Source organism: Peromyscus leucopus, chromosome 9 (assembly GCF_004664715.2).
Source record: "Peromyscus leucopus breed LL Stock chromosome 9, UCI_PerLeu_2.1, whole genome shotgun sequence".
NCBI lineage: Eukaryota > Metazoa > Chordata > Mammalia > Rodentia > Cricetidae > Peromyscus > Peromyscus leucopus.
The window spans coordinates 49,987,719-50,048,666 of NC_051070.1; the positions used below are offsets into that span (position 1 = coordinate 49,987,719).

General features: G+C 44.0%; 1 protein-coding gene across 1 annotated transcript; it reads left to right on the forward strand.

Moving 5' to 3' along the window:
• Positions 1-30,232: 30,232 nt before the first annotated feature.
• Positions 30,233-54,721, forward strand: Itm2b (integral membrane protein 2B). The gene is made up of 6 exons (XM_028877652.2): positions 30,233-30,543; positions 49,104-49,232; positions 51,114-51,320; positions 51,771-51,881; positions 52,847-52,997; positions 53,993-54,721. The coding sequence occupies exons 1-6, from the start codon at positions 30,427-30,429 to the stop codon at positions 54,076-54,078; spliced, it is 801 nt and encodes a 266-aa protein (XP_028733485.1). The 5' UTR covers positions 30,233-30,426; the 3' UTR covers positions 54,079-54,721.
• Positions 54,722-60,948: the final 6,227 nt, after the last annotated feature.

Consider the following 60,948-nt stretch of genomic DNA (forward strand, 5'->3'; position numbering starts at 1 on the left):
GCAGCTGAGCATCTCTGTGATGCCCAGAGCTTGTCTAGGGCCTTTGTGACTGGATCAGAGAAGAGATGCCCAGAAGTGCAGCCCATTCTTCTCCCCCTTAGCCAGCTCAGTGCCCCCTGGAACAGCAGTTCACAATCTTTTTTCCATAGCCCAGGCAGGCTCTCAACTCCAATCTTCCTGCTTCAGCTTCCAAAACAGCCGCAAATCATGCTACCAGCCCAGTTACGTTTTTTCATTACTATCCTCCTAACAAATCTTTTATTCTTATCAAAATTTGTTCGTTATACAGCATATCTTGATCATATCCATCCACCACTAGCTCCCTCCAACTTCTCATAGTACCCCACAACCTGTCTCCCTCTCAACTTCACGCCTTCCCCCCTTTTTAAATATAACTTCCAATTAATAAAAATAAAAGAATAAAAAAGTATTCTGATTCTAATGTTTCTTTATTTTTATTTTATGTACATTGGTGTTTTGCCTGTGTGAGGATATCAGATGTCCTGGAGCTGGAGTTACAGACAGTTGTGAGCTGCCATGTAGGGGCTGGGAAGTGAACTCAGGACCTCTGGAAGAGCAGCCAGTGCTCTTAACCACTGAGCCATCTCTCCAGACCTACTATTCTAATTCTAATTAGCTGTCCATATATGCACATGGGGATGGGCTATCCACTGGGGCATGTGCAGCCTGCCAGCAACCACTTCCCCCAAGGAGACTGGCTTTCACTTCTTCAGCAACCAACAACTGCCCAGAGTTCCTCCTCCTCCTCTTCTCGGGGGAGGGCTCCCCCATACATGCTGGAATTTTGACTGGCTTGATCTTGTGCAGGTAACCACAGCTGCTGTAAGTGTATTTGTCCAAACGCCATGCCATACCCCAAACCCAGCACTTCACAGCTCTCCTGTCCACCCACCAGCTCTTACCTCCTTTCTGCAGCCTCTCACACAATGTTAACTGGCCCCTGAATAGAGGTTGATACAGATGACCCGTCCACAGCAGAGCATGGCAGTTACATACACCCCGCTCTTTGACCAGTTTCTGAGTCTCTGTGTTAACCAGTGCACACTGCAAAAGGAAGCTTCTCCAATTCAAGTAAAAAGAAATACAAAGCTGGGCCGTGGTGGCGCACGCCTTTAATCCCCAGCACTCGGGAGGCAGAGCCAGGCAGATCTCGGTGAGTTCGAGGCCAGCCTAATCTACAGAGTGAGATCCAGGACAGGCACCAAAACTACACGGAGAAACCCTGTCTCGAAAAAACAAACAAACAAACAAACAAAAAAGAAATGCAAAGCTATGGACAAAAATACAAATATTTAGGAGGTAGTTTGGGGCTGGTGAGACTGCTTAGTGCGTTAAGGCGCTTGCCACCAAGCCTGGTGACCTGAATTCATCTCCAGGACCCACATTCCAACCTCACTATTTAAATAAATAAAATGAAGAATGGTCTAGAACGCAGTGTGACCGTGTGACAATTTGGCAGAACAGTATGTGACCCCTTAGGGATTCATGAACTCCCTGGCCACAGTATTTTGACCGTGTTTACAGTACCAAGCATACATCCCTCCCGTGGAATCGTCCTCATATCCAATCAGAAAGCAGTTGGCTACCCCCCTACCCGCCATGCCAGTATGGCACCATGGGCACCTCTTGCCAGGAATGTTAGTATCACAGCATGTAGGGTCTAGTGCTGGGTAAGCCTATTGCGGTCCTGTCTCCCTCAACGGCCTGAAGAGGACTTTCTGGCACTGGGTAAACTAGCCAACAGGAAGGGGGTTTCCTGCTCAGTTAAAGATTGGCTTCTCTATGTTCAAAAGCGTGTGGTGTCTTCAGCATCAGGCTCTCACCATCTGGTTACGGCGAGTCACCAAGAGCAACGACAACAGCCTGAGTTGTTCTGGATGCCTCCGGGGCCTCCCTGACCAACAATTTATATATTTAAAAAATCCAGTGCCTGGCACTGAGAGTTTTCACTTAATAACCCAGGTCTTCTAGACAGCATTGCCCACTCACGCAGAAAACACACACACACACACACACACACACACACACACACACACACACCGCACACACACACACACACACACACACACTATTTTTTAAACTATCTTACAAACTGGTGGATTTCAATTAGGCTTCTCCATACATCCTTAGGCTAGCCTACTCCCTACCCTACTCTCTCCCTAATCTTCCTATCCCCATTTAAACCTCTAACTCTGAGTTATCCTCCCCGTCTCCTTCCATGTTACCTGTGTTCTATCCCCTCTAATCCCATCTCCTCCCCTCCTGTGTAGGAAGATCACGTGTTTACACATAGCTTTACCACACACCCTTCGCTTTGGTTAAGCCCTCTTCGACGCTCACCTCCCCATCTTCTCTCCTGCCTCTCATTCCCCGCCATCATCCACCTCACTCCATCCTTGAGTTGGTCCATCCCAGTACCCCTTCTCCACTTCTGTTTTCCTTCCTCCTCTCCTTCAATGCATCCCACTCTCAGTGGCCTGTTTCTAAGTTCCTGGCTTCCAAACATACTCTCCAGGTTAAACATACACAACAAAAAAATCCAAAGCTAGAGTCCACATAGAAGAGAAAACGTGTAGCCTATGTCTTTCTAAGTGACCTAAACTCAGTATACTAAAATGTATTCAGTATGTTTTCCCAGCTCTGACCAATTGCCTGCAAATTTCATTTTTCTTCCCAGCAGAGTGTATATGTAACACATTTTCCTTATTCATTCATCTGTTGATGGGCATCTAGACTGTCTAAGCTATTACGACTGGAGTGACTGAACATGGACGTGCAAGTGTCTCTGTGGTGGGGTATACCATTCTTTTGGGTAGATTCAGGAGAAAGATGGCTGGGGCATGTGTCATTTCGAGACCAGTTTCCAGAGTGGCTACACTAATTGACACCCAGACGAACAGTGTCTAAGGCCTCCCTTTCTCTACACACAAGTCGGCATCTGTTCTTGTCTGTATGCCTGACTTGGAGTGAGTTGGAACTAGACAATCTTTCTAGAGCCTTCTTCTCTTTTAATCCCCCACCTCCCACTCCCATGTTTATCTATGGTGGCCCTTGTTGGGGGTGGGGGCACAGAGTATGGTGACATTTATAAGCTCCCCTGTTTCTCTTTCTCTCAACATTCCAACCATGAGCCAAGTTTTGCCAAGGGAGAAGTGTTAACATCCCGAGTATCGATGCATGGAGAAGGTCCCTGTACCTCTGCCTAAGTGTCCAGGTAAACGTGGGTTTCCCTCTCTTTAGAAATCGACTGACCACAGAATTCCCCTGATGCTTTTCCCAGTACCGGCAACTTGCAATACCGGAATATTACAGAAGTACAAAGAGCTACTGTGTACTGCTTCCTGAATGTGCAAGGCCACCTCACCAACAGTTTGCATCAGGTGGTTCATTTTATATTAGATTTTTAAATTAGGGTTTGCAATCTATTTCTATATGCTTTGAATCTCGAGTTTTGCTTTTTGTTCATTTTTTTTTTAAACATTTGGATCTGCTGATGCCTAGTCAATTATTTTCAAGCTACAGTACAAATGTTCTCTTTTGTAGCCTGACAAATCTAAATTCCGAAGGGCCAGAAGAATATTCTTAACTAAATGGTACTCAACTTTTGTCTTTGTTTTGGTGAGTTTTGTTTGGTGAGTTTTTGAGACAGGGTCTCATGTAACCCAGACTGGCCTTGAACTCTCCGTGCAGCCAGGGATGACCTTGGACTCCTGAACTCCTCCCTACAGCTCTGAAGTGCTGGGATTGCAGGTGTGTGCCAGCATGCCAGATCTCCACATCCTTTGTAAATATTGCACACTAGCCCAACTGTGATAAAGCAGAGTAACGCTATGTCTGTCTGATCAGTCCTTTTTAATGGCTTGCATTGATGGTTATTGGAACTTGGGGTATATTTCATTCATGTAACATATTTAAATTACTAATTAGTACTATACACTTCAGCAAGTGCATAAGAGAAAAGGAACACCCAAAGCCAGGTGTAACGGGAATTCCTGTGCTCAGGAGGCTTTGGACTGCCACAAGTTCAGGGCCAGCCTAGGTTCTCTAGCAAGTACCGTGGCAGGTAAATCTACATAGAAAGACCTTGTCTCAAAAACAATGCTAACTTCCAATGGCTGTGTATGGGTGCATGTGTGTGCATAAGGGACAGTTCTGATGTTTTATGTAGCCTTGCTAGTCTGGAACCCACAGAGATGCATCCGTCTCTGCCTCCCAATTGCTGAAACTAAAGGTGTGCACACGCCCGGCTGACATTTTTCTTATCGACATAAATACTAAACTACACAAAACCATTGTGTTTACTGCCTCAACATTTCTATTTTGTGTGTGTGTGTGTGTGTGTTGCTTCAAAGGGACACACTGTCAGTTTTCTAAACTCTTAAACTAATTTAAAATGCACCTTCAGCCAGGCCAAACACTATGTTCAAAAATTTAAATTCTTTTGGAAGTTTAAGATTAGCTTTCTGGGGTTGGGGTGTTGTATGTCCTGAGGCAGGTGTTCCATCCCTGACCTACATCGGCAGTGGTGGCCCCGCCCCCAGCCTTGTGACTGCCTTTCCCTCCTTCCTATCTCACTCCTTATCAAACCCGTGCGTGTATAAAAGTGTCTGTGACACAACTTCCGTCATGTTCTCCATCTGCCACAGCCAAGCCAGCACGTGCACTCCTCGTTGAGAGGTCACAGCTATTCTGTCCCTTCACTGTGGCTGGTTTGGGGACTGTGGCTGAAGTGACACCGTGCAGTCGTCTCCCAAGGTGGCCTCTTGGAAGAGAGCCATCATGCTGTGAGGACGGCCCCTCTGGCTGAGCCCACAAGGTGGACCGGTCCCAACCCACTCTTCACTCCACTGCCTGCACCTGCCATGATAGCTGGGCTTCAGAGGAGGGAAGCGGAGAGGAAGCCTCTCTGCTGAGCCTTGCCCTGGTTAAAGGCTTATGGAGCTGGAGAGATGGCTCAGAGGTTAAGAGCACTGACTGCTCTTCCAGAGGTCCTGAGTTCAATTCCCAGCAACCACATGGTGGCTCACAACCATCTGTAATGAGGTCTGATGCCCTCTTCTGGTCTGTAGACATACATGGAGGCAGAACACTGTATACATAGTAAATAAATTAAAAAAAAAAAAAAAAAAAGGCTTATGAAGACAAAAAAAAAAAAGCAACTGTTGTTTTAAACTACAAAATCAGAGCTAGTTTCACCCAGCAAGAGAGAATCAATGATTATTTAATTCTTCATTTTGAATAGCTGCTTATTTTTTAATGAAAAAAAGAAAGAAAAGAAAGAAAGAAAGAAAGAAAGAAAGAAAGAAAGAAAGAAAGAAAGAAAGAAAGAAAGAAACAGAAGGCAACCTAGCATAATGTGTGAGAGCATTCTGAAATCCCTCTGCTGGGCTCTGCCAATCAACCAAGAAATTATTAATATGGAGCTGGTTATCTGTTGAATGGAAATGATAACCATTACCAATTCAGTAGGAGTCCTGTGAAAATTAAATGAATTCATATATTGGGAGAGTTGATCTTGAACGGCAACTTGCCTGGACCTAGAATCACCTAAAAGACACACCTCCGGCCTGTCTGTGAGGGAGACTCTCGGCTGGTTTTTTTTGTTTTTCTTTTTTTTTTCGAGACAGGGTTTCTCTTGTGTAGCTTTGCGCTTTTCCTGGAACTCACTTGGTAGCCCAGGCTGGCCTCGAACTCACAGAGATCCACCTGGCTCTGCCTCCCGAGTGCTGGGATTAAAGGCATGCGCCGCCACCGCCCGGCTAGGCTGGGTTAAATGAGGTGGCATGCCCCACCCGAAACATGGCAGCACCATTCTGCGGGCTGGGGCTTTGGACGCTTTAAAGGAGGAAGCTGAGCAGCTGCTTTCACTGCTCTTGGCTTCCGGACTGCTTATTCAGGAGCTGCCTCCCAGTCCTGAGACTGAGCCAAAAAACTCCTCCTTCCTTAGGTTCTGTGTGTGAGGGGTGTTTGTCACCAGTACGCATGTCTAAAGTCTTTCAACCAAGGCTCAGCTCCTTCAGAGAAAACAGACAAACAAACAAAAACCTGCCTAAGAGTTGGCTGTTCTGGGGCTGGAGAGTGGGAGAGCTGAGAACACTTCTGCTCTCGGAGAGGACCTGAGTCTGGTTCCCAGCATCACAATCACCTGTAACTCTAGTTCCAGGGGACTCAACATTCTCTGCTGGCCTCCCGGGGCACCTACACTGCTGTGCATCTACTGTTCCTCACTGACATAGACATCACTTTAAAAGTTTAAAAATCTAGAGTTAGCCATTGGAACAGATGCATGTTTTATACACACTCTTCTTTTGTTGCTTTCTCCTTTTTTTTCCTTCTTCAACTTACTTTTGTGTATGGAATGTTTTGCCTGCACATATGTCTATGTACCATGTACATGCCTGGTGCTGGCAGAAGTCAGAAGAGGGAGTAGGATCCCCTGAAACTGGAGTCATAGATGGTTGTGAGATGCCTTGTGGGTACTGGGAATTAGAGCCAGGTCTTCCTCAAGAGCAACAAGTGCTCTGACGTGTCGACCCGCCTCTCCAGCTCGCTCTCTCTGCATTAAAACGTGCGTGTTCTCTTTATTATCTTTTTAGTAGGACTGAAAATCCAGTACTGTTTCCGTTGTTGCTGCTGCTGCTGCTATCGTTTGCTCGTGTGTGTGTGTGTGTGTGTGTGTGTGTGTGTGTGTGTGTGTGTGTGTGTTATATGTACATGTGCACATGTATGTGTAGGGACGTGTCTTTGGAGGCCGTTGCAGGGCATCAGCTATCCTGCTCTACCATATTCCATCTTATCCCCCTGATAGGGTTATTCACTGCACCCGGAGCTTGTTGTTCATTGGCTAGGCTGGCTGGTCCTTGTGCCCCACCTCCTTCAGTGCGGGAATTACACGAATGCTCAGCCACACCTTGGCGAGGGATCTGGATTTAAGTTCTCACACTGGCGCAGTGAGCATTTTTATTCTCTGAGCCCCTGTTTGCCTTTTTCTAGAGGGAATGGGGTACACGGTTTCTATCCCCGCACTTAAGAAGAGAGGGAGGAGGGTCAGGAGTTTAAGAGCGGCCTGGCTACAAGAGACCTTGCTTCAATCAATAAATCAATGGCCACAGACCAGAGGGTCAGAAGCTATCTGAAAGGGGAAGCACCAAGCAACGGCCTCGCCTCTCAAGTATTCATAGGGAACACAGTTCCACTAACACTTCGATTCCGGCCTTGCGACTTCTGGCCCCCAGAGCTGCGTAAAAACAGCTCTCTGTTGTTTTTCCAGCCATATTTATGATGACCTGCTAGAGCAGCCACAGGAAATGGCCAGGGTGCTGACCACCGCCACCCTGGGAGGCTGCTGAGGCAGCCGACTTCCTGAAGCCCTCTCTGTCTTCCAGCTCTGCGAAAGGGCACCATTATCTATCAGCCGCACTGCTGCTGGTAAAGGAGGCAGCAACTCTTGATGCCTGTTATGCACCCACCGAAAGTAAATGTTTTATTTTGTTCTTGAGACAACAGTCTCACTATGCAGCCCACGCTGATCTCCTGCCAGGACCTCCCGAGTTCTAAGATTGCATGAGTTCTGAGATTGCAGGCATGCCTCTGTCCTGGGCTATCTTAAGTAATTTCTTTTTCTTTCTTTCTTAAAATTAATTAATTAATTTATTATTATTATTATTATTATTATTATTTGTATTTTTCCGAGACAGGGTACTGGAACTTGCTCTGTAGACCACGCTGGCCTCGAATTTACAGAGATCTGCCTGGCTCTGCCTCCCCAGTGCTGGGATTAAAGGCGTGCACCACGACCGCCTGGCTTTAAGTAATTTCTTAATGAAGTTCAAGAACCTTTAGTCTACCAGGTGCTGGTCCGTTCTGGTTGATTTTTACCATTCTGGGTTGTCAGGAAGTAGGAGTCATTTAGCAATGTACTGTGTGATTACAGCAGGGTTCAGGACAGGAAAGGGGGCTACCTTGGTATCTGCCTTGAAACCAAAGTATTCTATGGAATAACCCAGCAGCGGAGTGGGGCTGTCTTCAAAGGGAAAAGAAAAACGGTCGGCTTTCTGCTGTGGTTGGGCTGTGTACCCCCAATGGTCCTATGTTGGAAACGTAATCTTCAGCTTCATGTGTTCACAGGATTGAGAGGCAGGGAGGTAACGGGTCAGAGAAGGGCCCGGACATGGGATTCTCAGGATAGAAAGAACAGGATTATGAAGTGAGGAAGGAGCCCTGGCTTCTAGCTGTACCAGCTCTGCTCATATGACGCCCCCATCACATTATGACAGAGCATAAACCCCACCCTGATGCCATCCCTGATGCCCCATCACATTAGAACAGCATAAACCCCACGGATGCATCCTGATGCCCCATCACATTATGACAGAGCATAAAACCCACACGGATGCCATCCCTCAACCTCCAGAAGCGTACACCAACACATCTCATTTCTTTTCTTTTCTTTTTCTCAGAGCTGAGGACCCAACCCAGGGTCTTGTGCTTGCTAGGCAAGTGCTCTACCACTGAGCTAAATCTCCAGCCCCGCTTCTTTTCTTTCTTAAGACAGGGTCTCACATAACCCAGGATGGCCTTAAATCCTGATCCTCTTGCCTCTACTTCCCAAGAACTAGATTTGCAGGCCCAGGCCACTCTGCCTGCCATCTTTCTTTTCTTTACAAATTACTTGACCTCAAATATTCTGTTACAGTCGCATAAAACAGACTAAAAACATTTCCCAAATTAAAACTGCTTTCTTTCTTTTTCTAATTAAGAATATGAAAATAGCCTGGTTATCATAAAACTTAAGATGGAGCAAAATCGCCTATTAGACACCAATGAACAGAAACCTAAAAGTGTAGTTTGCGAGTATGCAACAGGGCAGCCATCCCTCCCCTCCCCCGCTCCCAGGGCTTCCTGTGAGATAAGGTCTTTTGTTTGGCTCACTCAGGAATCCCCCGCTCAGGACACTAGACAGACAAAGGCCTCCCCCTGCTCTGTAACCATTTTTTTTGCTTGCTTGTTTGTTTGTTTTTAAAACCAGGAGAAAAAAAAAAAAAGAGTCTGCATTTGCAAGGTCATTAACTCCGTCTTAGCGCTCCTCTTTTCACGAGCATACGGTTTTCTGTTCTTGAACCTGGAAAAGAACTCAACCACAGCATAATGCTTAGTTTTTAAAAATAGCAGCTAAGAAAAAAAAAAAGGCACAGGATGTGTGAGGCTAAAACCCACTGTTTAGGCTCTCTCTCTGTCTGTTAGGTTTCCCCAGCTCCCTCCTGCTCTAGGCCAGCTTTAAATGTTCCCCAACCAGCCGAGAGAAGTCCCCTAAGGTGAGCGGCAGCACCAGGAACAATCTGCTCTAACGTCGTGGGCACAGGGTTAATTGCAGGTTTGCAGCGCGTTTTCAACGGCTTGCTTTGCTCCTTATTTTGAGACTTTGAGTGCGCTCGGCTTGGCTTCTCCCCTCGGTTGTGTGAAAATACCACTTGATCATAGAGTGGAGCTTCTAAAATATTGAACTTACTCAGGAACTCTGTTAAAAAAAAAATTCTGAAAATTTTATCTTCAGTCAGCCGAGTGCCTCATTTTTTTTGTTTTTGTTTTTGTTTTTTTTTTTTTTGTTTTGTTTTTTTTTTTTTTTTTCTTTTTGAGATGCGGTCTGCCACAACAGGATTTATTAATTTAACTTCCTGCTCGGCAAAGCTACTTGGCCTTAATGCCACATGTACATCCTTTCTCCTACTTCTTACCCCTTGTCCATCTCTCTGCCCAGAATCTTCCTTTGAATCAGGATCTTTGTACAACTGCGTGCAACCACCCACCGATCTGGGCTGGTGGGATGGCTCAGCAAGTAAGAGCTTTTCCCAGTGAGCCTGACCTGAGTTCAATCCCCAGGACCACATGGTGGAAAGAGAGAATCAACTCCTTTAAACTGTCCTCTGACTCCACACCCATGTGCGTGTGCACACACACACACACACACACACACACACACACACACACAATTTTTTAAGGGGACTTCTCTCGTCCCTATTGTTACGCATCTGACTTTTATAAAACACACAAAAGGCAGAGGCAGAAGGATTGACACAAGCTCATGACCAACCTCTTCAACGCAGCAAGTTCCAGGCCAGCCAGGACTACACAGGGACGCCCATACAAAAACAAAACAAAACAAAACAAAACAAAACAAAACACTCCTTGTCTGCAGTATGCACCTATGTTTATTTTACACCCTCCCCTGTTCTTCATGTAGCTAACTCTAGCACCACAGAAAGATGGTCACAGTCTTTTTGGGTAATGGCTACTACACGAGGTTTTATTGTGCCTCCAGGGTATCATCCATCTCCCTGCAAAATGCAATTAGTCCACTTTCAGAAAGAAAGGACTAGGTAGGTAACGGAGGCCAGTCTTAGACGCTGGATCCTTATGTCTCAACCTCCCGCATGCTAAAATTATACACATATCATCCTATCAGCGTTGGGATTCAGGAATTCCTGCGTGCTAGACAAGCACTCTATCCACTGAGTGACATCCTCAGCCAGGGCATCAAAATAGAGAACGTTTTTTTAAAAGGTACTAGGAAAACCCAGCAGCCGCAGCAGCATGCTCCATCAACAGTTCGGCCCACAGTGGCCCTGAAAGGGTCAACAGAACCGTCTCTTCCTGACAGCCATGCAGAGTCACTGTGGGGTACCGCCTCCCGTTTTATATCGGATGTGGCTTTAACTGAGACTAAACCACGTTGGGAAATTTCCTGAAGGTAAGTTGCTTCATGAACAACACTTTTTTTTTTGCTTCATTTATGGTGAGTAGAGGGTGGCTTCTATGCAATTTTTTTTTTTCCCAGGGACTGTCTTAACTGTGTTTGCTCCTTTAATCTTTTTTTTTTTTTTGGTAAGATTTACTTTTACTTTTTAATCATGTTATGTATGTATGGTTATGTGTCAGAGGCATTGGATCTTCCTGGAGCTAGGATTACAGGTGGTTGTGAGATATCTGATGTGGGTGCTGGGAATTGAACTCAGGTCCTCTAGAGGAGCAGTAGATGCTAAATCACTGAGCCATCTCTCCAGCCCTCTATTTATTTATTTATTTTAAGATAGGCCTCATAAAATGAAGGCTAGGCTGGCCTAGAACTTGCTAGGTACACCCAGCTGCAATCTTCCTGTGACTTGAAAGAAAACAGTCCTGAACTGAGCCCTCAGAAGGGGGAAGACGGTGGTGCTGGCGCTGACTGGCTCTTCTTCTTTCCCTGCGTTCCTTGATAAACTTTGTGACTGTCACTGTATGACTCACACTGGACTCAGACTCACAGCAATCCTCCTGGTATAGCTGCCTAAGGGGCAGGCTTTCAGGCCTGGGCTACCACGCCGGCTTCTGATTACCCTTTTCCTCTGCGTGGCCTCTCAGAGCAAAGGCAGCTGAACACGAGATTTCTGATTTAGGCCACATGCTTTCTTTAAGATGAAATTAACAGGCCTTTTATGCAGCGTGATCATTCAAGCCATGACTATCGCAAGGAGAAACTTGTGTGTTTTGTACATTGAATAGGCATGAATTTCCTCTCACCTTCACAAAGTCCATCCTGACTGCGCATTTATTTTGTCTGCCTGAAACATCCTTTAAGGGTGTTTTTTTTTTTTCTTTTTTTAACTTAAAGGGGTTTTCATATCAACATTTTTATACTGGCTCCTTGGAACTTTAATAAATGAAGCCTTCTCCCCCACCTCCTTTCTTAAAACAAGCCAGAGGGAAGCTAGATGAGCGATTACGTCGAAGCAGGTTCTTCGGCTGTTTGCTGAGTCACAGTGCAGGTGGTTTCTCGCTTGGCTGTGAGTCTTCATCAGTATTCAATGATTCAAAGCACAAGAAAGCTCATTATTACAGATTCAAGGTAAAAATCCACGCAGGTTTCTCCAGTGGCGAGGACTCGTTTGCACTCTCCATATTCTTTCTCGGTTGGGAGAGGCCCATGCATATTTAGAAACGAAACAATGTCCCTGTATCTGCATGCACTATAGGAAGCAATCTATAAGACAGAGGGCAGGAAAATAGTCTGTTTATTTGTTTGGGATTTTTTTTTTGTTTCTTGAGACTGACTCACACTGTAGTACAGGCTAGCCTGGAACTCATGGCAATCCTCCTGCCGCGGCCTCCTGAATGCTGGGATGATAGGCTACAGGCACACTACAGAACCACTGCCCTCAGGTCAAACACTGTTGTCTGAGGAGTGTCCTTTGTTCCCTGGCACGGATGCCACCGCACAGATCACTTCTTAGACTGCCATTCCACCTGGAGCCACTTCAGCGATAAATCTCCAGTTTGCCTTGCAGATGTCACTTTCATTAAAGAGAGAATATAGTCCACGTTCTCTCTCATATGCAGAACATAGAATTAAATCTGTTTGTATAAATATACATAAATATACCTATCTGCATATACATAGATGTGTGTGGTTTTATATATATATACACATACATACATACATACATACATGCATACATGGATATGACAGTCATGAAGCTAGAAAAGGGATGATGATCAGAGGAGGAGGTATAAAGGGAGGGAGGAGCAGGGAAAGAAGGTGATGGAATTACTGGACACAGAGGCAGAGAATCAGCTCCTAGGTAAAAGGGGACCAGCAAGAGGGCACAGAAGGGCATCGGGGAAGGGGATGACTACGAACAAAGTAAATATGAAAAAGCCATTATGAAACCCATTACTTTGATAACTTAAAAAATAAATTTAGGGCCAGCCAAAAGGCTCAGCAGGATCTTACGGCTAAGACCGGAGATCTGAGTTTTGATGGAAAGAGAGGACAAACTCCCCACAAGCTGCCCTCTGACTTCCCCGTATGTGCTATGGGGCACACATGCCCACGTGTACACACACACACACACACACACACACACACACACACACACACATACACACACGAGAGAGAGAGAGAGAGAGAGAGAGAGAGGGGGGGGGAATGTAGTGAAAACGCTTAATTTAGTTTTTAAAATGTTTAAAAATAGGCTGTGGGGCTGGGATGTATTTTGGCAGAGTGAGTACTTGCCTCACGTGCATAAAGTCCTAAACAGCACCTCATAAAACTGGATATGGTGCTGCATGCCAGTAATCCTAACACTTGGGAGATGGAGCCTGGAGGATTAGAAATGTAAAGCCACATTCAGCTATCTGAGGTACTATCTAATAGAATAATTTTAATAGGAAAGAAAAATATGCAAGAGACATCAAAAGGCAAGGGACCCTGCAATTACTGAAGGCAAAGATATTAAAACACGAGCAGAACATTTTAAAGTTTACTAGTAAAAAAAAATGACGGCTAACCTGAAAGAGGGCACAGAGCAGACGGATGTAATCCAAGACGGTGCTGGCTAGTTTTGTGTCACCGTGACACAGGCTGAAGTCATTTTGAAAGAGGAACCTCAATGGAAAGAATGCCCCCACCAGACCGCCCTGTGGGCAAGCATGGGGTACACTTTCTTGATTGACGATTTCGATGAGAGGCCTCAGCTCACCGTGAGCACTGGGCAGGTGGGCCTGGGTGCCATAAGAAAGCAGGCTAAGCAAGCCATGAGGAGCAAGCTAATAGACAGCATTCTTTCATGGTTTCTGCTTCAGTTCCTGCCTTGAGCGCTTGCCCTGACTTTCCTCAGTGACAGACTGGGAACGGTAAGATGAAATAAATCCTTTCCTCCCCAAGTTGCTTTTAATCGTCATGCTTATCACAGCAAACTGAGAACTAGGATGGAAATTGGTGTCAGAGAGTGTGCTGTGCTGTGACAGACCTGACCAGGATGGTTTTGGGGGAGGATTGTGGAAGCTGAGGAGGAAAAATTTGGAAAGGTTGCCAAAGAAGAGCTTAAAACTTAATGAATCAAATGATACGCAGGAAAGCATGATCAACAGAATCCACCTAATTGAAAGAAAGAGGGGCAGAGGTGGAGGGCACGGGAGATGAAGTGCCACATTCAAACATCAGTAAAAGGAAAAACAGACAGACAGACAGACAAAACAAATGAGTATGGCCATGACATCATGTAACTCTGGATACAACAGGAGAAGAAACTCAAGAATGCATGCAATTAAGGAAGGAGCAGATATGAAAACTAAAAGCAGGGAACCTAGTCAGTAAAATTATAGCAAAAAAAAAATTCAAGTGCAGAAGAAGAAACAAACACCAGAAGCATTGAGAGCCCCAGATCCGCCTGGCCAGAGGACCCCCAGGACACACTGTAGTCAAGTAGTCAGAATGCAAAGCAGAGAAACGGCCCCCCGAGACGGCTCACAGGGGAAGCAGCCCTGCTCGTCTGACAACCTGAGTTCCACCCCAGAAACCACATAAAGGTGGAGGAGACAACCCACTCCACAACACTGTCTTCCAACCTCTACACACATCCTGTGGCATGGATGCCCTCCCTCCCCACAAGGTAACTAAAGAAAGATAAATTTCTAAAAACAAAACAAAACAACAAAAAAATAAATCTATTGAAAGTTGTAAAGGAAAAACCTACAGGAAAGGAAAGTGAACTCACCTACAAAGGACACACATCAGAATAAATATCAGGTCTCTCATCTGAAATGCTAAGATCCAGGAAAGCATGGCATGATATATTCAAAGCCCTGAAAGCGAACAACTGCCTACCAAAATCCTTATATTCCCAGAACATTATCTTTTTTAAAAAGATGAAGAAATGAGGTTACTTATTTTTATTTTTAAGTGGTGTGTGGGTATATGCACGGGCAAGACAAAGCACACACGTGGAAGTCAGAGGACAACTTGTTGTCCAGTGTTGTTCTCTCTCTTCACAATGGATTCTGAGCATCAGACTCAGGTCAGCCAGGGGCTAGCGAGATGACTCCCTGGGGAACAGGTAGGTACCTGTGACCAAGTCCGACAACCTAAGTTTGATCCCCAGGACATATGTGGTGGATGAGAAGACTGACTCTGGCAACCTGTTCTCTGATCTCCAAATGTGTGCCATGGCACCTTTCCTGGAACTCACTCTGTAGACCAGGCTGGCCTCGAACTCACAGACATCCACCTGCCCCTGCCTCCTGAGTGCTGGGATTAAAGGCACATGCCACCACCACCCAGCATGAATGGTTTTAAAAGAGAACCATCCAAACTCAAAAGCAGTATACAACAATAAATAACAAACATATATAAAGGCCAAAAATTTAATGAAATTGAGACTGAAGGGATAACATATAGAACAACTTATCAAATGAAGGAGTTAGTTTTAGGAAAATGAAAGAGCTTGTTAAGCTCCTAGGCAAGCCAGGAGAGAGAACCCTCAAGCCAATGAGAGTAGATTTGAAAAGAGGAGCTTGCCAAAGATGCCAGTGAAATCCAGAGAACCATTAAGGGATACTTTGAAACCTGACACTCCTCAAATCTGGGAAATCTAGAAGGGAATAAATGCCAAACACAGATGTGGTATCTTGAATAAGAATGGCCCTCATAGGCTCATATATTTGAATGCTGGGTCATCAGAGAGCGGCACTACTTGAGAGGGATTAAGAGGCGTGGCCTTGTTGGAAAAAGTGTGTCACTGGGTGTGGCCTGTTCTCTCTCTTCCTGTTGCCTGCAAGATCCAGATGTAGAACTCTCAGTTGTGTCTTCAGCACTGTGTCTGCCTGAGTGCCACCTTGCTTCCTCCCATGATGACAATGGACTAAACCTCTGAAACTGTAAGCGAGCCTCCGTTAAATACTTCCTTTTTTATAAGAGTCGCAGAGGTCATGGTATCTCTTTGCGGCAATAGAACACCGACTAAGACAACAGATAACCAAAACAAAATCAAGAAGATATAAACAGTTTAAACATATCCACCACAATCAACAGGATTGAAACAGTACTTTAAAAAAAAAAAAAAAAAAGTCTCTGAGCAAAGAAAGGCCCTGGAGTCCCTGCTGAATTGCACCAAGTCTTTAAAAAATAACTAAGCCAAACAGCCCTTTAACTGTTCCATAAAACAATAAGAGAAGAATACCACCAAACTCTTTCTTTGAAGTTAGTCTTACCTTCATACTAAAACTTAATAATGACAAAACAAAACAAGAAAACTATACACCAGGTTCCATGAGAACAGAGATGCATGGACAAGTTCTCAATAAACTTCTTACAAGCTGAATTCGAGAATGCAGATACAACCCATGCAAAGCTGGGTACAGCAGTGCATGCCGACGATCTCAGTGTTCCTAAGGGAAGGTAGAAGGCGGAGACAGGAGAACCCTGGAAGCTCAGGGGCCAGCTAGCCTGTTGTAAGCAGGACAGCTGCAAACAACACATAGACCCTGCCTCAAACAAGGTGGAAAGCAAGAACTCCACATGCAAATGCACACATGCATGCATGCACACACGCATGCACGCACACAAAGAAAGTACCTAAGAATAAACTTAACTAGAAGCTGAAAGACCTCTACAATATAAACTCTATGACACTAAAAGTAATGGAAGAAGACCCTGGAAGTGGAAAGACTTCCCATGCTCATGGATAGGCAGAACTAATACTGTGAGGATGGCTGCATTACTGAAAGCCATCTACAGAGTCAGCAAATGCCCAGCAAAACCCTAAAGTTCATATGCAAGCACAAAAGGTCATAAGTAGTTCAAGCAAGCCTGAGCAGAAAGAACAATGCTGGTGGGGACACAATACTTCATTTCATCACACATAACAGAGCAGCAGTAATAAAAGCAGCATGCTGCTGTCACAAGAATCAACACGTAGACTAATGGAATACAACAGAGGTCCCAGACACAGACCTATAGTTTTAGCCATCTCATTTTTCACAAAAGCTGTGAAGTATACACTGATGACAAGGCCACCTCTATAACAAATGGTCCTGGGAGAATTGGATTTCCGTATGTAGAATAAAGCTTGATCTTCATCGTTAGCCCTGCACAAAAATAGCCACCCCAATACAGATCAAAGGCTTTAATATATAAAGCTTTGAATCTGCCACAGGAAAATAACAGATAAAACACATTAAATATAGACAAGGACTTTCAGAAAGAACTCCAATAGCACAGGAAATGATTCTAAGAACTGGCGTCTAGTCATCTAGTGGCTGGGAATATGAGAGACAGTTTAGACCCAGACATCTATGCTGATCTAGGAAATGGTCCCAGAGTTAAATAGAAACAGCCTCCAGAGTGTCCGTGCATAGCTTATATCACCGCCCTGTAGCTATAAAAACTAAGAATGGAATAAAGCTCTTACTGTTGTTTCTTTTCAATTGAAAATAGATTTCTTTTATACAATCTATTCTGATTACAGTTTCCCCTCCTTCAACTCCTCCCAGATCCTCCCCACTTCTCTTCCTATTTTTAATCCCAAGAATTACACTGCTTTATGTGTGTGTTTCTTACCTGCATCATTAAGTTTTCTATTGTTGTGATAAAATACCATGAGCAAGGTGATTGGGGGGGGGCGTGTTTCAAGATAAGGTTTCTCTATATAGTTTTGGTGCCTGTCCTGGATCTCGCTCTGTAGACCAGGCTGGCCTCAAACTCACAGAGATCCACTTAGCTCTGCCTCCCGAGTGCTGGGATTAAAGGTGCGTGCCGCCGCCGCCACCACCACCACCACCACCACCCAGCGAACAAGGTGATTAATAGAAGAAAGCATTTATTTGGGCTTATAGTTCCCAAACGTTAGAGTCCATGATGGCAGGGTGAAGAAGGCACAGCTACAGGACCAGGAAGCCGAGGGCTCACATCTTCAACCACCCGCATAGGAAAAGAGTGAACCAGAAATGGTTCTTGAAATTCTTTAAATCTAAATTCCCCAGTTGCAGACTTCCTCCAGCAAGGGCCACACCTCCTAAACCTCCCCAGATGGTGGGATCAAGTATACAAATGCCCAGGACTGTTGGGGACATCTCATCCGAACCACCACATTAACCAGTAATTATGACTAGATGCAACGAGTCGTGTGGGTCCCGTGCCGGAAAGATCTCTTACTTTCTGCGCATGTACACCTGCCACTGTCTATAGCTCTGCAGGAAACCAAAGTAGTTCAGTTATTCCTTTGAGTTTTGAAAATGTTTGTTGACTGATAATGTCAAAGTAATTTTCCTGTGATTTAAAAAGAGAGAAAGGAAGGAAGGAAGAAAGGAAGAAAGGGAGGAAGCAGGAAGGAAGAAAGGAAGGAAGAGAGAAAGAAAGAAAGAAAGAAAGAAAGAAAGAAAGAAAGAAAGAAAGAAAGAAAGAAAGGGAAAAAAAGCCCCCTAAAATGCATGACCTTTGTATTTCCTTACAGCATGACATGTTTTGGACTAGGCAGCAAAAGACGTATAAGAGGCCCGAGTTGTTTTCCAGCATTTTGATTCTATTAGCTGGAACACTGTTTGAACACAAAACAAAGTCCTCTGGCTATTAAGTCTGAGAACACAAGACTTCAAGTTTACAGTTTCCAGAAATTTCTGCTTCCCAAGCCAGCCATTATTTTTTCTGTTGTTGTTATTTTTAAACTTCTGCTTAGAACATTTTTCTATTTTGATTTAGATTTAAATTACATATGTACTTTGTGTGCCACATTCGTTGGAATACACAAAATATGACAGACACACAAAATACATATAAATATAGAGAGCTGTATGTAGCCTATCACACCATGGTTACACTATGCTAAGTCACTCTCAAAATGGCTCTAGACATGTGAATTTTAAGTTATTTAGCAGTTAGATCATTGAAAACATGGCCAGGAAGCAACATCTATCACTTAGAGTCTTCTTATAAAAGTGCCACCTGGGAAGTGGGAGAGCTTTAAGAGAAGGGGGCTAGTGGGAAGGTGTAGGTCACAGGGGACAAGCCCTTGACGGAATTATGGGAGCTCAATTTCATCCTATCACTCTTAGCTTCCCAGGAGTTTTCTCGACCACGTGCTCCTGATGTGATAGGCTGCCTGGACCCAGGCCCAGAAGCAACAGAGCCAACTATGGACTGAAATGTCCAATATCATCTTTTCTTTTCTCCGAGCTGGTTATCTCAGGTATTTTGTTGCAGTATTTGGAAACCTAACACACAACATGCAGCCCAATGGCTCCTGCTAGCCATGTTTCCTGTAAGTACTCGGCAGACACCTTCCGCCTGCTCAGGCTACCGACCTCTTCCTGGCTCAGTCCTTTCTCCTGATCTTGGTGTTATGCTTCATTCAACTCAGGCTGTTGTTTTCATCTTCCTTTGCCCTTATCCAAACCCTTTTCCAGAATTTCAACTAAACTCTTTTTGAAGAAACCTTACCAAGGCTATGGTCATGTATTCTAGAGTTTGATGTCATACTACTAACAGCTGGTTTGTACAGGGTCTTGGTCAGGGTGTCTATCGCTGTGAAGAGACACCATGATCACAGCAATCCTTATAATGGAAAATATTTAACTGGGGCTGGCTTACAGTTCAGAGGTTTAGTCCTCTGTCGTCATGGTGGGAAGCATGGTGACGTACAGGCAGACATCTTGACCTGCAGGCAGCAGAAGATGACTGTGTGCCATACTAGGCCCAGCTTGAACATATATGTAAGACCTCAAAGCCTGACTCTACAGTGACAAACTTCCTCCAGAAAAGCCACATCTACTCCAACAAGGCTACCCTTCCTAACAGTGCCACTCTCTATGGGCCAAGCATTCAAACACATGAGTCTATGAGGGCCGTTCCTATTCAAACCACCACATATAATCACTCCTCCACATCCCGCTGCGGTCCAGCCGCAGCCTGGGTTCAGGTCCTGAGGCGGGGAAGAGGCATCGGAATTCCGAGAAAAACATTCACATTCATATGTCTTTAAATATTCTGCAGCAGGACACACTTGAAAGGGCCCTACTTGGCGAAGAATCTCAGATCCATCACTAGCATCATGTTGCCTCTGGGTCCGAGATCAGCCACCCAGTTTGCACGTAATCCATGTGGGCCGCTGGGTTTGGAGTGTTACGGCATCTGGGTCACGGCTAGCTCTGTAGTACCCCGTAGTACAGTGTCTCTTTCAAAGCTTCCACTACCGGGTCATCTCCAACACTAGAGTCCCTTTGGGGGCAGCTGGGACACTTGCTATTAGCAGAGCCTGGGTCCCATGCTAGGTGGGCAAGCCAAACTCACGTTTGAGTCAGCCGAAGGGAAGTTAGACTGACCTATTTGGGGGCGTCCCGGCCTCTGGCCCCGGAGGGCTCCAGTCTGTCTCTCAAACCCACTAAGATAGCACAGGCCTCCATCTCCACAGTCGCGCTAACCAGCCCAGGGTTCCTGGGTTGCTGATCTCTGTTACCAGACGGTCCCTATGGGCAGCTGTCCGTGTTAGTTCCCATAACACTCCTGCCTTAGTTTCCCCGAGTGTGCGCTGATTTTTATGATTTAGTTCTTATTAAATTTCTATACTACGAAATATGCCAGTTCTTGTTCCCTAAGTTTTATACATAAATACCTTCTTTTCTGAGACCAACCATACCCAGACTCACAGCTAGAGAAATGAATAAGTAAAAATGTCCCGAGTGCTGGGATGAGAGAAGGGGAAGAGGATGACCGTTTTGAATTTCCAATTTAGCGTCTAGGACCTGGCGTAGCACAGCAGACATGGTCAGCAAGGCTTCCTTTGTTTTCCATACTAACAAACAAGTTTTTCCCTTCCTCCAACGATAATCTGCGGCAAAAACAAATTTGTCAGATCTGTTTTCTCCCAGCTTTTACATCAAAACATCTTTAAACCAAAACAACACTTACCATTTTGTTTGCTTGGCCAAATATCGAGTCAGGTACATCCTGTCTTCACAAAACTGAAAGGTGATTGATACAGGCACACATTTCTACAACAACAATCTCCTTCAAAACGTATTTACAGAAATGGGAGTGATCTGCTCCCCATCCTGTCAGCACTGAATTAGAACAGCTTCTGGGGTCCAAAGTGACAGCAGGCATCCCTAGACAAGAAACCTGAGAAGCATCTTAGGGGATGAATTTTAGGGGAAAATATTCGAGAAAAAAATGGGGTTTCCAGGAATGATCGCATCTGTCCCATGCATGATTGACAAAATGACACTAATACCACCAAGAGAATCGTCAATATTATAAGAGAGAGGAGAACATGCAGGCCCAGTGGTCCCAGCAGTGTTCTGCACTGTCCCAAAGTCCTCTGGTCCTTGCCCAGTAAGACTGTCCCCATGGGCTTTTGCCTCATCTGGAGACAAGCACTCACATACTGGACCAAAACTAGACGGCACAGCTCCCAACAATATCCCTATCTGTAAAGTCAATCAATGGCATGTTGACAGTATGTATTTCTTTAATGCTGCATCTCTACTGATCCTGTACATGCCTTTTCTTCTTGTACTAGTCATTAACAAGATGGCACCGTCCGTATTTATAGTCCACTGACATCCATGGACATGAAAAGGTTATATGTAAATACTGTATCAGTGTATCTACAGGATTTGAACATCTAAGGACTTATATATCCAGCTGGAGGTTGGGTCCAGCAATCACTCTACTGTGCATACAAAGATAACCAACCAGTGAAAATATGAAGTATGCTGATGTTTAAATAAGACACAGGAAGCCCTGGGTCTCTTGGACCACCACCTTTGTTGGCAGCAGTAAGTTTGCTGCCTTAATCTTAAATGCCCTTTTTTGTCCTATCCCAGTTAAGTTGTTTGTGTGAAATGTGCAGTTAGGTTCCGGAGGGTGCTGGGGATCAGTTCCCCTGTGGTTTTTCCTGTTTGGAAAACAGTGTCGGGCTTGCCTCCGGATACAGAGTAACCATTCCTTGACCCCTGCTGTTGGAGAGGTATATAAGCCCATGTTGGTATGAATAAAGAGAGCTGCTTCCCTGATGAACTGAAACTGGGTGTCTAGAGTGCTGTTTAACCTCGTCATCCCTCGCCAGATTTCATGCTCTAGCTGCGCGGGCTGCGGCATACTTTTTTTTTTTTTTTTTTTTTTTTTTTGTGATATTCCACTTTTCTGACTTCGTTGCTATTGTTGTTTTTTGAGACAGAGTCTCCTAAGGCTTCAAACTTGCTTGGTAGCAGAGGCTGGCTTTCAACTCCTGATCTTCCTGCCTCTACATGCCAAGGGCTGGGAATCATGCATGACCATACCTGGTCTTATCTCCTTATTCTTTTGGTTTTATTTATTTGTTTTGTCTTTTTTTTTTTAAATCTCCACTTTGTTTTTCTCCTTTTCTTCTCATGGCAAAGAAATATATTCTAAACATGGACATGAGATGTTAACTAAAGTACTCAACAATGGAAGAGATCTAGTCTTTTCAAAATTAAAACACAATAAAAAAAAAAAACTCCCAAATTCCATAACCATTTGAATTCAAAGAGATCTTCATTTATTATTTGGACAATTGTATAAAAGGTTTGGGATTATTTTAGTTTTTTCTTTCCCTGTTGCTGTGGTAAAATACTCTGACCAAGACAACTTATGGGAGAAGGGTTTACTTTGGCTCACAGTTCCAGGTGGCAGTGCATCGTGTTGGGGCAGCCAGTGTCTGGAGCAGGAGGCAGCTGTGCTGTAGCTGAAGTCAAGAGGAGGGAGGAGACAGGATCTGTGGTTGGTATGTAAAATGAATAGAAAATTTCTTTTCGTTCTTTTTTTTTTTTCCCAGACAGGGTTTCTCTGTGTGGTTTTGGTGACTTTCTTAGATCTTGCTCTGTAGACCAGGCTGGCCTCAAACTCACAGAGATCCGCCTGGCTCTGCCTCCTGAGTGCTGGTGTTGAAGGTGTGTGCCACCACTGCCTGGCAGAAAATTTCTTAATAATAAAAAGAAAAAAAGAAAAGAAAATGAGTGCTCAGGTGGCTTCCTCCATTTTATACAGTCTAGCATCCCCTGCCCAGGAATGGTATGACCCACAGTTAAGGTGAGTCTTCCCACATCCATTAAAGTAATTAGAATTATCTCCCACATGCATGCCAAGAGGCCCATCTTCCAGGTGAGTCTAAATCCTGGCATGTCAACAACACCAACCATCACATAGCTATATTGCAGGCCAAGATTCTGAAGGAAGCCCTTAGAAGCTGCTTAAGCTTAAAAAAAGTGGTTCTTCACTTGGGCCCATAAGATAACTAAAGACATCCCAGTTGGTAGACTGCCTGCCTAGTGCATTAGTCAGGTTCTCTATAGTAACAGAACAAACGTAGAGACTGAATCTCTCTATATATAAAAGTAGAATTTATTAGAATCATTTATAGGCTATGGTCCAGCTAAATCAACAATGGCCGATTAAGAACAGAAGGTCCAAGAATTCATTCATTGTTCCATCTATGAGACTGGATGTTTTAGCTGGTCTTCAGTGTAACCTGGAATTCTGAAGAAGTATGCTCTAATGTCAGTGAAGGAATAGATTTTCTAGTGAGGCAAGAGCAAGCAGGCAAAGAGCAAACATTTCATTCTTCCATGTCCTTATATAGGCTTCCAGAAGAAGGTGAGGCCCAGATTAGAAGTGGGTCTTCCTACCTCAAAAGGTCGGGTGATTCAAATGATTTAATTAAGAAAAAAAAAAATCTCTCACAGGTGTGCCCAGTCATTTTTAGGTTTTAGTTAATTTCACATGTAGTCAAGTTGACAACCAAAAATAGTCATCACACCTAGCATACACTCAGGCCTGGATTTGAGCCCCATCACTGCATACAGCTGGTACAGTGGTGCACACCTACAATCCCAGAGGTAGAAGCAAGAAGATCAGGAAGTTCAAATTCATCCTTGGCTAAATAGCAAGTTTAAGGCTAGGCTGGGCTATGTTAGACCATAAAGAAGGGAAAAGGGGAGGGTGAAAACGAAAGCCCGCCATTCCTGATGTCGGTTTGGTGTCTGTTGTTTCTTTTACTTTTGTTCACGTTCCTACTTAACTCTGCCTACTTAACCTACCTAGCTCAGCCTCTTTTAAAATTTAAGATACAGAGATAAGTCACTCTCCTAAGCCTACCTTCATTTCCAGGAAGAGCGATACCTTACAGACCCTGGCCTTACAGACAGACATGGCCTCCAAAGATGAGAGCAATTACTCACGAGGGAGAGGCTGCACACTAAAGTAGAATTAAAGGTCTCCCGAGCACCACCTTCTTTCCTCTCAAGCATGCCTCTGGACCATCTTGCAGAGCTGGAGCTGAGGCAATAACGCATATGACCACAGCTTGGTCAGCCCTGCTTAGTTATGTGCACCTCATATTCCCTGGACCTAATTCCTCCTCTATTTAAACCTAAAGTTCATATCAGTACCCCAAAGATTAGGTGGAGATCACTTGACATCTTTATCTGTTCTTCTCTGCAAGGAGGTCACACTGATAAGCTTTCTTCTTTCTGCTCGTTATGATTCCTCACTGATCTCTTCAGTTGGTTTATTGGGACAGGCTAGCCTTGCCTTTGGGGGCTTCCAAACCCTATCTTTTGGGGGGGGTGGGAGCCCGTTCTCAGGTTCCTCGTGGCTTTACCCAGCAGGTCTGAATAGAGGATGATCAGGACCACGGGCCTGATTGCAGGTGTCTGAGATGGTCTGCACTTGGCTGTGCTGGGGGAGGAGGTCTTTTGCTCCACCCCTTGGCGTCTCTATAAAAACCCTGGGCCAGAGACAGTCGGGGCCCATTGGAATAGGTTCCAGGCCCTCTCGAGGCTATCCTTTATTTTCTATCTGTTTATCTCCGCAAGATTCTCCGCAATAAACCCTTCTATCTAATATTTCCTGCTGATCGCACTCAAGAAAACTCTGGGAAGCTGTGGGGTTGGTGGGTAAACGCCCCACGGGGGGGGGTTGTTTTTGTTTTTTTGAGACAGGGTTTCTCTGTGTAGCCCTGGCTGTCCTGGAACTCACAGAGATCTGCTTGCTTCTGCCTGCTGAGTACTGGGATTAAAGGCGAGCGAGTGCCATCACCCCTGGTTAAAACTCTATCTTTTGCTACCCAAATTCCAGTAGCAATCTTAAGGAGGAAAATCATTTAGTTTATTGTAGAACATAATGTTTGTTTGTTTTTTTACTCATTCAATTTTTAAGTGTGTGTGTGTGTGTGTGTGTGTGTGTGTGTGTGTTGGGGGGGAGTATTTACACATGATTGCAGGTGCCAGAAGTGGGTGTCAGATTCTGTGGAGCTGGAGTTACAGGTGGTTGGGAGCCACCTGATGTGAGTGCTGGGAACTGAACTCAGGTCCTCTGTAAGAGCGACAAGTGCTCTTAACTGTTGAGCCATCTCTTCACCCCCCACAATGAACTATTTTTAAGTTTAAATAACAGCTATAAGCTGTGTATGATGCTACCATGGAGGTGAAGGCAGGTGAATCAGGAAGGAGATCGAGGCCAGGCTGCGCTACATAGTAAGACCGTCACAAAAAAGAAAACCAAAGGTATATGCTAGGCATGATGGCGCATGTCTTTAATCCCAGCACTCAAGAGGCAGAAGCAGGTAAATGTCTGTGAGTTTGAGGCCAGGCTGGTCTACATAGAGAGTTCCAGGACAGCCAGCTTTTAAGAGACCCTCTCTTAAAAGAAAAACAAAAAACAAAACAAAAACAAAACAAACAGACAAAACCAAGATATACTAAGTAAGCATAGTGGTTCATGCCTATAATTCCAATACTTGGAAGCTGAGGCAGGAGAACTACTGTTGGTTTGAGGTCAGCCCGGGCTGTAGATGGAGCTTCAGGATGGCCAAAAGTGCAAAGTGGGACCCTGTTTCAAAAGACTAAACAACAATAAACAAAAAAAACAACCAAACAATGACAACAAAAACTGCTATCATAGAAATTTTAAAAAGCATTCAAGGAGTAGATAATAGATAGAACTTTAGGAGGTAAGAAATTTATAAGCAGAAAAGGACAGCCAGTGTTGCAGAGACAAGAGCAGTGTTGGCGTCTCTGTAGAGGCTAGTTGAAGAGTTCTTGTAACCTAGAAGAGGCACTTCCTTTTGAAAGCTGAGACAAAGCCATAAGCTGCCTAGCTAAAGCCACACTTGGGGCAGGAGGGCAGGTGCCAAGAACACATTTCAAAAGGGCATATTCAGTGATGTTTTTCACCAAGGGTACTATGTTTGCAAAAGATGCTCTCTAATCGTCCTGCTCAACTTCAAAGCTGCTCAGAGGAGGGAGGTGCTGTCTTGAGAAAGAACAGAGGGAAAGGGAATGGAAAGAACTTCTAAAAGCATCAGCGAAACGAAACAGCCCAAGCATATTGCACAAATCTAAGTGAATTACGATTCTAGAATTTAGTTTCCCCACATTAGCCTCCCTCCCAGTTAACCAGAAAAAGCGAGCGGGGATCCCGGTGAAATGTGAAGTGAGTATCACTTTAAAAGCAGATTCACATGAAAAAGGAAACCAAAGTCCTTCTGAGACTGGCCCTTTCCATGGGGTAGTTAATGGCAACTTTGGTCGATGTTTTCAGCTTTCTGTTGAGTCATTTACTTTCCTCCCCCTCCACCCCTTAGTTTACAGGGTCAACAAGCCAACTTTCTTCATCACGGGACTGGGTTTGCTATGTTTGGTCTCAAGCCAGCTTCTTTATTATCTGTGTTGTTATGCACCACACAGCTCTGTAGACACACCAGATCAAACCAGAGAAGCAAAGCCCAGAGATTATTCCCAGACTGTCGGCCAACTGATTTTTACCCCATTGCTCACTGCGACCACACAAAATAATAAGGCCTTTTATTCACAAGCCCTTTAAAATAAAAGTCCCGGGCAGAGGAGGCTTTCTGGTTCTGTCAACCACACTGACTCTTCCTTTGCCTCAGTTTCCTAAGCAATATAATAAATGATCTTGTTCAGAAAGAACTTTCTTTCTTCTCTAAGTCTGTCTACTGTCGAATGCTTTGGAGACTTTTCTATGGCTTCATCCTAACATAGAAAGAACTAGGAATGTGTGTTAGTTTCATTTCTGTTGATAAATACTCTGACCAAAAGCAACTGAGGGGAGGTAGGGTTTACTTGGTTTACAATTCCAGGTGACCATTCATCAGGTCAAGGCAGAAGTTCAAAGCTTCTAGTCACATGACATTCACAGTCAAGAGCAGAGAGAAAGAAATGCATGCATGCGTCCGGCTTGTTTCTGCTCAGCTAGCCTTCTTCAATTCCTGTACATTTCAGAAAACTGCCTAGGGAATGGTACCACCCACAATAGGCTGGGTCCTTTTGAATCAATTAGTAAGTAAGACAATCCCCTACAGTCAAACCTGATCTAGATAATTCCCAGGTGATTCTAGGTTGAGTCAAGTTGTCAGTCAAAACTAACCAGAACAGGTTTTAGTAAAAATTTAGAGGGGCAGTGAGATGGCTCAGGGGGTAGAGACACTTGCTGACAAGCCTGATGTTCAATCCTAGATCCTACGAGGTAGAAGGAGAGAACTAATTCCTGCAAGTTATCCTCTGACCCCCATGGGTATGCTGTGGCATATGGATGCCCATCTTCCTATCCGCATGCAAATAAGTATTTCTTTTTTTAAAAAAAATTGTTATATGAAGACCTTGTTTTAGAGTAAGCTCCTGTAAAAGGCACTGAATATCAAAATGGAGTCAATTAACAGGGGAAATTCCATGTCACCATGGAAATTATTTGACCTTGAGAAATTAGGATTCAAGATAACAACAGCCCAAATTTCTCCAAAGGGCCTCTCCCAACAGGCATGCTAATGAACTTTTTTTTCCCTTTTTCCTCTGTTTCTTTACACAAAAGGGAAAGAAACCCTTTAAAAGACAGAGGTTACTCTTATGAGGCAAGATCGCACAGCCTAAAGAGATCAGGCCTAGCCACCTTGAGTTAAGACACTCTCATACCTAGCAGGAGCCCCTACTGTGGTCCTAACAGGTACCTGAGTCCTCCATGCTCTTTGTCACATGATGCAAAACTTCTCAGCACCCCCCCAAAAGCGTAGAAGAGTCTGTTATTTCCTTTGTTCTTGGGATTTGCTCTGGGGTGTCTGAAGGGCCTCCTCGGCATCCCCCTGCCTGCTTCCCTCTCATGGCAGCTCCCCCTTCTCATTCCGTTTTTTTAACTCTCATTGAGGAAGTACCTCTCCAAATTTGAAAGGGAAGTCTCCTCCTTGTGAGGCCCTACTTTTTTAATAGACTGTACTATTTGATGTCTAATAAAACTCACTTCTGGAGGGAATTGTGTTCTCTCTCGGGACTGACTAACTCAGGTATGGTCTCTATTATTAGTGGTAGTGTTTATTTGACCCCATGTGACCTAGTATTAACCAGTTAGCTCTGATTCTGTTGTTCTGCTTCCTTGTCTCCACCTTGAATGTGACTTTGAAATGACATTCTGATTCTTGTTTCTTGAATGCTTTCTTCAGATTTTTTTTTCTATTTATAAAACCAACCACCCCCTCACCTCCTCTTTCATAGAATGGAGTTCTACTCAATTCTAGAACTAAAAGTAAAGATATGGGGCTGGAGAGATGGCTCAGTGGTTAAAAGCACTTGTTACTCTTCCAGAAGACCTGAGTTTGGTTCCCAGCACCCACGTGGTGGCTCACAACCATTTGTAACTCCAGTTCCAGAGGATCTGACTCACTTTTCTGACTTCCTCGGGCACAAGCGCACAAGTGGTACACATAAATACATGCAGGCAAAACATTCATAGGCACAAAATAAATAATCTTTAAAAATAAAAAAAAATTAGAGATTAAGACATTTCAAGTAACTTGTAATTTTGTCCTATAGGTTTTGCTTCCAGAATTCTTTGGTCTTCGCTTATAATGTCTTGTGAAATCTATGAAATGAGGGAGTTAGGGGCAGTAGCCAACTTTGTGGTATTCGATTCCATTTTTCATTTCTGTTGTTGCTGTTTTGTTTTGAAGCAGGGTCCTACTACACAGCCTGGACTGGCCTTGAACTCGCTATGTCGACCAGGCTGGCTTCAAACTCACAGAGACCTACCTGCTTCTGCCTACAAAGTGCTAGGACGAAAGGTGTTTGGCACCGTGCCCAGCTGCATTCCAGCTGTCAAAAGCCAGTTGGCATTTTGCACACCACAGGATTGCCCTTCGACCAAGTGACTCCAGTTGAAGGGATTTAAATAAGCTGCTGTGAATCCTGCAAATCAGCTCCTGTGGCATTGGTCGCAGCTGGAACACAGCTCTTTCCCATGCTTATTTCATTTTGACCAGAATCTCAAAATACCAAAGACATTTTAAAATCTAGACTAGGTTATTCTCAAGGGGCATTTCTCAGGGATTTGGGATCCAGAATTCTATGGGGATTTTAAAACATAGTTCCCCTCCTTGAACAGAGCCAAGTACTTAAGAACCCCAGGCTCAGCTGCTTTCGTCAAGGTTTACCTAGGCCAGAAATGACCCAGCAGGGACCTTCTGGCCAACAGGCACAACTCTTGGTGAACAAGAATGATGGTGTTCAGAAGGGTACAGGACCAACCATTTGACCAAAGGAACATCTGCTGACATAGTTGAAGACCCAGCAGGAGTATGGACCGGTGTCTTCTGTCAGTCATAAGTCTTCAATGGAGCCTTTCTTATTTTAAAGAAAAATAAGGACTTATCCTAAGTACATTGTCACAAATCACAGATTGGCCTGGTGCACATTTTTTTTTTTTTAAACAAATGAGCATGGTTGCTATATTTTGTTTTACCGGTGTGGGATTTCAGGAATACAAATCGCCAAAGAGGGTCCCTTGTCATTAGATTGGGACTAGGCAGGCAGGACTTGGTCCAGGCTGGCACTGACCTCTGGAGGGAGGAAGAAAAGACCAGCCTGGTGAGTCAGGCAACGCCTTAGGGTGAGGTCTGTGGGAGATAAGTCAGATCACCATCAGGACACAGTGCTTCAAATACTCCTATGCTCTACTGAGACGCTTGCTAAGAAGTGAGTAAACGGAGTTTTTATTTTATTAATTGATTTTCTCACACAAAAATTCCACAGCTTTTGGAGCTCACAACTGAAGAGACTCGGGGCGGGGGTGGGGGGCCTATCAGAGGTTAACTTATCCTATGCAGCCAAGCAGCCGAGTTCACCCCATTTTCTTATCAACCAGCCACACTGGGCCCCGCCGGAGGTCAACTAGTTGGAAGTGAATTCAGAACCGGAAAATCCAGGCAGCCCAGAGCGGCAACAAGTCCCAGCTCAACCAGGCGCGCCCTGCACAAAACCTGGCCGGATTCCCGGGGAGCGTGGGGGCCCAGGGAGGGTCTGGCGTGGGTCCAGGCCCCGCCCCGCGCAAGGCCCCGCCCCGCCCCCACGGGCCCCGCCCCTCCGGGCCCCTCCCCGCGCCCGTGCCCCAGCTGCGAGGCCGGGAACCGAGCTGCTCGGATCCGCTGCTGCTGCTGCCGCGCCGTCCGCTCCTCCGCTGCAGAGTCGCGCCCGGAGCTCGGCCGACTAGGCTGCACCCGCAGCCGGGATCCCGCCGCTCGCGACCCCAGCCTTCGCCGCTGCCGCCGCCGCCGCCCGCAGGGCGCCCCAGGCCGCACCATGGTGAAGGTGACGTTCAACTCGGCGCTGGCCCAGAAGGAGGCCAAGAAGGACGATCCTAAGAGCAGCGAGGAGGCGCTCATCATCCCCCCGGATGCCGTGGCGGTGGATTGCAAGGTCCGGGCTAGGGTCGCGGGCGGGGTCCCCGCGGAGGGGACGGGCGCCCCGAGCGGCCCTCCGCTCCCCGGGCACCGTGGTGCGTGTGTCTCGGGCGGGACGGGGTCTCGGCCCTGGCGACCCCCGCGGGGACAGTTGCAGAGGTGTGCGAGCTCCGGCAGCTTTTGCACCTGGTTTGGTCGCCGGGGGACCTGCAGCGACTGGCCCCGCCACCGCCGAGTTTAGCACTTTTCTTCCAGGATAAATACTGTGCCTAAAATGGCTGACATCATAACAAGCCTAAACCTCTGTTGTTTCCTACTTTCGTTTCTAGGCTGAACAGCACTTGGACTAAGTCCAGCGACTGTAAGCATCTTAATTTTGGAAGCCGTTTCTTTTACAAACTCTCTTGCCTACAAATGGCCCTCGGGGGTGTTGGCAGGTGAACTTCACCTTGGGGTCTGGGGGCGGTGTGTGTGTGGGGGGGAGAGGACAACACTGTACTGGGAGTAGCTTATGGGTGGCGATTTTATTAGTGGAACAAATATTCCAGGTGAAAGTAATTACTATTGTAGCTGTTCCGTGTAGCCAACAGTTGACTTTTAAATGTTATCCGTGTCTTTCTGGGGACTACTGATAAAGGGAAACCTGGAATCCAAACGTAGGAATTTGCTCCTGCTCCTGCAAAATTCACCCTCATTTCACCAAATCCTCAGTAAACACCGAATAAGCATGATTGAAGCCGTCGCTGGATTCACTCTTTTAAAGTGACTTACAATAATGCTTTTAAATATGAATATAATTGTCTCCTAAGTTTTACTCTTCGGCCATGTCTTTAGGCTGCAGACATTTGATACCTTCAGATACTAACTGTAGATGTTGCTTAATTTTTCACTAACACTTTTCAGTACCTATTATCACTTGGGTAGTTTCAGTTTTGACTCAAAAACAATCATTCGTGTCCCTGGTACGAGTAATAAGGGGTGTTTTTTTTTTTTATGATGTAATGAAAATTACTATTAGGAAACAGGCCGCTAATGCCCCATAAAATTTTTTGAGAATACAATGGCAATCTGGGCGGCTTGTACTCGTTTTCTGGAAATGTTCCAGTTAAAAGCAAACATCGGGTTGATTTTTAAATGACTGCCTTCCCTTGAGATAGCACGATTGAGCTGGTTCCTGAAAAGGATTAAAGATTCTGGCCTTCATATTGTTTTCCTGAACCCAGTGCAAACAGTCTTGGTCTTGAAAATGTTTCGAATTCACAGGTGAAAATTACCTTAGCCAATTATCTTATCCCCTTGTCAGATGCACATTTTATATAAAATAGGCCTGTAGTCAAGGACTCAAGTCACCACAGCCTCCTGGTCAGGATCCTTGTTTGTGGAGACTGAGTCTCACCTGGCCCAAACTGGGTTTGACCCAACCCTGAGCCTCCTTCATCTTCCTCCCAAATCCTGGGATTACAGGTGTGCACAACCATGCCCAGCTTCAAAGATACAGTCTTAATGTTATTATATAGGTATCTGCTGTTTAAATTTTAAAAATATAACTCCTCCCACTCTAAAGAAAGTACCAATGATGTCATTTCTCTATCCTTTATTCCACTGTTGTAAAGGTTTGAAACGCTGGACAAACCTCAGAATCCACTTACCTGAGTAGGTTTGAATCAGACTGTTGGCAAGTCTTACCTCATTTTCAGGCTCTTAGGATTTCTCATATGCTCACCATAGTTTAGTTTTTTTATTTCAAAGTAACTATAGCTCCATACTTTTGTTTCTTAATTTCTCTGATCTCTATGTCCAAAGAAAAATACTGAGGATTAAGCAGTGAGGGGTCATGTTTCTTTATAGACACGCAGAAGTCACAGCCAAATTGGTTACTACAACAAATAACTTAATCCTTTTTCCTTTTCTGGGGGAGGGGGACACGACAATATTTATCTACGATGAAAGTAGGGAGGCTAAAGGCAAAGCCTCCTTAAGGACAGACATCTGTGAGAACTTCTGATCTCATTTCGGAGCTGCGGAGTGATTACATAATGTTCTGGTGCTCCTTTGGGCTGGCTGGTGTGGCAAGCGCCTTGTCTGACTGCCTGGGCTGGGAACAGAATTAGCCTTAGTGTGTTCTGCCTGGGGCATTTCCTTTGGCCTAGAGGACCACACTAGGCTAGGCTAGTTGTAGTTCAGAACTCCGTAAGAAAAGCATGTTAACTCTTAGAGACCACATTAATCATGGATCATGTTTTGTTGTTGTTTTTGTTTTGTTTGTTTAAATGTGCTTGAGGATGACCCCTCTGGGTATCCACAACCCGGTGCCGTAAGAATTCTGGTCCCTCCTGTCACTCAGTGGCTTATGTAACATGTATTCCTGTACTTTTAACACTGCTCTCCTGCTGTTTCTTTCCCCGCAGAGAACCTTCTGGAAGCAGTTCCCCTGCTCCATTATGGTTTCAGTCTTGTCTTTTCAGTAGCTGTAATTCCAGCAGCTCTTTCTTTCGATTGCACTATCCCAACTAGTTTGCATTCTTTTCCGTCCACGTTTTCCTGTTGACGGTCTTGTCCTCTTCCCAGACCTGTCCATGTAGACACAGAGCTCTTAGAGGCACAGGCACAGCAACGAACTGGAGTGACATGATTTGTGTGACAGAGTTCAGTTTGAAATGATACGCATGCACTTAGGCTACAGGCCTTGATTTTTGTGCTCATGCCCTTTGAACCCTGGAAAACTGTTGTGGATGTGCAAATACAGAAGAAAAGACTGTTACTGTATCAGAAGTTGCAAATAAGCCCCAATACAACTGTTTGACTTTTTCTTTTTAAAGCTTAAAATTTAATTTTCCTTTTTTATAAAATGAGAGGATAGAGCCAGATGGCCCGCAGGGACTCTTTCAGTTTTAAAATTCTATGAAGAGGCTAGGATTATATAATTGCATTTTTTTTTTTTTTGCAATAATGAAAATTGCTGTTTGGGGCTTTGTTTTGAGCCAGGGTCTCCCATGGCCCAGGCTGGCCTTGAACTCAGTAAATAGCTGATGATGACCTTGAACTCCTGGTCCTCTGGTCTCCACTTCCTGGAGTGTTGAGATTGTACTCAAATAGCACCACACCCGGCTTACAATTCAATTGTTTCAATTGTGGGAAAAACAACCACCACCACCTCCTCCTCTCCCTAACAAGACAATTTCCTGTCTTCCTTTCCACACTTAATTTGTTCCATCCCTCCCTTGAGTCCTCCTAAGAGGCAGTGGCCAAAGTAAAGGAAAAAAAAAAAAAAACTAAACAGAGGGGAGGATTATGTAATAAAGTGGGTTCCCATTTCTGCTTTCCTCACTGTGGAGCCGGGGAGGAAGCAGCCATTCTTGCTGCAGTACCTGCTCATGAACCCCCTCTTCTCAATTGCAGCCCTCAAAATAACTTGTTTGCTTCGTGAGCCGGCCTCACAGGCTGCTTGTGATGCACTGTAAGAGGTAAATTGCTTGCAGAGCCAACAAAATGGACAGCATGGGTCCCAGAGTGAAGATCACATTGAGTTGTCACAAAATGGCTGAAGGGATCCTGGTTTATGCTGATTTTTCTCTATAGTTACAATACAGTCGGGACTGGATGATTTAATAATTTAGATTTTTGTTTGTGATGATGGTTTTGGTGTTTCTGTGGCTGGAGCGGAGATAGGAGAACATAAAATGCGTGTTGATCTGTAGAGGGACTGGGAACTTGGCTCTCTTTAACCAGAGTGCATCCCATTACCTATTAACGTAATCTTATGTAAGTTTATTATAGAGTAGACTCAGCTGTCCCAGAACTCACTGTAGATCAGGCTGGCCTGGAAGGGGCTACCATCCTCCTGCCTCTGCCTCTTAATACTGGGACAAGCATGCCCCACCATGCCTGGCTAGAGCCAGTACTACAGCGTTTACATTCATTAGGTCTTGGCCTCCATAGAGGATATGGATAGCTGAAGTGAGTTTTATTCTGGGAGACTGATAAATTGCTTCTGGAGATCTCTGCTGGGACACTTTGGCTTTTGAGGGTGGGTGAGGTTGCATATTGTCATTGGTTGGAGGGCAAGTTAAGTGCCAGGAAGATAAGTGTTCCCCAGGTGGACAAAGTCAGATATTGTCCTTGGCATAATCACAAACCTCTAAGAACTCATGAAATTCAGCTCTACCACCTAAGAGTTTTATGTCAATAGCAGTATTTTTTTTTTTTTAACTAGAAAAATCTCAAACACATTTATGATCTGGGTATATTTAATGTGTTCAGTGTTCAACTTCCAAGTGTTTATTATGTGTTGTAAAGCCTGACCTGTGTGTTAATGCCCAGAGAAGAATGTACGAGGCAGTAATCTGAGACATTTCAGTTTCATCAAACCATAGCCCAGATATTTGACGTGGCTTCAAAAGCTGCATTCTTTGTCAAAAAGGGGATGCTTTCTGAATTCGTGTTTTGACTAGAGTCTCTGGGATCGCTTTGTGTGACACCGTGTTAGAGTAAAGATCATCCTGGACAAAGAAATGGGTCAAAATAAATGTGCTCTCTTTAACTGTTTGGCAAGAGTTCCACTTCCGTGATCCTGGGAATTGAACCTAGAGCCTTGTACCTGCTTGCCGAGGGCTTTCCACCCCCGCCCTGAGCTATTTCTCCAGCTCTTAAATGTGTCACTTTAATTAGAGCCTGGAGACTGGAGGAGGAGTTAAGGACTTTCCCACCACCAAAGGATTCAGGCCATCCACTACCTGTGAAGATAAGGGACCTGCCGCTTGCTTCTCAGTCTAAAGGTGATGGTTATCTGAATGTCGTAGACAATGGTTAACTCTGGGGCCCTACTTGCGTGCAGTGAGCTCTAGTTCTGGGTAAAGCTAGGCACTCTGCAGGAGCTTCCCACCAATCGTCTTCTACAAGACAGAGAGCTGAAAGTTCAAGGTTTGAGATTACGTTGCAGAAGTGACCCTAGGGACAGCATTTTAAACTTTCCACTTAACACAATGAATCTCATTCCTTGGTGTGCTATCTTTATAAATTACTAAAACAAAACTTCACTAAAACAAAAAGCAACAACAACAAAAACCCTCCTCTTTACCTAATTGTGGTTTTTTTTTTTTTCCCACTTCTGTATTTGGATTCTTATTCTCACAAGCTTTAAGCTCATGGTGTGTTACCAATCATTGAATGAACACTTAAGATTTGCTGATTTTTAAAAGTTCCTACCACATTGAATGGAGGAGAAAAAAAAGCTAAGAAGTATTTTAATAGTTGTCCCATTTTAGGACAAGTTAGACTGATAATAAACTTTTTATTCCCCAACAGGAAACTGAATTCATTTATAGGAATGAGAAAATGACCCTTATTGGTACTGGCTTGATTCTCCTCACTCTGCGTCCTAACTTTGCACTCACTGCTATATCTTGCATGCTCACAGGTTTCCTGGAGTGATTCGTGACCTAATGTGAATATGACTGAAGCTTAATGTTGAAATAAAATTTATAGTCTGGTTTATTAATGCTAGCAATTTTAAGTTACATAGCAAATTTATTTGAGAAATTGACACTGTATGTGGCATTAGAACCTCTTTTTTTTTGTTTTTTTTTTTAATTTTTGTTGTAGGACTTGACTGTTGTTGTCGAGGCTGGACCAGAACCTATGGTTCCCTCCTGCCTCAGGCTGGAAAGTGCTGACAGATTCAGGTGTGAATTTGAAATAGTCATATAAACATTTTTGTTTACACAAGTATTCCACAAGGTAGTTGAATTCCATATCTTAAAGAATAAGCTTTGGTGGATTTTTAATATTCACATTGAACTTTTTTCTACTTTTTTTTTTTTTTTTTTTTGGTTTTTCGAGACAGGGTTTCTCTTGTGTAGCTTTGCGCCTTTCCTGGAACTCACTTGGTAGCCCAGGCTGGCCTCGAACTCACAGAAATCTGGCTCTGCCTCCCGAGTGCTGGGATTCAAGGCGTGCGCCACCACTGCCCGGCTACTTTTTGTTTTTAAACAAGGTCACACTATGGCAGCCCTGGTTCCCCTGAAACTCACTATGTAGACCAGGCTGGCCTCAAAACTCAGTGCTTTACCTCTCTCTGTATCCTGAGTGTGGGAACTAAAGGCACGAGCTATCTATCACACCTGGCTTGAACTTTTAGTGCCAGATTCTTTTTAGAAATTAAATTCGTTTTTTAGTGAGTGTAAAGCTTAAATATTTTTTTTTCTAAAACATGATTGCAGTATTTAATTTAAAAGTTTTTGATGAGACAAACCTCAGTCTGTAACCTAGGCTGACCTCAGGACTACAATCCAGCCTGGCTCTGAGCTCACCGCACTCTTGCTGCTTTGGCCTCCTGGGTGCCCTGACGTCAGGCTTGAGCCATTGTACGTGGTTAAAATTAATTACCATAAAAAAGCAAACAGCTAATACTATTTTATTTTCTCTCTCACTTTCTCCCCTTTTCTGAGATTGCTTTGTAACCCAGGCTAGCTTGAAGTTTACTATGTAGGCCAGACTGGCCTCAAACCCATGGCATTCTCCCGGCCTCTGTCTCTAGGTCCTAGAATTACAGGCACGCACCACCATGCAGTTCTCATTGTTAAACTGCATAGATCATTGTGGTATCCAGAAGATCCCCTGTTAGACTAGGGAAGGTGACATCGAGAGACGGTCATTGTTACTCATTTAGTTTTTGCTTTTACTTTTGGATGGTATGGAAAAGTCCCCGGGCCCAGCACTTTCAGCCAGCACAGGGCTGGGCGTGTTAAACAGCATGGCAAACTCAGCACCTTATTGCCCAAGAAAGGCAACTTGAGGAAGCAGAGTTGTCTGCGTAGTAAGCAAGTTAGACTTTCTCTGGTTTTCACTTAAAAAAATCAGGCCGACTTATTTCTTGGGCTGCTGCAGGCGGTAGTTTTCTCCCGGTTACAGGACCCACAGATAAGCCCACGCAGTCCCACTGAGCTACTCCACACAATACCCTATAATACCGTTATTTCTTGGTGACAGGACCCACAGAGTAAGCCCACACTCTACCACTGAGCGACTCCACATAATACCCTATAATACCACAGCTTTAAAGGCAAATGAGGATTTTTATTCTAATTCACACAATAATTTAGCTAGAACCACTAATGGCTTTACACGGACCACCATTTTATAATCTCCTTTCATGTGGGAAGCAGAGCTATCGAAGTTGGGCTCGTGTGTTCCTGTGTGACATTCTGCTTGGTCTTCTGTGGCATAGGAAATAGAATGACAGCTGACATTTTTTAGTGATTAGGGAAAAGAGAGTTAAGAAATGATATTTCTCCTTTTTACCTAGTACCCTCACTAAGTGGGTCTGGGGATATAGTTTGGGCTTCAATACAGTTCAGTGATGGTAACTCAAGTGTTGTGGGTCAGGTTTGAACCTTGCCTTGGTCTCTCAAATGCTGTGTTGATTAAATCACCTGAGGTCTCTCTCGGCTTCCGTTTCCATCAGCAGCACAGTGACTACAGGACTCAGAAGCCATGCCCTCAGGCCCCCGGCAGCCAATACTGCTTTGGGATATGACCTCTGGGATGTTGTTCCGGATGTCCCTACTTTGCTCCGTTGTAGAACAGTGTTGACACTTCCGTCCTGGATTTCCTCAACATAAAAACCTTTAGCGTTCTAAAATGTGTATTTCTCTAGTACATAATAGGTATCAATAGATTAATTTAGTTTTAAAAAGTAAATAGCCCTGCAATATGTTATGGGAACACACTTTAGAGGCCCTGGTGCAGTTAGGTACACACAGCAAAATTTATGCTCTTGAGTGACAGATCACTTTAAATGTATGTACCTGAACTAACACCCCAGGCAGTGCGAAAAGAATTTTGCCACCAACTGGGAAAATTATTTTTTTCACAATATGCCTTCTCTCCTTAGGGACAATCACTATTCTAATAATGAGTGTCCCTTCTCTCCTTAGAGACAATCACTATTCTTATGAGTGTCCTTAAGTTAATCAGAAGCAATTACGTTCACTTCTTAGCCACTTTTGGGCTCATATTACAGTTTGGACACTAGGCCGCTCCGCTTTGAGGCTTCCCTGAGCAGAGGGAAACGCTGCCTAGCCACGTGGTGATAGGAACTCCACATTTCTCTGAGTCAGGAATTCTCAAACATTTTGGTCTCCGAACCTCTTGAGTAAAAGTTAAAAATTGTTCATAAACCCAAGGAACTTTTGCATTCCGAAGGTTTGTATAAAGATATATTTACTATATTAGAAAGAAGGCAGAGTACTTAATACACCTACCACATTAACATGCGCAGCCATTTTGTGAGTCTCAAACATTTCCAGACATCTCCAGTGGTTTCAGAGTAAGGCCCCCAGAGTTGCGCAGTGTGTAGTGGACACTTTGACGGGAGACAGCTGGAGTCTGCATGTCCGTGCTGTTGGTTAAGATGTCACGTATTCAGCTCGTGGGAAACTGTGCTGCCCACTAGAGAGAGAAAGTGAAAACAACGTGATAGCTTTATTAGGAAAATATTAGGACTGTGGACCTCAGGCGGGGCGCTGGACTGCATTTGGGTAACAGTGACTACAAATACTTTCTTATACTGCTCTTTCATGTTATTTTCAAAAGTTTATTTTTAATATACTTTTTTTCTAGTTTATTTTATTTTAAAAGATTTATTAATTTATTATGTATACAGCATATGTGACTGCAGGTCAGAAGAGGGCACCAGATCTCATTACAGATGGTTATGAGCCACCATGTGGTTGCTGGGAATTGAACTCAGGACCTCTGGAAGAGCAGTCAGTGCTCTTAACCTCTGAGCCATCTCTCCAGCCCCTGTAGTTTTAATACTATCATCAGTAGCATCCAAATGGAAGATGGATATAGTTAGCATGTGCATATGTATTTTTCACTACACACATAATCTGTTCTCTTGGTATACATAGTAACTTCTTGCTAAATTGATAGCCACTGCTTTTGTTGTGCGTGACAAGCGCCATTTATACCAGAGTAATGTATATACTTGGATTATACTTCCTTTCTCGTATCAAACCTTTTTCCTTTTTTTAAACTTTTAATTATTTTATGTGTATTGGTGTTTTGTCTGCATATGTCTGTGCATCACATGTGGGAGTTACAGACAGTTGTGAGCCACCCTGTGGGTGCTGGGAATTGAACCTGGGTCCTTTGGAAGAACAGTCAGTGTTCTCAACCATCAGGCCATCTTTCCAGCCCTAAAACCTTTTCCTTTTGTCAGGATTTGATCAATTGTTTCTTGGAGCTGGAGAGAACGTGGCTTCATTTTGTATGTAGTTTTGGTAGTTCATCTTCTGACAGTCTAATTGCCTTTCCGTGTCTTCCGGCTCAGTGGAGAGTCAGTCATTCTGGGCTGCGTTTGCTTCCATGCATTTGATCTGTTTAAAAAAAAAAAAATCTGTGATTAAACTTTGTAGAGCCTCGCATATCTGAGTGTGCCGATTCGGTCTTTCTCCCTCTCCGTGCCTCACTCCCCAGGCTCTTTCTGTAACTTAGGCTGGCCCGGAATGATGCAGTCCATGCTTGCCTCTTACACTCACATGCTCTTCCTGTCTCAGTTTCTTGAGTGCCGGGATTGCAGGCATGCACATTCCCAGCTGATCTTTCGTTCCATTGATAGTTTGGTATCAAGTTCCACTTCAGCTGTGGTCCCTGGGTGCTGCCGAACACTGGCCACGTCTCCAGGTCTGCTGCCATCTGGAGTCTCGTTCTCTGCACATTCATTTTCTTGCTGCTGCTGCTGGTCTCCCCTCTGCAGATGCCTGGGCTTTTCTGCTCATGCTTTGGTGTTGCCCTCTAGGAGACAGCGTTGATAGAACCCTGCTGTCGGTCATTTCCATTCTGTGTGGCTGAAGGTTTGTTTGCTTTGCGTTGGCCGGCACTTCATTGCGTTTTCAGAAGATAAACGTTAGCTGAAAATCAATATTAGGACTTTCAACGCTGCCGTCACCGTGGCTCTTGAAAGTTTAATTAGAATATTCCCTTTGCACTAACAATAGGCCTAATGATAATTAATAATGGATAATAATGGAAACCGTCTGGATTATTGGCACTAATTTAAGACCTGACAAGATGACCTAGAAAAAAGAGCCACTAGTCTCTGATGTCCAAAGAGCCGAGCCTGCTGCTTCCGGAGTAATCTTGAAGACAGCTCACTGCCGACACGGGGATTTTATGTTATGCCTTCACTGCTCCAACTGTGAATTCTACTTTTCAGTGAATATTTTTCACTTTTCACTTTTCTGTTTCGGCCAGTGTCTAGAAGTGTAGCCCAGGCTGGACTAGGACTGGCTATGTAGCCCAGGCTCGCCCTGTACTTGCAGGGGTCCTTCCGCCTCTGCTTCCTGAGTGATAACTCTAGGTTTTCATCACCACGCCCAGCCTTTCATTTTTATCTTGGCTTTTTAAGATTTATTTTCAAATGTGGCAACCTGAATATTCTTTATTGTGTCTATGATTTCAGTAGTCTTTCTTAAACTAGCCTGTATAACTTGATGATCAGTATATCCCTATGAATTTGACAGCATGTTCAAAAGTGTCAATTCTGCTTTTATTAGAAAATTCTATCCCCGGGTCCAAGAGCCAGAAGCATGGTAGAATAAGGAGCCAAGATCAAGTATTTGCACTGAACTTTAATTTTATTTTAGATTTATTGATTTGTTTTTGGGTTTCTAATCAAGGCCCAGGCTGGCCTCTCAGATCCAGCTGTGTAGTGGAGGATGATCTTGAACTTCTGATCCTCTTCCTGCCCTTGTGTCCAAAGTGCTAGGATCACAGTCCGAAGCTGACACCCAGGCACCTCCACTGTTATCAGTGCTGTCTCCACTCAGTGCAGACCGCTGAGCCATTGAGTCAAAGTGCTTCATACCTGGCCACCATGGAAAGGCCAGTGGACCTGCTCTCGGGAGCCTGAGATTAGGTACCTAGTACTTTTTTTTTTTTTTTTTTTTTTTTTTAAATCTTGCCATGTATTGCAGGCTCTCTGCAAACTCAAGGTCTCCTTGCACTCAGGCTCCCAAGTGCTGGAATTGCAGCTGTCTACATCATTGTGCTCAGCTGCGTAGTCATTGTGTTTAACTTTCAAATCCTCGAACTCAAATGGAAGTTGTCTGTAAATGTTCACATTTAAGTTATTTTGTATGGCTCAGTGATGTAGGCCAGTGGTAGAATATAAGGCCCTGGGTTTTATTCCCAGTCTTGCAGTAAGATAATAAATAAGTAGAAATCTCATTAATTTTATATTTTTCAAAAGAATATGCTTAGAATTACCAAAGGTTTTGCATGTCAAATAGAAGTGCTTGCATTTTAATACAAGTATAAAATTATTTTTACTGTGTTTCGTTAAAATCTAACCTCCATACAAAATGAGAGTCGGGGACAGGCTTGGTTCTTTTTTCTGGTCCTGGCTCAGTGGTGGGGGACCACCTGTGGCATGCTGGAAGGTTTTGGGAAGATGGTTGTTACTCTAGACAGACAGGTTCTGGAGGGAGGGAAAAACCTGTCTCCGCCAGCTGATTGTCCCTGGTAGAGGCCGTTTTGCTAACAACGGGTAAAACTCGCCTGTGACGCTGCTTACAAAACAGTTGCCAGTTATTCTCCGTACTTTATAACTCGGCATCATCAACATGGGTAAAGCTCAGAAAGCAGAGAGCGAATAAATAGTAGAGAAACGATGGTTATCTTTAAACTGTGGAAAAAGCATGAGATTTTAAATGGTGCAGGGAAAGAAGAGATTGTAAGTTACTCCTAAAATAGTATTTTACTTTGTATCTGCTTTGCCCTAATGATACAAAATTGAATGATGTGCTCCAACACTGAATGCATTTATTTTACAGCCTTACTGAATTTTCTCTGAATTCAGACCTGCTTGTTTATTTAACCTTGGGCACGTGTTCATTTTATAAGATGCTAATAATTTGGTTCAGATTCTATATATTTCTCTAGATTGTCATGCAGTGGCTTAAATTGTTATTTTTCTTTCTGTATTGTGGAATTTGTTAGCAAAAGAAAAGTGTTCGTGAGAAGCAGTTTTGCTGACCTCAGCACTGCCACTGAGTGCTCCTTTCTTCACCCTCCCCGAGTCTAAATATAGACTAACTCGATAACTCCCGACGAACCGACCAACACGGTCTGGGCTGCCTAGTTTCAGCTCAATAGTAATTAACTTGGCTGAGGCCGCTGTGAACTGTGGCACTTACATGCAGAGAGCAGCTTTCTGCTCCTCAGCGCATGCCCAGCTCTGGAACCCTGCTTCCTGTTTATGTGTCAGAGGTAATGAATACTACTGTGTGGACTTGGTTAGTAATTGAGACAATGACAGTCCCGTTGGAAAAGCCAGTTGGGAAACAGGATTTATATACGGATGGGAATGAAGGAGAAAGAAGGCAGATAGATATTTGCTGTGCTTAACAGATTATTAACCTCTCAGCTTGAGGTCCTGCTTCACCTACATCAGACGCTCTTGGTAACTGATGCTGGTGGTGGTGGACAGATCATGAGGTTTTCTTTTTGATGCTTCTCTACTGAGAAGAGCAGCCTAATGTGCAAGCAGGTGAGCAGAGCATCGCCTAGCCTCTAAAACCTGGAATTCATGGGTCTGGTGGCTCATGCCAGTAATCCTGAGGACTAGGGAGATTGAGGCAAGACTGCCAAGGCTCAAGGGTTGCCTGGACAACTGAGATCTTTCGTCACAATTAAAAGTTTTAAAAGAGAGGAAAAATGGGCTGGAGAAACAGTTTGTCTAGGGTGTAGACTCTAGGTACAGTCCCTAATACCAAGAGGAAAAAAGAAAAGCAGTTAAAAAATTTTTTTTTCATATTTAAGGATTCTTTTACTATTTATTTTAGAAAATATTTTCAATTCATCCGGGAAAGACATAGTTACAGCACAAAATTCCAGTTTCCATTGAAGTTTTGTGCACACAGGAGCCAAGTTAAAACCTATACAGTTAAATGTCCTACAGTGTAACACTTTCTGGAAAGAGTTGGAGGGGCTGACTGTGAAGAGTTTTGTGATGATGCCTGTAAAGGGGAAAAATCCTCTAGGCTGTGGAAATCTCCAGGTGCTGAGAGGGAGCCGACAGGGCAGTGTGGAATCAGTGAACTGTTGAGGGTTGAGCCCATGCCTTGAAAAGAACAGGCAAGTGCTCAATGCCGAGCCACACGCCCAACCTCTATTTCCTGACTTTAAAGTTTTCAAATTTTTGCTTTGCATGCAAAGAAATGCAAAAATCTTTTTATTTATTTTTAAGCAGAGCGAACACAGATTAATTATGGAAAAGTGAGGAGAGAATTCCCAAGACCAGGAGGGCCCCCAAAGGGGGGATACCCCCAAAATCTTCTCCAAGGGACTTCCTTTGGATTGTTTCATTATGTAATACCCTGTCAATATTTACCTATATTTTAAAATGTAGTCATCTGTTTCTGATGGTTCAGTAGCTCATGCTATTTTGAACTTAAGTATATTGATTCTTTTCTCTATTTTCTTTCTTTCCTCTATTCTGTCTTATTTTTAAACCTAGTATTTTTATGCCACAGTCTCCCCAACCCCAAGCTGTCTCTGTTTGGAACATACATTTATTTACTGATTTATTGGGATAGGGTCTACTGTATTAACTCACTCTGTAGCTGAGGATGACCTTGATCTTCTGCTTCTCCCGCCTCCACATCCTTGGCGCGCAGGTCACCGGTGACCCACCACACCTGACTTCATGCAGGTGGTGCTGAAGATCAAATCCAAGGGCTTCACTGTGCTAGACAAGCATTCTCCCCACTTGACCTCCATCCTGGCCTGGCCTGGTCATGTTTAATACTTGGGATACTTTCCTCCACACTACTGTGGTTTGTTTCCAAGGCACTGCTGCAGCATCTGCTGTGAAAGGGAAAACATTACATGTGAAGAGCTTTGGAAAACGTCTCCTAAAAAGCTCGCTCACGTTCCATTCATTATGTAAATAAGGCTCAAATAGAAGTGGCGAAGGATGTGAAGTATTTGTTACTTTGAAACAGAATTTTTTTTAAAAAGTGAACCTTACTTTTTTTTTTTTGTTTGTTTTGTTTTGTTTTGTTTTTCGAGACAGGGTTTCTCTGTGTAGCTTTGCGCCTTTCTTGGAACTCACTTGGTAGCCCAGGCTGGCCTCGAACTCACAGAGAGTGAACCTTACATTTTATTTGAGCTTCTGATGGAAGCCCACTTCTCGAGGCCTCTTAGGGAACTGACTGAGGTGACCTAATTCGTAACTAATGGAAGTAAAGCACAATTTAGCCTTCGTGTTGCTTAAGATATAGTTAAGTGATCTTGCCTTACTGTCCATTAAGATTTATTCCAACCAGAAAATACTGTGGTACCAGAGAGAGAATGCTTTACGGAGCCACGTCTGTGCGTTAGAGACTGAACCTGGGTCTTTGTGTGTCGAGAGCACTTCCCCACCACACTGCGTCCCAGTCTTTTTTAGTTCAAGTTGTCCAGGCTGCCCTCGCACTGTGGCCCCCCTGCCTAGCCTCCTGGGTAGCCGAGATGAAGGCCTTTGACCACCAAGCCGGGCTCTGTCTGAGGCTGAAGATGGGAATAGGCCCAGATGTGTCTTGCTGTCTCCTTTGTAAACTGGGCTAAAGCCTTGACTTTGAGGAGGATTAATGAGACGATAATTGTGTGGGACCTGCGGGAGTTCTCAGCATAGTTGAGGTGCACCAGTTCCAGGGCAGTACAGTGACTTGAATTAATCAGGCCAGGTACAGTTACGGACCCCAGCGAACGGTTTGCTAACAAGAGGTTTTTTTTAAGTACTAGTGTTAAGAGAATGAAAAACACTCCTGAGAATGTGGGGGTGGGCTTCTCCTCACAAAATACAGGACCTCTGCTGTTTCAGAATATGAATGTGATAAATGGAAATCTACTTATTGGTTAATGAATATTTGGGTTGGTTTTAGTTTGGGACATTTGACTAATGATCTTATAAATATTTAACAGGTGATTTATGTTTTTTCCTTTTTGGTATTTTGAAGCAGGTTCCCCAAACCTAGGCATTCTTAAATCTGGGGAGGATTACCTTGAATTTATTTAATATTTTTAAAAACAGTTAATTATTTGTATGAATGTGCCTGAGTAGGCATATGTACCACTTGTGGATCCCCAGGTCCTAAGAAGTGTTGGGTCCCTGGGAACTAGAGTTCCAGATGGTTGTGAGCCGCCTGATGTGGGTTCTGGGATCTGAGCCTGGACTCGCGGGCAAGAACAGTAAGGTTCTTACGCACTGTGCCATCTCGACAGCCCAACCTTGAACTCTTGATTCTTCTGTTTCCCAGGTGCCAGGATTATCGGCTTAGGCCACCCTGTCCGAGGGCAGGTGATGTTTTATAATCTTTAGTAGAGTAATTGACTTGGTTCGATTTCTACAGTTCTCTCTTTTCTCACCCTGTGCCTGTCGTAGCCTGGGTCCTGGCTGGGATCAGGTACCGCCCTGAGTAGAAACAGGCTCCACTTTAACAATGAGTGCCTTCGTCCTCCTGACTAGAGGCTGTGGTGTGAGTGTTAGTAAACCAACAGCTATGGAGTTTGCTCTGTGAGGGTTTTGTTATTGCGTTTCTGTGTTTTTTATTTTATTTTCATTTTTTGACACTGTAGTCCTGGCTGACTTGGAGCAGCACAATGTAGCCCAGGTTGGCCTTGAGTTTTTGGCCATTCTCCTGCTTCAGCCACCAGACTCAGCCTTTTTAATGACTGTTACCTTGAATGCGGTCTATGCTTGTTCTGTAGCTCGGATTGTAATGTGGCTCATCGTGTCTGTTGTACCTGTTTTAATTCGTAAACTACTGACAGTATGAAGCGTGGTTTATTCGCATTTGGATTTTTTATAAGATCTCGACCAGTGTGTTCCACGTAGCTGGCCTTAACAGATGTTAGGTGAAGTGCAGTTACTGCCTTTGCCGGAGAGGAGAGCCAGTTCGTTAGGCATCATAGAGGATTGTGTTGTCCTGCCATTATCTTTCTGGCTGCTGATAGAACTTTTGTGAATCATGAAAAGTTAAACAGCCAAGCTCTTTCTTCATTCAGTCATCAATTATCTGCACGTTAACTAAGTGCCAAGCGCGGCTTAGAGTTTCCAGGAATGCAAAATGAACGCGAATAAACACAGGAACTGTCTAGCCTAGTAACGAGAGATAAGATCTCTACGTGAATTTCTAATGCAAGGAAGCAAGTGACTGAGTAATATGGAGGAAACAGATCAGGTTTGAAGATGGCAGAGCTGTGCGCAAGTTTCGATGGCGTATGGACTTGGGTGTGTAATTTAGCTCCTCAAGTAGACTCTTGTAGATACCTTTATTCTCAAGCCGTGTTTCAGGTGCTGATAACGGTCTTTAAAAGTGTTTTAAAGTGAAGTGAAGTTCTTTAACAAATTAATCTGTTCTGCTGTCCCAGAACAATTTTTTAAAATAACTTAAGAATTCAACTCCGTACCAAGGCCCTCTGTGGCCTGCCCCAGTTACCTCTCTTCATCCTAGGATTCCTCCCACCGTCCTGAACACTCAGCTGCACCACATCTCCCTGGCAATGTCCTGTATCCTGCCTTTGTGATTTTATTCATTCTTTACCTTTTATATCATTTCCTGGAACATTGTCTTCTGCCTGGCAATGTCTGTCTGTCCCGTAACCTTGGATGCCATGTTCTTTCCCTGGGAAGTCTCTCCCTAACTCATCCTGTCTCATAGGCTCTATGCATTTTTCCTATCAGAGCCCATATTGTGTTCTTTAGTGTCTTAGTAGACAGGAGATGGAGTTTTATATGATAGATCAGGCTGGCCGAGAGGTCACTATGTAGTCTAGGCTGATCTCCAACTCATGGCAGTCACTGGCCATAGCCCTCAAGTGCTAGGATTATAGGTATACACAGTCTACTTGGCTCTTTTGTGGATTTATTTTCTAGAATGGTCCAGCTCATCTTTTCCTTGGCAGATTCTGTATTCCTAGTGCCTAATACAACTGTTTAAACATATTAGACAAGTATAATTTATTTTCAGAATTGTTTGTTGCATAGTTAAAAGGATAAACCCAAAAGCCTGAGAACTCACTGTCTTTGTAACAGTGAGGCTGCATATTGTTTCTTGACGTCCACCCGTGGTTCTTAGCTATTCATTTATGCACTCGTAGGCAGGAACCTGGCAGATAGGCTTGGGTATGTGCATACTTGGCTTACTGAGCAGCTGATACCAAATGCCAAGAGTGACCGTCTTCATCTGTTGTTCCAACCCCCACACTTGCCCCCGCCCTGAGAGTAATTATGCCGGGAATACTTTGTCTCCTGCCACATTGTCAGGCAAGCTCAAACAGACCTTGTGTGCTTTCTTGCTCAGGTCTGTAAAGCCTTATCACCTTATCCACAGAGTTCTTAGAACTTTCCACTACTAGGATACCTGATAAATTGGTCCAGGTTCCCTCCCATCCCATGCTGCATTTCAGTAGACTTGTTCTACACAGCCATTGATGAGAACTACCTAAAATGAAGTCCTCTCCAAAGCATTTGGTCTGAACCCGACATTGACTATTATTTGTTATTCTGTAAGGTTCTGTGTTTAAAAGTGGAGCTTCCTACTCTGTGAATGTAACAGCACATGCCTGTCATCATCGCAGTTACAGCGCAGAGGCAGCAGGGATTGCTACAGATTTGAGGTCAGCCTGGGCTACATGGTAAAGAGCCTCTCTCAACAAAACAAAGTGTTTTTTGAGTGCATCACATTGTTCTTGTGGCTACAATACCTGGAATTGGACTTTGCCCAGTAGTGTCCAGATATGATCTCTTGTCTTAGAATCGGAAATATAGAACTGTAGTTTTTTTTCCTAAGGGACTTGTCACATTAGCCGTAGCTACTCTCTTGGGCCAATAAGACTGACTCACGGTGTTTTTGTTGATCATTCATCCAGTTTTTCTGTCATGCTTACCATTTTCTGATGAGTCCATATTGGGTTTTAGGGTTAGTTCCTCAAAAGAAAGTGAAAACCATTATTAAACTGAGATTCGGGAAGGGGTAGAATTATAGAATTAATTTTAGATAATTATCTTTGTTTTAGTTTCTGTTTATTCAAAGAATTTCAGTGCCCTATCTTATTACTTTTGCTAGTGTTCTTGTAAGCTTTTCCTGTAGATTGTAAAGAATGGTTTTATATCTGGAATGAAATCAGCAAATTACTTGTAAAGGCTAACAATTTTATAAATGATCCAATTAGGAAATACATAAGCTATGTAATGCAACAAGGTTGTGTTAACTTTTTTCTGAATTTCAAATGTTAGAAGATACCACCAAAAGTTATGTATGGAAAATAGACATTGTTGTTTGTATTACCGCTCAAGACATTGTTAGTAGATGAAATATTGAGAGAGAGAGAGAGAGAGAGAGAGAGAGAGAGAGAGAGAGAGAGAGAGACTCCCTGGGGACCAGTGTCCATCCTGTCTGAGGAGGCATAGGGTTCTTGATGCCCTTCTTCCTCATTCTATGGTTGGTTTTGATTGGAGCCATACCTGCTTTGGTCTTTACCTTCTGTGATTCTGCATATTAACTGACTGTCCTTTCCACATTTTAGGACCCGGACGAGGTGGTTCCTGTTGGACAGAGAAGAGCATGGTGCTGGTGCATGTGCTTTGGCCTGGCTTTCATGCTTGCTGGGGTCATCCTCGGAGGCGCATACCTGTACAAGTATTTTGCACTTCAGGTATCGTAAAAAGATATTTAAACTTTTTTTGTTACATTTATTTATTTGTTTGTTTATTTATGGGGGAGGGGGTGTGGTCAGAGACAGCTTGGGGAGTCAGTTCTCTTCGTTTTTACCTTGGAGGTCCCAGGGATTGAATTCAAACTGTTAGGCTTGGTGGCAAGTACCTTTACCCAGTGAGCAGTCTTGCCAGCTCCAGAAGAATTAGTTTTTGATCTGGATTTTTTTCTCCTTTCCACTGTGAATTAGAACATGGTCCCTACCTTGCTCTTAAGTGTGCACTGTCTGTCTGGAGCTTTTCATTACTTGTGTGTTTACCAGAAAATTAAACACAAAAGTCATTGAAAGCAGAATGACGGTGTTTGGATGCTGCAAATGAGTTTAAGTTGTTGAATGATATTTTTCAAAATAGACTTTAACTTTCCTACCATATTTGATAGTAAAGAGATATCTTTGGATGAACGTACAAGCTACGATGTTGACAGACCAGTTTGGGTCGGGACATGACGGCTCTTGCTATAGCTTTGTCTAAGAGTTGGGTGACTTGCAGAGACGATGAAGTCACTTTTGATGAAAACTGCCTGTTATTTAGTGCTCATAGTGCTCTCAGTGTGTAAGATACTGATTCCACTCAATTACAGTTTATGATATCATCTGAGACACACACACACACACACACACACACACACACACACACACACCTGTCCTTAAGGAATCTTGAGAGACATTTACTTTAAAGCTTGTGTGACTACTTCAAACTTTTTAATGTTTCAAGTAGGGGAAAGACTTGGCAATGAGATTTTTAAACTAATTTTGACTTCTTCCAAAGGTTATATGAACTCCATGCTCATTTTCAGTCTTATTCAAGATGATGGCATGTTGATAAACATTACTGAACTAATAGGGTAAATGTATTTTTTTTTTTTTTTTGGTTATGTGAAATAGATTTATGTAGACAAGTCTGGCATTGAACTTTTGATCCCTCTGGCTACATCTTTTTAAAAGTAGTATTTTGTTTTCTTTTATACGAAGTATAACATACAGAAAAATAATTTGCCTTTCCACTGTCAAGAGAGAACATTTGTTACAGAATCTTTTTTCTTTTTTCTTTTTTTTTCTTCTGGTTTTTCAAGACAGGGTTTCTCATACAGCCTTGGCTGTCCTGGAACTTGGTTTTGTGTAGCCCAGGCTGGACTCAAACTCAGACATCTGCCTGCCTCTGTCTCCTGAGTGCTGGGATTAAGGGTGTGAGCCACCCCCCCCCAAGCACTCTTAGTCTTTTATATATGTGTACTTTTAAAATATCTTTCATTATATACATTTATTTCTTGTCTATGTGAGTGGGCACAGTCTCCCAGCTCTACATATACTGGGCATAGTAGCACTTGCCTGGTAGAGCTGAAGAATCAAAAGTTTAGGGTTATCCTTGGCTATATAGCAAGATACAGGGTAGCCTGGGCTACCTGAGATCCTGTCTCAAAGGAAAACATGACTTGTTTCTGAATGTGTTCTATGAGAAACTGCCTACAGGTAGGGGCAGGCCTGTGTGTTTCTTCGTATTTACTTGACACCAGATAGCTTTCACACTGTTTTTTATCTACCACAGAGAGTCACACTGTTTTTTATCTACCACAGAGAGTCAAGAGGAAATCAGCTTCTTTTCTCCTTCTGAAAGACCTTTTTTTTTTTTTTTCCAAAAGACAGCTTCAGAATCTGATAAAGAATGTGTTAGCTCTGTAATTAAACTGTCTGACTTGTCGTCTGAGAAGTAGGAGTTTGTAAGCAAAATACCATTTAGATAGAGGTAGCAGCTTGAGTGAGGCTTACATTTAAAAACCTGTCTCCTGTGGAATTGCTGAAACGGTATTTCCAACTCTGTAGCCAGATGATGTGTACTACTGTGGACTGAAGTACATCAAGGATGACGTCGTCTTGAACGAGCCCTCCGCAGATGCCCCAGCTGCTCGCTACCAGACAATTGAAGAGAATATTAAGATCTTCGAGGAGGATGAGGTTGAATTCATCAGTGTGCCTGTCCCAGAGTTTGCAGACAGCGATCCTGCCAACATCGTGCATGACTTTAACAAGGTGAGCGTATGTACAGGATTATGAAGAGAATGCAGGTTCTCTAGGCTATTTGCAGTTTTAATTTTAATATTTGCTAAATTCTTCTATTTAGGGTTTAGTTGTTATTTAAGAGAGAGGATGGGGAGAGTTGGTGACTCAAAGCGTGAGTCTCATCCCAGCACGGGGGAAGCTGAGACAGGAGGATCACAGGTTTGAGGCCATCTGGTCCGCACAGTGAAGTGCTGTCTAAAATGAGATAAACAGAAATGGGTTCCTCTCCCTCCGAGGCCTGGCCTTACACCTCGCTGCCTGTGGCTTGTCTGCTGATGCCGCCAAGTTCTTGATTCACTGAAATGCAAGACTTAGAAATTCTAAAGCCAGCCGGTCTTGCCGGTACCAATCTTGGAGCCCAGTTGCTGTGTGTCTCAGGTACGCTGAGGTCCATCTGACTGACACGTGTCTTTTCTCCAGAAACTGACTGCTTACCTGGACCTTAACCTGGACAAGTGCTACGTGATTCCTCTGAACACATCCATCGTTATGCCGCCCAGAAACCTGTTGGAGCTACTTATTAACATCAAGGTATCAAGTGTTTTCCATTCTGATTAACGATATGGGTACAGTGTCTTGAAATTCTTCTTTGAAAATTTAGCCTTCTTGGAGCTCACCCTTCTGGAGGGTAGCCAAGGGTTTTACAACAAAGGGCTGACACTGGTGTGCTGTTTTTGCTTCTTTTTAATGCTTTAAATTTTAAAGTTAAAAACATTTTTAGCCGGGCGGTGGTGGCGCACACCTTTAATCCCGGCACTAAGGAGGCAGAGGCAGATGGATCTCTGTGAGTTTGAGGCTAGCCTGGTCTACAGAGTGAGTTCTAGGACAACCAGGGCTACACAGAAAAAAACCCTGTTTTGAAAAACCAGAAAAATAAAAAAGAAAAAGAAATAACATTTTAAAAAAAACATTCAAAACTGGGCTGGCTAGCTCAGTGGGTAAAAGCACCTGCCATGCAAGCCTGATAGTGTGAGCGCAATCCATAAGACCCACAGCGGAAGGGAAAGACCCAACTGCAGGAGGGGGTCCCTGGCATCATCCATGCTCAGGCCTCTACGTTCTATATACATGCACATATTACATACACACTACCTACATACATAGTTAATGATAAATAAAATAGAAATTAAAAAATACTAAAAACAATTTTTCATCCCATTTAAATTTTCCTGAAGGACTAGAAAATTAATATTAACCCGCTATTTAATTTTAGTGCCTCATTGATGGGCATGGCTGTGTTACAACAAAACTGTACGTATTTCTAGGTACAATGACACATGCCTGTAGTCAGTCCTGTCTACTTAGCAGGTTGAGGCAGAAGCAGCAGCTGAGTCTAGGAATTGAAGACCAGCTTGGGCAACAGAGTGAGACCCCAGTTCAAAAACCAAAACTGTGTCTATAAAAACAGATGGTTAAATATTCGTAACCCCCCCCCCCCCCCCCGGAGTTGCTCAGTGCATGTGTTGAAGGTTTGGCGTCGCATTTTTGCATTGTAGGCTGGAACCTACCTGCCCCAGTCTTACCTCCTCCATGAGCACATGGTGATTACCGACCGGATCGAGAACGTGGACCACCTGGGCTTCTTCATCTACCGACTGTGTCACGACAAGGAGACCTACAAGCTGCAGCGCAGAGACACTATTCGAGGTAAGGACGATCAGATAATTCCTATAACGCTTAGGCATTGTGAGTGATGTTCCTGCCCCAGGTGAGAAAGTACAGGGATACGGTGTCACGCTTGGTTAGGATTTCTAGGACTTAGAATCATCTTCATCCCAGACCCACTTCCAGATCAAGTCAGCCAGCCTGAAATGCCATTGCCTTGAGATGCCCACTCCTCAACCTGGGTGTAGAAAAGTCAGGTTTGTCTCTGCATCCCCACTATGGCCCAGCCACAGGAAAGAGGAGGTCTCATTATCCAGAGGTCTCTTCAGCCTTTCACTTGGATTCTCGGGGATCTGAATTGTCACAGGGCCATTCACCTTTCGGGTCATGCTGAGGACAGCCATAGCCAGGTGACTTAGGAAGAAGTAGGTGAGGAATCCAGAGCATTGACTCAACCATGCGGCTTTGCCCAGTCACTCAACCTTGTGTCCCCCCCCCCAACAGAAAGAGGAGCAGCATGTGCCCATTACAAATGCAAAATGAAAGTGCATGTGATGACACAAAGTCCAGGGTGCCATCAGTGACACTGCAGTCTGGTTTCTCGCAGATTGCTTCAACCCAGTAAAACGCTTTCCTGGCCTTTTCTCATCCTTGTAATGACATTGTTCTCACCTCAGGCTGATGAGTCATCTTACATACAAGTTACCATCTTGGCTTATAATTTTCTAAAACTAGTTGGACAGAATGATGTTCATTCTGCAGGCAGATGCAGGTGTGTGGAATGCATCACACATCACTAGAACAGTTCCCAAACCTTCAAGCTCATACATCTGCTGGCAGTTTGGAAAGCACCGGAACCAGTTGCGAGGATGTATGAAAAGACACGGTGGAGAATAACTTTATGAAGGATGGGAATTAGGGACGGCTAGAGAGTGGCATACTCCTGCATATCTAAAGAGCTACTGTGAGAGTGAATGTGACTAGTTTGATGACAGAAGCAAAACCTTTAAAATAAAACCCTTTACCTTCCCAAACAGGTATTCAGAAGCGCGAAGCCAGTAACTGTTTCACCATTCGGCATTTCGAGAACAAATTTGCTGTGGAAACTTCAATTTGTTCTTGAGCAGTCAAGCAAAGCGTGGGGAGAAATGTAATGCCACAGCATAGCCCTCCCCTTGTATTTTGTGCAGTGATTATTTTTTAAAACCTTCTTTTCATGTAAGTAGCAAACAGGGCTTCACTGTCTTCTCATCTCATTTAATTCAATTAAAACCATTATCTTAAAAAAACAAAACAAACAAAACCTTTTCTTCTTTCTAAGTGTGGTGTCTTTGATATTTGAATTAGCAAATGTGTGGGGTCCTAGGTAAGATTTGCTTCTCCATAGAGCTCACATACTCAGAATAATTTCGTTTATCTGGATTTTTCCGTGTTATTTCTGCACTTCCAAGAGGAAGGGTTACCTACAGAATGCAGAAGTTAAAAAGGACCACAGTGACTGACTTGTAGCTGCTACCAGCCCTGCTCCCTAGCTGCTAGTGTTTGAGCCCCCCCTCTGATACCCCTTTAATTGAAATGTTCAGTATTTTCTGTGTTGCATTTAACTACTTTAGAGGATGATTTCAGCCTGATGTTTTAATATCCTAGGCCTCTGCTGTAATAAGATTTTAGACAAATGTTTGGAATTTAAGAAACGACTCATGTTACTAATTTGTATAGCCCGCATCTGTGCAATGGAATATAAATATCACAAAGCTGTGTCATGAGACTGTGTGTTGTTTTTCCCATAAGATAAAACCAAACAAGAATTTGGTTCTCCCTATTTTAAGGTAATCCACATACATAGAGAATGAAACTATTTTATAAAACCTAGTTCTCTACATATAGTTATAAAATCAGTTTTTTTAAAATAAAGTAAGCCATTAATAACTAAATTTGATTTTTTTTTTGTGGATGCTGTTAAAGTGGCACTTAGATAAACTTTAATGATGCTGCCTGATAGAAAGTAGGTTTTTGCTTTTAATGGAAGGTTATTATCTAGGCCTAACCTTTTCAGGAAGCACATGATGGGGATCCAGGTAGCTGTGACAAGGTTTCTGTGCTGTTCAGACTGGTGATCTGCACTGGCCTCTAGTAGTAGGAAGACAGACACATACCACAAACTGACAAGTATAGAAGGGATTTGTTATTTCAGTTTTTGAGAAGTTCTCTCTGGAAACCAGGCTGACCGGGAACTCAGTATCTAGTATCTTGAACTTAGGGTGATTCTTCTACCTCTGCTTCCGGGTGCTAGGATTACTGGCATGAATGAGGCACCACCCCTGGTTTATATCTCGGGTTGCTTCTTACCTGAAATAATCAAGAATCCATTTCATGTAAAGCATCTGAGAGAAGGACTGGAACAATGGCTCAAAGTTGAGAGTGCTTCCTGCTGTTCTAGAGGACCCAAGTTCGGTTCCCAGCACCCCTGGGAGCAGTGGCTCAAACTGCTGTAAGTGCAGCTCTGGGGATGAACACCCTCTCCCGTGTCCCACCGGCTCCTGTACAGTGCTGTGTACACACAAAGACAAACACCCTCTCCTGTGTCCCACCAGCTCCTGTACAGTGCTGTGTACACACAAAGACAAACACCCTCTCCTGTGTCCCCCCGGCTCCTGTACACAGTGCTGTGTACACACAAAGACAAACACCCTCTCCTGTGTCCCACTGGCTCCTGTACACAGTGCTGTGCGCACACAAAGACAAACAACCTCTCCTGTGTCCCCCCGGCTCCTGTACACAGTGCTGTGTGCACACAAAGACAAACACCCTCTCCTGTGTCCCCCCGGCTCCTGTACACAGTGCTGTGTGCACACAAAGACAAACACCCTCTCCTGTGTCCCACCGGCTCCTGTACACAGTGCTGTGTGCACACAAAGACAAACACCCTCTCCTGTGTCCCACCGGCTCCTGTACACAGTGCTGTGTACACACAAAGACAAACACCCTCTCCTGTGTCCCACTGGCTCCTGTACACAGTGCTGTGTGCACACAAAGACAAACACCCTCTCCTGTGTCCCCCGGCTCCTGTACACAGTGCTGTGTGCACACAAAGACAAATGCCCGAGAGTGGTTTTGCTACAAATTCCTGAGACAAAACGTTTCAATTCTGACTTGAGGTGAGAAATTTTAAAACATCCAAAGCCTGTGGAGAATTTGATCTCGAAGCGAGTCCTAGTTTGAAAGGTGTTTTGACCCTTGCCTTTTGTCTTCATTCGGTAATAATGTCAGAGCTTTAGCACAGCCAAGTGGATATTTAGGGACGGAGAATTTACTTTGAGAAGAGAGCTTTTACTAAAATGAGAACTGCATTTTCCTACCTTCCAGGCTTTAAAATGCCATGGCTTTTCAGGGGCTGTCAGCACTCAAGAGCAAATGCCAAGGGTCCCATATTGGGCCAACACATACAGTTATGTGGAGAGACCCATCATCCTCAAAGGAAAAAAGGAAAGTGTTGCATCTGTGCATCTTTATAGTCCAGTAAGTAACTAATGAGTCGTCAGTCAGAGTTCGTTACGATAATTACTGGACAGACCTTGGTTTAAATGCTTTCATGATCTGTGAATCAAAGCTGGGGCCTTGTAGGTGCTGTACAAACACCCTGTCACAGACGATAGCCCCACCCTCCTCATAGACTGTCTTTAGGCTGTCTTTGGATAATCCATGGGCAGTCATTAAGGTCTGTAATTTAAAGAGCATGTTAGTTTGTTCTTCCATTTATTATAGTGCAGTATGAGGGTAACAAGCTGTGGCAACCACCTCAGTGTCTCACTGACTTCACACAGTATGAGTTTGCCGGGATTCAGCATGGTGGGTGCCAGCATAGTGTTCCGTTCGGATGGTGTAAGAACTTCATAGAGCCCTCGTGAAACACGTGATAGTGCAGACCGTTTACAACCATTGATTCAGCTGGATTGGACTAGCAATATTGCCATTACTAACACATGAGTGGAGTAGGGCGCTGCAGTCGGGAAGCTGGTAGTGCATGCCTGTAATCCCCTGCAGTCGGGAAGCTGGGTGGTGCATGCCTGTATCCCCTGCACTCGGGAAGCTGGCTGGTGAGTTCAAGGCAACACAAACAACATGAGGGTTACTGGTGACTTGCAGCTACATGGCAAGATCTTGAAAGAAAGGGAAGAAAAAGCTGCTCGCATCCACACTCAGTCTGCTGTCTCCCAGGAATCTGAGAATTACTAGCTGAAGTTCTAGAAGGTGCCATTTGATCTCAAGTGCTGTGGCAGAGCCTTCGAAAAGCTAGAGAAAAGGATCTGAAAGGAAATGGATCAAACACGCAGGACTACTGCTTTACAGCTTCCAAGGGAACTGCTGTCCTTCCTTGACCTTGAGTTCTCTTTGCAGGTGGGATAATGTACTGAAATATAACCTACGGGTATTTCATTCTTAGAACTGTGTAGTCTGGAAGGCCAAAATCAAGGTGCCTCTGGTGAGGGCCTGCTTTGTCACCAACGACCGGCACCTGTGTTCTCAGAGGTCCCTCTGCTATAAGGACACTGGTCCCATTCGTGTGGGCTCTCCCCATATGACCACTCAAAGCCCCCAGCCCTGAGTGCCACCAACACTTGGGAGGTTAGGAATTCAACATGGATTTTGTGTGTGGCAGGCTTAGGATGTTCAGATCCCATCCCAAGGTACCCTACAGCCCAGCGTGGGTCTAGTTCTGCCCCTTTGTGGCACATGTGTGCTCCTGTGTGACAGAGCACCCATGTGAGAAAACAAATGGTGAGGACTTTGATTGATCATCTGTGACAGAGGAATGAGAGACCCTCTGGCTCCAGAGGTGACTGATTAAACCATGACTAAAAGCGTTTTGTATTAGCTCGGTACAATTGTTGGCAATGTGTGCTGGTTTTAAACCCCAGCGCTACTAGGATGAACAAGTAAATGCCGAGTTTTCTTTTAAATGTGTACTTTTTTCTCATTGCCTTTCTTGGTTCCTTCATTTTTTTTTTTTTATACCAGTTTTTAGTAAAAGGGAAAAGTACACGGTGATCTGAGTGGTATTTATCTGAAATGCCAGAAGTAGGAGTCTACAGCTAAAAGAAACCCGATGACAGCTCAATAATGCAACCAGAAAGCAAGTGGATTATTGGAAGGAGACAGTGCAGAGTGTACTTTGGAATATGGTTATGAGCTAATGCTGGCTGAATGTAGGATTCTGGCGGGTGCACCTTTAATAGTTTAGTATATTTGAGACTCCTTCCTCTGAACAGGGCTTGTTGCCCAGGTGTAAATTATTCTGTGTTGGACTCTGACTCCTGCATATTCGAGGCTTTGTTTTCTACACAAGGACTTCAGCTCGTCCGTTTAGAAAAAGGATAGCTCTTGGCCCTGTATTATTCAAAGACACTGCTTTTTCTTTCTTGGTCTTTGTTATTTGTGTAAGGCACGGTTCAGTCCCAGCTCCCTATTAATCATTTTAGGCTTTTGTAATGTTGAAAACACCAGTAAGGGCGACTGAAGATGTTGAGCTATTTACTGAGCTTTGAAGCTATGAAGGAAAATCTTTTTTTTTTTTGATGCTGTTTGTGTGTCCATTGGAGAGAGGTCAGATCCCACATTCTCATTCTCTTGACTTTGTTGCATATTGATTTTAAGGGATGGGAGTGGGTTCTTCAGAACTCCAAATCCAGAATAGCGGCGCAAAGCCAGACAGTCCCTGGCTTTCTCTACATGAGTTCATGGGTTTATCACTTAAACTTTTACTTGTGTATACAGTTTCACTATGAAAAAACAGCTCAGAAATACTAAGGGTGAATGCTACCCTGCGTTTACCAGGTCTTCCTCCCCAGGCCCAGTCTTTCCTAGACCTCAAAGGAGGCCGTTAACAGTTTAATGTATAATGTAACCTTTAGATGACTTGGTGATGTCCTTCTACCGTCAAACTGGAAGTTAAGTTTAAGAGGACCAAGTCAGGGAATGGAGGGCTGGCTCAGCAGGTGGGAACGCTCTTGCAGAGGACCTATGTCAGTTCCCAGCACCCACATAGTTCACAGTGGTCTGTGACTCTACTTCCAAGGGTTCCGTTGTCTTCCTGGGCACAGCACATGCATGCTACACAGACACACATGTAAGCAAAACAATCATATACATAAATCTTTAAAAAGGCCAAAGCAGAAATTTTATCCTTGGACAGTCACCAAATCCTCCATCTCCAAACAATTCTCCATGCTCCTACAGCTGTGGCTCAACACACTTCACCACACGTGCTATTATAATCCCATTTTTTTTTTTTTTTGCAGAGTAATCAGAAAACATGAATTCAACATTCCTAACATCATATCTGCCCTTTTTAAAACATTGTCTCGGCCTCTAGTTCTTAAAGGGAAAACCAAAAGATACTGCTGTCCCATCCAGTCCCCACCCACACTCTAACCGCATCTCAAACTCCTTTGCCCTGAGCGTCCTTATGGTTTCTCGGGAAATGATGCTCCCCCTGAAACCTTTTCCCATCTGTTCACCTCCTGTTGTGTGGCACTATTCCTGGGGACATAAGAGCAAATGTCTACTCACTGCAGATAGGAAACTGACAGCAGGCCAAAGTAAGGTTACCGTCAAAGTCCTCCTTGGCGAACAAAGAAGTTTTGTTAAAGTTGCTTACAAGAATATGGGGGAGGGATTATTTACAGAAGCAGAAATGACTCTTCAACATTCTGTGTTACCAAAGCCCATTCTGGCCTGGGTGACCACTCACAAAAGCTGGGAACCTGGAGGATATTACGTAGCTTGTAGGTACCTTACAGGTTGGAAAGTGTCCTTTCCAGGTGGGTCAGATAGTCTGCGCCTCTTCCAGGCTGCTCAACTGGTCTCTGCCTCTTTAAGGCTGTATGGCTGGTCTGAGTATCTCTTAGCAGCCCTAAATGCTTATTATATGCTTGTGGAGGGAGGAGCCTAGTGAAGAGGATCAGTTTCAGGGACTCCCTGAAGCTATTTAGTTGTTTACTTCTGAGTTTAAAGAGCTTCCCCGCAAGTTGGAAAGTTTCATATACTCTAAGAACAGTTCCCTGATGTTTCACTTTCCTGTTAACATCCTGCCTCTTGAGGAACTTCCGTCCATGGTTCTGTCTCAGAGGAAATTGTTCCGTGAAACCATGCTCTTAAGGTAGCATCTCCTTCAACCTTCAAGATTTATTCATGTGTTCTCTTCCTCAGTGGACCAATAGAAAATGTTTTCCTGTCTCAGTGTCATTAGCATCATGTTTTTCCTTAGTGGCATTTTAGTATGATAACATTTTTAATATATTCCCAGCACTAAGACACCAGTATCGCCAGGTGGTGGTGGCACACACCTTTAATCTCAGCACTCTGGAGGCAGAGCCAGGCGGATCTCTGTGAGTTCGAGGCCAGCCTGGTCTACAGAGCGAGATCCAGGACAGGCACCAAAACTACACAGAGAAACCCTGTCTCGAAAGACCAAAAAGAATAAACACAGTATCTTTTCCTGTTTTGTCTATGCGGAGCCTTATGCATGGTAGCCAGGTGCTGTAACGTAGCCATGGTAGCCATGTGCACTCCACTCCCAGCCTCTAGTTTCTAGTTTCCGGTATGAGCGGCTGTAGCCCAGCCTGAGACAGTCTTCTCTCTCTTGGCTCCATCCCTTGTGCTGTGGAAACAAAACATGTAGGCAAGTCCTTATCCTTCAGATACCCAGGTAACATTTCTCAGAGAAGCCTCCCTGGCTTCCAACTTTTGTGTCCTGCGTCTGCAACATTCCATTAGACCATAAGCAAAACTTTCTGCCACAGTGGCCCCAATATTTGGTACACAGAAGTGTCTTGGAGTTTCTGTGACTGTGAAGAGATGCCATGAGCATGGCAATTTTTTGTTGTTTTTGTTTTTCAAGACAAGGTTTCTCTGTGTAGTCCCGACTGCCCTGGAACTCACACTGTAGCCAGGCTGACCTCAAACTCAGAGATCTGCTTGCCTCTACCTCCCA

Excerpts from the sequence above, each read along its gene's own strand:
- Itm2b (XM_028877652.2), top strand. The coding sequence starts at position 30,427 with ATGGTGAAGGTGACGTTCAACTCGGCGCTGGCCCAGAAGGAGGCCAAG. Across the intron at positions 30,544-49,103 it reads CCGTGGCGGTGGATTGCAAG|GACCCGGACGAGGTGGTTCC; the intron begins GTCCGGGCTAGG and ends TCCACATTTTAG. Across the intron at positions 49,233-51,113 it reads ACAAGTATTTTGCACTTCAG|CCAGATGATGTGTACTACTG; the intron begins GTATCGTAAAAA and ends CCAACTCTGTAG.